Here is a 71,172-nt window from a genome sequence, read left to right as displayed (position 1 = left end):
CCTCTCCACAAACTATGATAACAAAAATAAATAATTGTATTGTTCTTCCCATCCATCCATCTTCTTCCGCTTATCCGAGGCTGGGTCGCGGGGGCAGCAGCCTAAGCAGGGAAGCCCAGACTTCCCTCTCCCCAGCCACTTCTTCCCGAATACACCTGTATTCTTTGAAATTTTTGGATACCCTGTCCACAAACTATAATAACAAAAATAAATACTTGTAATGTTCTTTCCATCCATCCATCCATCTTCTTCTGCTTAAACGAGGTTGGGTCGCGGGGGCACCAGCCTAAGCAGGGAAGCCCAGACTTCCCTCTCCACAGCCACTTCGCCCAGCTCTTCCCGAATACACCTGTATTCTTTGAAATTTTTATATACTCTACCCACAAACTATAATAACAAAAAAAAATAATTGTATTGTTCTTTCCATCCATCCATCCATCCATCTTCTTCCGCTTATCCGAGGTCGGGTCGCAGGGGCAGCAGCCTAAGCAGGGAAGCCCAGACATCCCTCTCCACAGCCACTTCGCCCAGCTCTTCCCGGGGGATCTTCCAATTTGTAAATTAGTCACTTGTAAACAAGTTAAACACAGGAAGAAAACAAAGGATCACTAATTGCTGCGACATTTTGAAAAAGTAGGCTAAAGTATGCTGAAACCTAGTTAAGTCAGAAAAAAAAAATGTATTTAACAAACATATCCACAACATACGTACAAATCAAGGCACTTTTCGACATATATCAACAATTCTACACTTTCGCCAGGTTGAGCAAATTATGTCTAACAAAACATGTCGAGAAAGAAACTAAAAGCAAATACAAATATCGCATTAAAAAAAATTAATAAAAAAAAAATAGGATAAGTCAACACTGATTATTGCATTGTTGTATTTTTTTCACAGTTTATATTTCATTCATATTTTGTTGAAGTATTATTCAATTAATATATTTATAAAGGAATTTTGAATGTTTTTTATTTTTTTGAATATTTTTTAAAAATCTCACGTACCCCTTGGCATACCTTCAAGTACCCCCATTTGAGAACCACTGCTTTAAAACATACTATGGGTGTAATGTCAGTGAAAATCTTAACCAGTGTAGTGTGTGCTACTGACCGCCAGGTGGCGGCAACATTAGCATGTGTTACTGTCCAAACAAAGAAACAGGAAGTTGCAGTAGAAGGGGGAAGGTAGAATTCCTAGTTGAGTGGTTCAGTTGATGAAACAACACAGGTTCGTTTTCAAAATAACAACTGTATTAATTCCCATAAACTTTTGTGTCATTTCAAGGATTGAAATAACTTTATTGTCACAGCAGCACACACGGACAAGTGTGTCTGTACTAGTAAACCGGAAGTGGTTGTGAAGGGGGGCAGGGACTCTTCCCGGTTGAGTTGAGGCGTGCAGAAAAAGCCCCATTGCATGATGGGAACTCATAGTTGTGTTCAAATGTGTAATATAAATAGTAATAATATAGTAATGATCAGACAGTGTTGTGTAGTAGACTCTTGTACATGTGCAGGCTTGTTGAGTGTGTGTGTTTACTAGTGTGCACGTGATGATGCCATCACTTAACATGGTGTGTGTGTGAATGACTTGTGTGTGTGAGACATGTACAACTCATACTTACCTGGCAGGGGAGATACCATGATCAAGAAGGTGGTTCACCTAGGGTGAGGCTCAGCCATTGCACTCCGGCTGTGCTGACCCTTACGAATTCCCCAAATGTGGAAATCTCGACTGCATAATTTGTGGTAGTGGGGGACTGCGTTCGCGCTCTCCCCTGATCTCCTGTTTAAAAAAGATGATTGCCTACCTCTGCTAAATCAGCGTAAGTCAATCGCACGATTATTCCAGTCTTCGCTTATTGTCATGGTGCTGACATGTTAATTATCAAATATGAAAGTTGCCTCACCTCATTCATCAGTATTAATTACGACTGTCTTTGTGGACTTTGTCACCATACTCAATTAGAAAGTAACGAAATCTTTACAACATTGAAATTCATTTTATTAAACCATTACTCTACAGCAATTCGAAATAGATAAATCCACCAGATAAATATGATCAGATTTTTTAACTGGTTTATCACAAATATTCCCCTTAATGTTTGACCTAGTTGTAAGATGTTTTTTTGTTTGTTTCTTTCAAAAAACAGTCAGCTTATGTTTCTCTTTCTGGATGTGCAAAGCTGGATTTTCACTTTGTTTTGTTGTCTGTATAATAATAATACTCTGACAACCATGGAAGATTTTAAAAAGTACATTGATACTGTTGTGAAATACATTATATTGATATATGTTTGTTATACATGTACTGTTTATTGAAATAAAGTTAAAGGTTAAAAATGTGCAAAGCTGCTAGAGACACAAACCAACATACTTGCAGATGTAACTTTCCTCACAAGGAAACAATCACTAGTATCAGTTATAAGATAGAATATGGATAAGAATAATTAAAATTTACACAAATATTATATTTGTGGGGAAAATTCTGAAATATTGCTTTAACTTTTTTGTTGTTGTTTTCACCATAAACATCCTTTAATGTAGTGTAATATTTCCATGCTTTGACAGTGACTAGTGCATTTTACCTCATGTAAAAAACTTAGTAACACAAGAGCATCTTAAAGGCCTACTGAAACCCACTACTACCCACCACGCAGTCTGATAGTTTATATATCAATGATGAAATATTAACATTGCAACACATGCCAATACCGCCTTTTTAGTTTACTAAATTGCTAATTTAAATTTCCCGGGAGTTTCGTCTTCGAAACGTCGTGTAATGATGACGTGTACGCAAGACGTCACAGGTTTTTAGGAAGTATGAGCGCTGCACACACACAGCTAAATGTCATCTGCTTTAACGGCATTATTACACAGTGTTTTGGACATCTGTGTTGCTGAATCTTTTCCAATTTGTTCAATTAATATTGGAGAAGTCACAGTAGAAAGATGGAATTGGGAAGCTTTAGCCTTTAGCCACATGGGGATTCCTTGTTTAAAATTCCTGGAGGTGAAACTTTCCTATGAATCAGAGCGCGGTCAAGCAAACATGGATCCTACCGAATGTCAACCAGCAGGTTTCGGTGAGAAAATTGTGTTTAAAAAGTCAGTTCTTACCGGAGAAAAGCTGAGCTTGTGCCGTCCATAGCTGCTGTCGACTCCCCTGAGACATTGTGCATCAAGACACCCGTGGAGACACCCTTCCGACTATCAGGTACTATTTAACTCACTAAAACACTAGCAACACAATAGAAAGATAAGGGATTTCCCAGATTTAACCTAGTAAATGTGTCTAAAAACATCGGAATCCGTCCCAATGCAATCGTGTTGTTTGTTTTTTTAAACTTTTTTTTCTAGTCCGTCGCTATCAATATCCTCAAACATGAATCTTTCATCCTCGCTCAAATTAATGGGGAAATTGTCACTTTCTCGGTCCGAATAGCACTTTTCTTTGGAGGCTCCCATTAAAAACAATGTGAATATGTGAGGAGCCCCCACACTTGCGACGTCATCGTCTGCGACTTCCGGTAGAGGCAGGGCATTTCTCTTAGCACCGAAAGTTGCAAGCTTTATCCTGGATGTTCTCTACTAAATACTTTCAGCAAAAATATGGCAATATCGCGAAATGATCAAGTATGACACATAGAATGGACCTGCTATCCTCGTTTAAATAAGAAAATATCATTTCAGTAGGCCTTTAAGGTTCAACTGAATTGTTCGGCCCCTGCGGTGAAATTTGTCTTGTGCACTGTGCATCATTGCTTCCTTGACATATACAGAATAACATGACTAAATCACAAGCACAGCCACAACCAGACAACTAATATTTAAACATAAGAACATGGAGCTTGACAAACATAGGTGGCACTTTGATGTAGGCATAAAATCTACAGTATGGAGTTAAAGATAAAGTACCAGTGTGCGGTGCACTAGAGCTCATGGATTTATCTCGTCCCTCAATATACCAGCATCAGGAGAGAAATTTAACCATTACAAGAAGTGTAGGAATCAACATGTCCTTAGATTGTACTGAATTATCAAAATCAGTTTGTAAATAGAGTCATTCATTAAATCCTTTCACCGACCCCCCCCCCAAAAAAATGGGGATTGGGGGGACGTGCGTAGGACAGTGCAGACATTCGTGGGAGAAACAGCAAATAGGGTGAACGCGAGTCCCTACACAGCTCTGTGCATGCAGTACACCAGGCAGTAAGTGACTGACACAGCACCACAGTCAGCACAGTTCAGTACGTGAACCTGAATCACTTCTGCAGCAGCAGTTCTGTGTGCAGGTCGGCGAATCATGAGTCAGTCAGTAACAGCTTCCCCAGCGGCAGATCTCGGTGTGTGTCAGTTCGCGAACGACACAAGCCTTCAGCACCCAATGAACGACGCGCACAGTGACTGAACGAGAGCCTCAATGTGACGTCCTCCTCCGCGACACAGTCAGTTCTCTGTGTCAGTAGGTTCGCGAGTCCTGATTCTGAATGAGTGAGTGAGTGCAGCGCGAACCTGAATCACGTCCTCAGCGAAAACCAGTCAGTTCTTATAGAATCACTCAGCTACAGTTCTGTGGGCTAGAGGGCGACAGACGTGAATCGCTCTCTGCCCTGACAGACTCCCTTTGACGTTCGCAAACAGACATTGCAGCTGTAGTAGAGATTCTGTTACTTTTAAAAATACTGTGTGCGCGTTTCCGGCCTGTCCAATAAACAAAATGTGACTAAATGTCTTGGTTGTTAAATATGTTTTATTGCACTGAAATGAAAATAAGAAATAAACAAAAGTGGGAAATAAAAAAAATAGTAATAGCCTACTAAAATGCTTGCAATCAACAGTTAAATAAATAGGCCTCGTTTGTTCAGTGCAAAAACAAATATTAAATTAAGAAACCCTCAACAAATGCCAACATAAAAACTAAATGTTCTGTTGCAAAGAAAATGTAAACTTAAATAAGCAAACAAAAAGAAAATAAATACCTTCAAAATAAAACAAATAAATTTAAGAGCCAGAAATTCCAAACATAAAAACTAAATGTTCTGTAGCCTACGTTTAAAAATATAACAAAGAAAATATCAACTTAAGTTAGCTTGGAGAATGAATGGAGAACGGATGCCAATGGCATGAAACATATCCCCGCGACGGGAGGAGAATCACTCGCGGCATTGAGGCAAGCAGAGCAGAGCGAGCGAGAGCGTTGTCGTTCACTGAGTGATTCATGTCGTTAATTTGGGGTGAACGAATCGTTCGCTCAGCCCCCCCCCCGCCACCATTATGAGTAGCTGGCTGTGTCGTTCTCCGATGTCGAGGGTTCAGTGAGTCAAAGAATGCGTCAGTTACACTCATACCGGCATGGTCGCGGCGGAGCTCAACTGAACTGAGAAAGGAACGAATCAGTTCATGAAGTGATTCGGTTCAGTACGTTCACTCAAGAGATTTGTTCGTTCAAATGAATCGTTCGCAAACGACACAACACTACTTTCGTTAAGAAAATAATTAGGGATGCACCGAATAATCGGTAACCGAATATATCCGGCCGAATATGGCAAAAAAACCACATTCGGCCTTTCGGTGGAATGAGTTAAAAGCAAGGCCGAATAGTGGCGTATGACGCAATTTTTTTACGCGATGACGCAATCAAGCAACGTGCAGTGACACGGTGACGTTGTAACCCGGCGCCTTCGGAAAAATGGCAGCAGTGTGGGGATATTTTAAAATGTTAGAAAGTGACAAACGTATTGCAGTTTGCAACGAATGTTCAGCCAAACTGTCTCGAGGAGGTGCCTCAGCAAAGACCTTCAGCACTACTGCAGCAGCTGAAAGGAGAGCTGGTCACAGCACGAGAATGCCCCCGTCCGTGGCCGACGTCTTTGAGAGGACGAAAAAGTTTGCGACTGACAGTGCCAAAGCAAACGGAATTACAAAGAAGGTAATGGAGTTTATGAATTAGACTTATTAAAGCCCCTTGGAGACAGTGAAGTGACGCACAGAGAGAAAAAGAATGCGCACCACAGAGGCAGCGCGTGCGCCCTAACTCTCTGACATGTTTGAAGAAATTTTCCTGGAAAACGACTCATATTGCAGGCAGACGAGTACGAGTGCAACTGCTCAACACCTGGACCTGTCAGAAGTCCTCATCCCCAGGAGTGACAATCCTCTTACATATTGGAGGACCAATCGAGACCGCTTTCCTGACTTAGCACAGATGGCACGCAGGTAGTTTTACAGCACTTTTCAAAACATAACTAGAAAGTGGTTTACAGTGTTTTTTAAATTTAGTTTGTCTTTTGAAGTGCTTTACACTTGTAAAAACTAAAGATATATTTAATTAATGAAATATAAAACAACATAGGAATACTACAATAAAGTGCATAAGAGAAATTGTGTTTATAACAATAAGCTGATGGGAAAGGTATTGGTTTATTTTCCGTATTATTTCTTTTTATTGCTTGATAATAATGAACTGAACTTAAAATGTTGTTTCCATTCCAAGGTACTTGTCTGCTCCATGCACCTGCACAGACAGTGAGAGGCTGTTTAGTGCTGCGTCCAATGTCCTTGATGAGAGGAGGAACAGACTGACATGTGACAAAGCAGAGAAGCTACTGTTCATAAAGAAGAACCTGCCACTGTTCCTGAAGGAATAGGCTAAGTAGACTTATGCCAAAATGACAATAGTTCATTTGTTATTTGCACTTAGGTTTTTTCAATGCACTTTAATGCATGTTTTTGTTGGAATGTCTCCAGCAGGGGTCAGCATAGGTTCAATCACGGGCCAGATTTCTTAACCTTTTTTGGGGGGCTTGACATACAGGCACAGTTGTTAAAATTGTTTTATACATAGTTAGATTCCTTCTTTTTATTCTGAAGCTGAAGTACTGTTATTGACAAATCTGTTCTGGCCTGGGATATGTTGTGTACCTGTATAAGTGTATGAGGTTACAAGCACACACTTATTAAGATTTACTTGAGCCTTCTGTTTAAATTATTAGCCTGTTGTGTAGACTACCTGTATAAGTGTATGACGTTATAAGCACACACTTATTGAGATTTAGTCAGGCCTCTGTTTACATTATTAGCCTGTTGTGTAGGCTACCTGTATACTTGTATGAGGTTACAAGCACACGCTTAATTGAGATTTACTTGAGCCTTTTGTTTACATTATTAGCCTGTTGTGTGGTGGGCTACCTGTATAAGTGTAAGAGGTTACAAGCACACACTTATGGAGATTTACTTGAGCCTTCTGTTTACATTATTAGCCTGTTGTGTAGGCTACCTGTATAAGTGTATGAAGTTACAAGCACACACTTAATTGAGATTTACTTGAGCCTTCTGTTTACATTATTAGCCTATCTACTGTGGCTAAGCAGACTTTTGCCAAAAGGACAATAATTCATTTGTTGTGGGTTTATCCACTTTAATGCACTTTATTTTTTTTGGAATGCATGTTTTGTTTGAAGGCCTACTATAAACGAAAAACGTTGTGCTTTTTTTGAAAAGCAAAGTCTACTGGAATATTAAAAAACTGTCAATATTCAATAAAAATTTAGTTTATTTGAAAAACATGTCTAAAAATGTGTTGTAGGCTATTTATGCAATATAACAATTTTTTGGAAAAACTGCATTCATTATTCGGTATTCGACCTTCGGCCAAGCATTTAAATTTTATTCGGCTTCGGCTTTGGCCACAAATTTTCATTTCGGTGCATCCCTAAAAATAATAAATGCTAAAGCTCCTGCTAGTGGTAAATAGTAAGCAGCACGCACAAATTGTAATCAAAGAAAACTATTCAAAAAATTCAATTTAACTTAATAAAACTTTACTCTACTGTAATTTGAAATAAATCACAGTCCAACAGAGAATATTTGATCAGATCTTTAAAATGATTTTCACAAACATTCTCCTTATTAGTTGACTTAGTTGTAAAAAAAATATTTTTTTTTTTCAAAAAATTATCAGCAAACATTTTTGTCTCTGGATGTGCAAAGCTGGTTTTCCAATTTGTTTTGTTGTCTGTATAATAATAATACTCTGACAACCATAGAAGATATATTTTAATAAGTACATTGCTATTGTTGTGAAATAAATTATTATTGATATATGTTTGTTATACATGTACTGTTTACTGAAATGAAGTTAAAGGTTAAAAATGTGCAAAGCCGCTATAGACACAAACCAAAAGACTTGCAGATGTAACTTTCCTCATAAGGAAACAATCACTGTTATCAGTTATAAGATGGAATATGGATAAGAATAATTAAAATTTACACAAATATTATTACATTTGTGGGAATAATTCTGAAATATTGCTTTTACTTTTTTTGTTGTTGTTTTCACCATGAACATCCTTTAATGTGGTGTCCTATTTCCATGCTTTGACATTGACATCACTAGTGCCTTTTACATCATGTAAAAACTTAGTAACACAAGAGCATCTTAACAATACAGAACAAATATACAAAATAATAAGCATAAAACAAATTTTTAGATACAAAAATAGGAAACAAAATTAGAATAAAAAAATTGACGTAATAAAGATGTGAATACAATAGGAAACAATAGAATGTCATAAACTTTGAAGCACAAGAGTATTTTGACAATATAGAGAAACAAAAAGTAAGAATAAATTGCAATAAATGGATGTAAAAATGATAAACACATCTACAATAAAAATTAGGAGGTAATAAAAATGTGAATATAAAACACTACCCTACTTGGTGTGTGTAAGATTGAACTTTTTCATGTCAGAAGAATTAACTAAAAAAAGGGATTCAGAGTGAGAACAATATTTAATAAAATAAATACAAATAAAACAATGTTTAAAAATCATATATATATATATAATATAAATATAATGTTTTTACTTCATTTATTTTTTTCTTTATTTATTATTGTTTTATGAAAAGAAGGGAATCCAAATGCTGCTAAATTTCTAACCAGACACATTTTCTAGTTTTCAGTTTTTATTGTTCACTTAAGAGCCATTCAAAATACTCCATTTGTTCGCAAACCTCACATCTCCAATAAATACCTTCTCACAGCAGCTAAAAAAGGTCACAACAATTGCAAACGCGACAACATATAAGAAACATCACAACAATATAAAGCCACAATACAAAAACCTAATGCCACAACACAACATACAAGACACAACACAACAATATAAAGACAGAACACAACAACTTTTAGATACAACGTAAGTGACAGCTGACCAAGGTTTGATGCCCGACCAAGTGGCTGAGGTGGAGAAAAATAATAATGTATAGGGTTGTACGATTAATCAAAATCCAATCGACATGAGGTTTTAATTAGTGTGATAAATAACTGCTAGAGGCTGAAGTTTTTTGTTTTCCTCTGCTGTCACAATCATTTGAGTGACAGTCATGTTCACCAATCAGAATTGTTTTGCCTCGCGTTTGTTCGTCTCTTGCTTCAAACAGGAAGTAAGACATGTTACTTGGTACATGGCTCTCAGCACTTGAGTGCCTTTATTTAACTGTAGGATGACCTGGACAGAGTGACCCCTCTTTTCACTCATTCACAATCTTTGTCCCACGGAGACGAGAGCGGGTCGCCGCCAACACACTCACAGTACAAATAGCCCCGCAAAGTAACAAACAATAATAAGAACTAATAAGATTATAAAACCAAATGTCCAGTTGTGGGAATATTTCATCTTCAAATCAATGGGCAATACGAGCCCATCAACACGGATGAACAAGTGATCATGCAACGATCACATGATAGTAATAAACAAAAATACAAGGTCCAACCTAATTTTTTCAACTGGGAAACAAGTGCACTTTAAAATGTTCAATATCTACTCAGGTTACATTTTTGCTTTCAGAAATGAGTCCTTTTGATTTTTCGTTTGTTTATTTATTTAGGATAACAAAGTTGTTTACCTTCCATTACAGTACAGAACAATTCTACAATAATGAGAAATAAAAGAGTAAATGTTTTCAGATTAATAGTTGCATTAATAATATTTATTCAGGGTTTCCCGCAGCACTTTGTTGTCCTGTCCAGCTTCTACGGCAAATTATATATTTGATGTAGATGCCCATATCGGCTGTTCAGATTTACTTTACAAAAGAGAAGTGTAGGATACTTCTCTTGATGCCTTATTTTTATTCGACTTAAAAATGTATTTATATTATCATTTGGTGCTAAACTAAAGTCTTAACAAGCTGTTACGCTTCATACTGCATCTGTCAGTACATCTCTGCAGCACCCAGCATTGTCCACCCACACAACCATCTGATTGGTTACACGCACAGCGGTAAGAGCCAATCAGCAGTGCATATTCAGAGCGGTAGCAGCCAATCAGGAGGGAGTATTCAGAGTGCATGGAGGGGAGGCAGAGAGTAGACATGGTTCGGGTTAGCAGAAAAGTGTTTAGCAGGTGAGCATAATGCAGAGGACTCTCCCCAATGTATAATAATAACCTCCCAGTCAACTACTAGTAACATCACTATGAGCCTTAAGCGGCAGCTAAATTCACTCGCAGTTCTTTAGGTGAAGGCTAATTAGCTTTTAGCGTAACGATAGCTCATTTTGATGTGTGTGTGTGTGTGCCAGTGTGTTACAGACAGCAACGCCCTGTCTGTCTGAGAAACAGACAAGCATTATTGACCTCCAGTTAACAACTAAGTTTTTTCACTTTACCTTTTTCTGTGTTGAAGCAGCAAAAAAAGGACATTATGTTAAATGAAAAGTTTCGTCTCTGATAGTTGATATAATAATGTAACTGCATCATAAAGCCTACATGAACTCCATAGTGTTCAGGGATGAATAGTCTCTCCTATTGCTATTCTACTATTTTTTCAGCTATAGTTAAAAGTTAAAGTACAAATGATTGACACACACAATTTTCCCTCAAATTTTTCATATGCGTGAGCAAACGCCAAAACTCCTTGAGCATTCAGTGGCGCACATGTGAGCGATAACAGACGTGCACACTGTTATGCGCTAATCTTTTTATTCGCTTTTGTGCGCGGCCTAGATTTGCCGTACGCAGAGGACGCCTGAGCAGTGTGCAATCGCACAGGCGCGTACCTTAGAGGGAACGTTGGTCACACACACACAAGGTGTGGCAAAATTATTTTCTGCATTTGACCCATCCCCCTTGACCACCCCCTGTGTTTTGTTTTTACTTTACAGAAAAAATATCCATATATGTATTGTTTATTGCCATTCAGCATACGGAGCGGAAAACACAACCAAATATTGTAGGCTTCTTCACGCGACAAAGCCGGCCTACTTCACCACAGTCGGCACGCCTCCTTCCCCCTGGTGAGACACCACCTTAACGAACACATTTTCTGGGGGAAACCCTGTATAGATATCATTTGTGTATGGAAAGAAATCTGTGTTTCACAAGACCGAGGATAGCTCAGTCTTTAAGACTGCTGACTTGGGTTGAGCAGTACTGGGTACAAACCCCACTCTCATTAATGGCATTTTTTCCACCTCATCATACTTTACTGAGTCATCGATTACATTCTTGTATGGACCAAAATCTAATCTACATAAGAGGGATACTGACGATAGCCCAGTGGTTAAAACTGTTGATTTAGAACGAAAGGTGCTGGGTTCGAACCTCACTCTGGTTGGCAGTCTTTTGGTCCACCTCATCATACTCTAGTGAGCCAGGGAACGTAGATAACATTTGTGTATGGAAAGAAATCACCCTGACACAAGACCAAGTATAGGTCAGTGGTTAAGACTACTGTCTTAGAATGATTACTACTGGGTTTGAATCCCACCCTGGCCGACAGCATTTTCTTCCAACTCATCATACTTTACTGATCCGGGAATTCTTGATTACATTTGTGTATGGAACACAAATCTCCTCTCTGCAAGACCCAGTATAGCCCAGTGGTTAAGACTGTTGTCTCAGTTCGAAGGGTGCTGGGTTCGAACCGTGGTTGGGCTGACATGTAATTTACAAAACCAATCTGGAGGCTTCAAGGTGACATATATTGTGACTGTGTCACTTCTCCTATGTAATATTACAACAATTATTAAATATACTTTTTTTTAAAATCCAATTATAATTAACCTATTTTATTTTAATTGTACCCAGGAGAGGTCATTAGTCAACACTCTTTATTATTAACTCTATACTCCTATTCCCACCCACCTCAGGAATTACACTCCCTCACACACACACACACACACTCACACTCACACTCACACTCACACATAACCCCTGAGGTGTCATCATTGACTATTTGACAATTTTTTTTCAATTATTAATATCTTTAGTGTTTACGTAATTTTTCAACTATATGTTACTCAAACAAGTAGCACATAACATTACTCTGTGTGGGGGGAGAAGAAAGACCCCTCGATGTATGTCGTTTTGACGCCATATAGCCAAATTACTGATTCTATGCATGGAGTTTGAACTCAGTACCCCTGTATTTGGAGCCCACAGTGTTAACCATTGAGCTATCCTGGGTCCCGACAAGTTTTGGTTTTCGCTCATATACAAATGTAATCAGTGAACTATGATCGCGGCGAAACATATAACAAGATCTTCCTGGTTATGGATTTGAACCCAGTCGCACTGCGTAGGAGGCAGCAGCCTTAACCATTGAGCTATCCTCAGCCTTTCTTTATGTGTTGTCTGGCTCAATCACTAATGGAATCGGGACATCTGTCGCAGTAAAAAACAATTGAGGTGGAGCTAAATTTTCAACCAAATTTACATATCAAACCAATTGGGTTTCAAACCCAGTACCCCTGTATTGGGAGCCCACAGTGTTGACCATTGAGCTATACTGGGTCCCATCAAGACATGATTTTCACTCATACACAAATGCAATCATTAAACTATGATAGTTGCAACAAAAAATTAGTTATACAAAGTTATGGATTTGAACCCACTTTCACTGTCGGAGAGGCAGCAGTCTTAACCATTAAGCTACTCTCAGTCCTTCTGTAAGTGTGTAGTCTGGCTCATTGACTAATGTAATCGTGACACCTGTCGCAGTAAACTACGCTTGAAGTGGAACAAGATTTTAAACCTAAGTTACATATTAAACCAATTGGGTTTCAAACACAGTACCCCTGTATTGGGAGCCCACAGTGTTTACCATTGAGCTATCCTGGGTCCCATCAGGTCATAATTTTCACTCATACACAAATGCAATCATTAATCTATGATAGGTGCAACAAAAATCTAGTTATACAAAGTTATGGATTTGAACCCACGTTTACTGACTGACAGGCAGCAGTCTAAACCATTATGGTATTCTCATTCTTGTTGTAAATGTAGTCTGGCTCATTCACTAATGTAATCAGATAAAAACAGATGCTACACAGGATCTCAACCAAAAGGCAGAGAAGCAATGCCACTAAATTGTCAGAAGGGAGGATGTCATTCCAGGCACGAGTGAAGGCAACACATTTATTAACCACCACATCACATATCAACACACCAAACAACAACAATGCACTTTTGAATGACTGCATTGCTCTGAAGGCTAAAATACTTTTAATGACTGGAAGTGTTTGATCACTCCCGCTCCTCATGGTTGATTTACTGCAACAAAAATTAATCAGAAGTGAAAATGACAAATATTATAAAAGCGAATATCATCGTTTACATCCAGAGCAGCTATCTTTGAAAGAAACTCAGGGGCGGTGAGAATATTCAGACTTTCAGAGTCGGAAATTCGACCTCGAGGGTCGTTCCAGTTGAAATTCTGACTAGAAACTCAGAAATTCCAACTTTCCAGTACAAATGGAACGCACCATGAGTCTCAGCATTTTAGCTTGAGCTGTTTTGTTAGCTTAGCAGGTTGGCAGCAGCAATTTGTTGGCTCTGACGGCAGCTCTTTTAAATCTTTCCCTGGTTTGTGTTACTGTACCTCTGCTTAATAAATAAATTGAATGTGCTTCGATAGCTGTTTTTGTCAACAAACAGGATATTGTTTGGATGGCAAGTTTATCACTTCATCATTCATTTGTTGTTCGAAATTCCTTCCGACACTTGGGTTTCCTCCATTTAAAATTTGCATGTAATTAAAACTACATATAAAGAAAGACACGTAAAACATGTTGCGCATGTTCAAGTTTACCTGCTCGTGCACACATCTTTGTGGGTGGTAGTTGTGTTATGTATAATGTACATGTGCACAATGATAACCATATTACTGGTCTATGACTTCCATGTTTATGCTTTGGAATTCAAAGAATTGAATTTGTATCAGTGTTGTCACTAGGAATTTTCAAGATGGGGCCCCACAGTATATTTTTGGAGGTCCTACTTTTTTAACAGTTTTGAAAAAAAATGATAAACGTATGCATTATCCTGTTATATCCCACATTTTATATTGTGTTTTGGAAAAAGGTTGTCATAAACGTTACTTCATTTATTTAAAAAAAATAACACAAAAGGAAACACAGTTTTATGCAAATGTAAATTTATTCAGTTATAAACATTCATACACTTTCTTCTTTCATGGATCTAAACTTTACCGCTGTTTATTTTTTTTTTCCATATTATTATTTAATAAGTTGTAAGTGTATTTATGTCAGTATAAAAGTGTAAAAAGTGTTTTGCTTCGGTCATAAAATTATGATAAAGGTGTGCCAGGGCATACATGCATATGACAAATTGAATTGAGTATTCTCACCTGTATGTAGATCATCAGTCATTTATAAACTGCCACATCTACACTTTCACTGCAAATAAGGCCAACAAACTTAGAATTTTGCAAATTAGTTTCAATGTCATTTGATAGAGCCGCACTCAATGCCGCTGGCATTTCATCTCTGGCTTTGTGATGGCCATAAGTTGTTTGTTCCCCTTTAAGAATGGCGGTATGTGGTTGGGGTGGAGGCGTTAAGAGGGGAGGAGTATATTTACAGCTAGAATTCACCAAGTCAAGTATTTCATGCATATATATATATATATATATATATATATGTGTATATATATATATACACACAAAATACTTGACTTTCAGTGAATTCTTGCTATATATATATCTATATATATATATATAGATATATATATAAATAAGAGAAATACTTGAATTTCCGTGCTCATTTATTTCCACATACACATAACACTCATCTACTCATTGTTGAGTTAAGGGTTGAATTGTCCATCCTTGTTCTATTCTCAGTCACAATTTTTCTAACCATGCTGAACACCCTCTCTGATGATGCATTGCTGTGTGGCACGCACAAAAGTGCTTTCATCAAATATACTAGAGTCTGGACTCTTCCATCTCTCCCTAGCATGGCCCAAAACCGGTCAATCTTTGCATCCTGAGGAAGATCTTCACTGCCAAGCACTTGGTAGTCCACTACTTCTTCCCGGAGGCTATCCAGGTCCAATCGCAGCTGCGGCTTGGAACTTACAAGCGTATTACTTCATATTACTCGTCGTCTGCGTAGCCATGGCTGTATCTTCCTCGTTCTTCTGCTTCGTCTCCTTGTTGTGTGCGCAGTTTTGCACTGCACTCTCTAAAAGCCGAAGATCAGGGGTGTCAAACTCACTTTAGCTCAGGGGCCACATGGAGAAAAATCTACTGCCTAGTGGGCCAGACTGGTAAAATCACGGCACGATAACTTAAAAATAAAAGAACAACTTCAGATTGTTTTCTTTGTTTAAAAATAGAACAGGCACATTCTGAAATTGTACAAATCGTAATGTTTTTTTCTAATTACCTGTTGCGGTAAATAGCATTATAGCTTTATCTGTTGTTATTTATCCTTATGTGATAATGTCATATTTTTTCTGTTTCTGTTATATTGCAATATTTTTTCTGAAAATGATTACTTTATGTAAAGTTATTACTTTTTAATGCAAAATGGCAGCATTTGTCATATAGAATTCTGACTTATCACAATATTGCCAATTTTTTATTTTATTTTTTTTTTTTTTTGAGTAAAATTGTGACTTTCGTCTTAGTTTTGCCCATCAAAATTCCAATGATTATTTTTATATTTTCCTATAAAATTGTGACTTTTGTCGGTTAAAATTACAACTCTTTTCATAAACTTGCCGAAATGTTAAACTTTTCTTGTTAAATTTAGACAGTTATTGAGTTAAATTCCAACTTTTATCATAATATTGCACAAATGTTCAGTTTTTGTTCTAAAATCTTGACTGGCGTTGAGTAAAATTACGACTTTTATTATAATACAGCCAAAATTCTAAGTCTGTGTGATAATGTTCATCAGTCAACTCATTGGTGTTCATTTTCAATCTATTGAGATAAAGACAACTCTATCAAAATTTAATTACAGGATGTTATTTATGTGGTTTGATCATTTTCCTCGACTGATGTAATAACATCATGTGATTTATTTTGTACATATGTAGCATCATCTACATACCGTATTTTCTTGAATTGTATGTAGTATGCGCCTGCCTAGAATTACTGCCGGATCAAACTCGTTTTGCAAAATAATTAGCGCATGCTTAGCATTACCGCCGGCTCAGGTTTAACCCCAGGTCGAACTCGTTTCGCAAAATATTATTTTTATTAGCACATGTCTAAAATTTCCGCCGGGTCAAACTTGTTTCGCTAAATAATTAGCATATGCCTAGAATTTCCGCCAGGGTAAACTCGTCACGTCACGAGTGACACTTCACCTGTCATCATTTTCAAAATGAAGGAGGCTGATTTCATTTGGAATCACAAAAAGGGAAGAAGATTAAGACCCATTCTGTAGGATTTAAGGTCCAAGCTATTAAATATGCTAAAAAGAACAGTAAGCAGCTATGTTTTATTAATATACCGTAGCTGCGTGTGTCAAATATGAGTCATTAAATGACTCCCGCCTCCTGGTGGTAGAGGGCGCTAGTGATCCTTCTTGCGACTACTCGGCTGCAGAAGAAGTGACAACAAGCAGCAAAAGTGAGCAGCGCTCGTTTATTTTTTCCTCTCGCTTGCACTTTTAACATGGAGTATTACTGTACATATTTTAAAAAAAACAGTTTTCTAAACTGGACTTTCAATCGAAGCAGGAGGTAATAAAGGAAGATCTCCATCGAGACAGAGAGACTTTTAAAACTGAAGAAAAGATAAGGAAGACTTCTTTAAACAAGTTATCAATGCTTTGGATCAGAAGGAGCCCAGCCCTACTTTGAATTTGACCAACAATTAATCATTTGATTATATACTAAACAAAACAAGCGGGAAGGGATAATCTCTTAAAAATAAATAAAAAATACACCCAGGACGGACGGATTTCTGTAATTCTGCATACTTTCTGATTTTAATGCGTACAAAGATAACAACAATGACTTCACACCAACACGGTGGATGATGAGCTGCTTCTCAGGATAACAGAAAGACCACTACTTTCCTTGACTTTGACAAAAGGGGGGATCATAATTCCTGTACGCCGTGCAATTTCAAGTTGATGAGTGGAGTGGACAGCACAAGGCTTTATTACGTCTCCCTATTCCATATATCAAGATCACATATTTTTTCCAAATAAAAAGTGTATCAGATAATTAACTGATTAGATTAGATTCTGCTCTTAACTTTGTCTAAAAGGCTGAGAAGCAATATCGCTATATCGTCAGAAGGGAGGATGTCATTCCAGACACAACAAGCTAAAGTGAAGGCAACAAATTTATTAGCCACCACGTCACATATCAACACACCATCAATCAATCATCAATCAATGTTTATTTATATAGCCCCAAATCACAAATGTCTCAAAGGACTGCACAAATCATTACGACTACAACATCCTCGGAAGAACCCACAAAAGGGCAAGGAAAACTCACACCCAGTGGGCAGAGAGAATTCACATCCAGTGGGACGCCAGTGACAATGCTGACTATGAGAAACCTTGGAGAGGACCTCAGACCCCCCCCCCTCTAGGGGACCGAAAGCAATGGATGTCGAGCGGGTCTAACATGATACTGTGAAAGTTCAATCCATAGTGGCTCCAACACAGCCGCGAGAGTTCAGTTCAAGCGGATCCAAGACAGCAGCGAGAGTCCCGTCCACAGGAGACCATCTCAAGCGGAGGCGGATCAGCAGCGTAGAGATGTCCCCAACCGATACAGGCGGGCGGTCCATCCTGGGTCCCGACGAGCGGTCCATCCTGGGTCTCGACTCTGGACAGCTAGTACTTCATCCATGGTCATCGGACCGGACTCCCTCCACAAGGGAGGGGGGGACATAGGAGAAAGAAAAGAAGCGGCAGATCAACTGGTCTAAAAAGGAGGTCTATTTAAAGGCTAGAGTATACAGATGAGTTTTAAGGTGAGACTTAAATGCTTCTACTGAGTTAGCATCTCGAACTGTTACCGGGAGGGCAATTCCAGAGTACTGGAGCCCGAACGGAAAACGCTCTATAGCCCGCAGACTTTTTTTGGGCTCTAGGAATCACTAATAAGCCGGAATCTTTTGAAAGCAGATTTCTTTTCAATACAATCGGCAAGATAGGCTGGAGCTAGACCGTGTAGTATTTTATACGTAAGTAGTAAAACCTTAAAGTCACATCTTAAGTGCACAGGGACCCAGTGCAGGTGAGCCAGTACAGGCGTAATATGATCAAACTTTCTTGTTCTTGTCAAAAGTCTAGCAACCGCATTTTGTACCAACTGTAATCTTTTAATGCTAGACATGGGGAGACCCGAAAATAATACGTTACAGTAATCGAGACGAGATGTAACAAACGCATGGATAATGATCTCGGCGTCTTTAGTGGACAAAATGGAGCGAATTTTTGCGATATTACGGAGATGAAAGAAGGCCGTTTTAGTAACGCTTTTAATGTGTGACTCAAAGGAGAGAGTTGGGTCGAAGATAATACCCAGATTTTTTTACAGAGTCACCTTGTTTTATTATTTGGTCGTCGAATGTTAAAGTTGTATTACTAAATAGAGGTCGGTGTCTAGCAGGACCGATAATCAGCATTTCCGTTTTTTTGGCATTAAGTTGCAAAAAGTTAGCGGACATCCATTGTTTAATTTCATTAAGACACGCTTCCAACTGACTACAGTCCGGCGTGTTGGTCAGCTTTATGGGCATGTAGAGTTGGGTGTCATCAGCATAACAGTAAAAGCTAATACCGTATTTGCGTATGACGTCACCCAGCGGCAGCATGTAGATGCTGAAGAGTACAGGGCCAAGGACCGAACCCTGGGGAACTCCACACGTTACCTTAACATAGTCCGAGGTCACACAAACAACAACCATGCACTTTTTGAACGACTGCATTGTTTTGAAGGCTATAAAATACTTTTAATGACTGGAAGTGTTTGATCACTCCTGCTCCTCATGGTTGATTTACTGTGACAAAAATTCATCAGAAGTGGTCTTAAGTTCACTTAATCATGTTTTCATAATGTGTGGTTGGAAATAATGGCGTAAATGGTAAATGTTTGTACTTGTATAGCACTTTTCCACCCCCTTTTTTAAGGAGCCCAAAGCGCTTTGACAGTATTTCCACATTCACCCATTCAGACACACTTTCAACCACTGATGGCGGGAGCTGCCAAGCAAGGCGTTCACCAGGACCCATCAGGAGCAAGGGTGAGGTGTCTTGCCCAAGGACACAGCGGACGTGACAAGGATGGTAGAAGGTGGGGATTGAACTAGTAACCCTCAGATTGCTGGCAAGGCCACTCTCTCAACTTTGCCACGCTGTCCCGGTTGTATTGTAAATTGCTGTTTTTGTGTACATTTGCATGTTATTTAGGAATGTTTACTCTAGTTAATGATTATTGTGACTTTCTGTTTAGTTGTATTTTTGGTGTGCAGAACAAGGAGGACTTGGATAAAATCAGAGGAACAAGACATTACTCATAAACATGTCAGATAATCATTAATAAATTATCTATTTTTATAACTCTGGTGGAATTTTAAATTCAATGATATCAGAATGAATTTTGCAGAGTGTTGCTGTTCTCTGCAAACAAGAGACATAAATCATATCTCATGATTCTCCATTCATCATGTTCTGTGACTCGACTGCTGGAGTAACAGGTAAGGATGTACCTTACTGAAGATATCTCCCAATTTACAGTGCAATGTTTTTTATATTCCAGGGCACATGTTACCATGGTAACATTCCTTTTTATACAAACTCACATATATCCATATATTAACCAAAAGGCAAACATGCTGGGATATTTTAGTTAAATGCTCACTTTTCGTATTTTGGATCAAAGCAATTTGTAAGTAATGACGCATGTTGTCATATAGTCAAGAAACTCACTATCGAACCCAAGGATGGAGCTTTTTTCACCAAACCCTTATAGATCATTAATTTATTACCTAACAAAATATCCTAAACATTAATTTTGTTAGATATTATTTTGATTGAAGAAAAAATTAAAACACACAACCGAGGCAGAAATATAGTACCACAGAAGAAAAAAAAGGGAGGATTTTACTTCCTGGTTTGAGCCGAATATATAAATCTTGCATTACTCACTGAGTGATCATACTTATCATATTTCTTTATTTTCTAATTATGTACCAAATAACGACTTAAATTACAGTTCCTTGGTTAGTTTAAAAATAGACATAACATCGGAAGCGGTCATGTCGGTGATTGGCAGGCAGATATCTCTGTTGAGTTCAATTCTTCCAAAATAAAAATGAATAATCAGATAACAATAATACGAGGTTCTAGCATCTAGTCAAAAATATCATCGTTATACTCATTAATTCAAGTGATAATATTCTTTTGGCTGCAATTATGTTGTTGTATCAATTTAACGCCGCTAAGCAGTGACTTTTGAATTATTTCACCAAATTTTGAGCTCTAATCCACTCCCAGATGTTGATGATACCCTTACTAGATATATTGAAGTTAAACATATTATCAGGGGAGAGCGCGAACGCAGTCCCCCACTACCACAAATTATGCAGTCGAGATTCCCACATTTGGGGAATTCGTAAGGGTCAGCACAGCCGGAGTGCAATGGCTGAGCCTCACCCTAGGTGAACCACCTTTTTGATCATGGTATCTCCCCTGCCAGGTAAGTATGAGTTGTACATGTCTCACACACACAAGTCATTCACACACACACCATGTTAAGTGATGGCATCATCACGTGCACACTAGCAAACACACACACTCAACAAGCCTGCACATATACAAGAGTCTACTACACAACACTGTCTGACCATTACTACATTATTACTATTTATATTACACATTTGAACACAACTATGAGTTCCCATCATGCAATGGGGCTTTTTCTGCACGCCTCAACTCAACCGGGAAGAGTCCCTGCCCCCCTTCACAACCACTTCCGGTTTACTAGTACAGACACACTTGTCCGTGTGTGCTGCTGTGACAATAAAGTTATTTCAATCCTTGAAATGACACAAAAGTTTATGTGAATTAATACAGTTGTTATTTTTGAAAACTAACCTGTGTTGTTTCATCAACTGAACGACTCAACTAAGAATTCTACCTTCCCCCTTCTACTGCAACTTCCTGGACAGTAACACATGCTAATGTTGCCGCCATCTGGTGGTCAGTAGCACATACTACACTGGTTAAGATTTTCACTGACATAATCGAATAGTGAACAACGATAACTTTATAATATACATTTTAATGATCACATTGCTACTGTTGTTGAAAATATTATTATGTTTATGTTTGTTATACATGTACTGTTTATTGAAATAAAGCTAAATGTTAAAAATGTACAAAGCTGCTAAAGGCACAAACCAAAAGACTTGCAGATGTAATTGCAAAGAAAGGCAGTCGTTCCGCAAAGTATTAACTCAAGGGAGATTATTCCTTTTGCACACCACATGTTGCTGGTTTTTTTTTATTTATATTGATTAGTCATATATTATTCACATTTTAATTCATAATTATGTGCCACTTTGTGTTATTCTTTCACATGAAATCCCTCCAAATATGTTATACGTTTGTGGTCGTGACGTGAAAAATTGTGCAAAAATATTTTAATAAATTCAACTTTATCCTTAACAAAACTTCACAGCTGATTTTTTTTTTTCAAAACACAATATAAATACAAAATACATTAACTTTTATACACAGCACAACTTAAAGACACAACACAAGGACTTTAAGACACAACACCACAACTTTAAGACACAACCCAATAACTTTAATACAAAACACAACAACTTAAAGACACAACACAAGGACTTTAAGACACAACCCAATAATTTTAATACAAAACACAACAACTTTATGACACAACACAACAACATTAAGGCATAACACAATGCCTTTAAGACACACAACAACTTTAATACACAACACAACAACATGAAGCCACAACACAACAACCTACAACCACAACACAACAATATAAAGACAAAACACAACAATGTAAAGCCACATCACAACAATACATAGACACAACACAACAGTTTTAAGTCACAACACAATAACATGAAGCATAACACAACAATATACACAAAACAACAACTTCAATACACAACACAAAAACTGTAAGACAAACACAACACCATTAAGACACAATACAACAACTTAAAGACACAACACAACGACGTAGATGCAATACAATGATACAACAAGACAACAATATGAAGCCACAAACAACAATAAAAAACTACAACAAAACAATATAAAGCCACAAGGCAACAATATAAAACCACATCACAACAGCATTAAGCCACAACACAACAATATAAAGACAACAAAACAATGTTAGGACGCACAACCACAATATAAAGCCACAATACAATAACTTTGAACATGATACAACAACTTTAATACACAACACAACAACTTTAAGACAAACACAATACCATTAAGACACAATACAACGACTTTGGAAAGAACGTGAAAGTAAGTTATTGTAATCCATGTCACTTTCTGACTGTCATGAATCATCAATAATGTACAAAGTATTTGTTTGTGTTGTTATTAGTGCTGCACGATTGTGAGAAAAAACCTAATTGAGATTTTTCTCTCCAAAATTGCTAATGCAATTTGATTTGCAATGTTTATCTTATATATGTTAAAATAGATATGACTGTTAAAATAAGGAATGAAGGAAGAAGACATGTGACTGTTAGACTGTCAATCAACATATTGTAATGTCAAGGTGCCACTCATGAAAACAATACTTGACTTACAGTAAAAACATATTTGTCTTCATGCACTCAGACTCAGAGATTTTGTCCACAGGGCGTCCTTTCACTGAAGGAATGATCAATAAAAACTATACACTCATGTAATGTGATCAATAAATATTATTAATGCAACTATTCATTTGAAAACATTTACTCTTTTATTTATTATTATTGTAGAATTGTTTTGTAATGTGTTTGGAAGGTAAACAACTTTGTTTTCCTAAATAAATAAACACAAAAAATCCAATGGACTCATTTCTGAAAGCAAGAATGTAACTGTGGAGGTCTTGCTCCCCAGGGTCCCTTGGACCACCAATGACAGATATTACAGCCTCGGTCATATTTGTGATGCCCCCTTTTATTTTTCAATAAATGTTCTTCATGTGCTTTTCAGCCACTGTCTCTCACTATCGCTGCCACCAACAACCTTCTGCTTCCCGACTGTTGCCTTTAACAGAGCGACAGGTGATTAGACAAACACTCTCAGCTGTGTCATCCACTCACCTGTCACTAATCTCAAAGCCGGTTCTGCCACACCCCGCTTTGCCGCAGGTCCGCAGGCCACGCCCACCACATACCTCCACCGCCAGACTCAGGCCTGGACGCTGGCCAGCCACGACAACCCCCCCCTGGGAGAGAGCGAGAAAGGAAGTCGGCCACTGCCATCTTTGCACCCGGTCTGTGAATCACTCTGATGTTGTAGGGTTACAAAGCTAGATACCAACGGGTGATCCGCGCGTTGGCATCTTAAATGCGGTGGAGCCACTGGAGGGGTTTGTGGTCCGAGCAGAGACTGAATGAGCGCCCCAGGAGGTAGTATCAGAGGGCCCCGACCGCCCACCAGATGGGAGGCAGTCCCCCTCCACTGTGCTGTACCTGGCCTTCCTTTCTGACAGTTTCCGGCTGATGTAGAAGATGGGTTAGTCGACGCCCTCCACCTGCTGGGACAAAACCGCCCCCAGTCGCGTCAGCCTGCAGACAACACGGGAGAGAAAAATCAGGTATGTGAAGGACCGTCTCCTCGCAGAGGGCCTTCTTAACCCATCTCAAACGCCTGCTGGCATTGTTACGTCCACTGGTCCAGATCTGGAACACCCTTTCGGGTGAGGTTAGTTATTGGGCTGGTCGGGTCCGCAAACCGAGGGATAAACCTCCAGTAGTAACCCGCCAGACTCAAAAACTGCCTCACCTCTTTTTTCGTCTTGGGTGTTGGGCAGGCCGCAATTGCCGCTGTTTTATCTACCTGCGGCCGCACCTGCCCTTCTCCCAAATGGTACCCCAGATACTGTACTTCCCTCCGGCCAACTGCACACTTCGCCGGATTGGCGGTGAGTCCTGCCTGCCTCAGGGACTCGAGTACTGCCCCCACCCGCCGCATGTGTTCTTCCCAGGCGCTACTCTGGGCGATGACATCATCTAGGTAGGCGGCTGCGTATGCAGCGTGGGGTCGCAATACTGGTCCATGAGGTGCTGGAACGTGGCGGGCGCACCCAACAAGCCAAACGGAAGTGTCACAAATTGGTACAAACCTGCCGGAGTGAAAAAGGCAGTTTTTTCCTTGGACTCTGGTGACAAGGAAATCTGCTAGTAGCCCTTGGTTAAATCCAGTGTCGTGAAAAAACGAGCCGTGCCCAGCCGATCCAGGAGCTCGTCGACCCGAGGCATGGCGTACGCGTCAAAACGTGATACTTCGTTCACCTTGCGGTAATCCACACAGAACCGCACAGACCCATCCTTCTTCCCTACAGGAACTATGGGACTGCACCACATTCTGTGGGATTCTTCCATTACCCCCAATTCCAGCATGGATTTTAATTTCTCCCGAACTATTTTGCGCTTGTGTTCGGGGAGCCTGTATGTGCCGAGATCGCACCGTAACCCTCAGGCTGGTCTCAATATGATGCTGGATGAGATTCGTGCGGCTGGGCCAAGACGAGAACACATCAGAGAAGCGCCGCTGCAGCTTGGCAACATCCGCTTTCTGTGCTAACATGAGCTGGTTGTCACAGGGGAGTAGAGGGGGAGGGACAGCGCGCGGGATCCCTGGTCCCAACTCCTCCTCCCTCACTACTGTTACCATGGAAACGCGCTCCGCCTCCCTCCATGCCTTCAGTAGGTTTAGATGGTAGATTTGCGTGTCTCCGCCCCGGTCCGAGCGTCAAACCTCGTGATCCACATCACCCACTTGCCGTGTGACCTCGAAGGGTCCTTGCCACCTCGCAAGTAATTTCGAGCTGGATGTTGGGAGTTATACAAGCACTTTTTCTCCCGTTGAAAATTTTCTTAGCTGGGTCCCCTTTTTATACGTGCGTTGCTGCCATTCCTGGACATGGAGCAAATTCTCGCGTGACAAGTGCCCCACCGTGTGGAGTTTTGCTCGCATGTCCATGACGTACTGAATTTCATTTTTGCTGGAGCTTGGACCCTCCTCCCAACTTTCTTTAATCACGTCCAACACTCCGCGTGGTTTCCTGCTGTATAATAGCTCAAAAGGTGTAAAGCCAATGGAGGCTTGGGGTACCTCCCGCATCGCAAACATTAAGGGATCCAGCCATTTATCCCAATTTGGTTTGTACTTGTGCGTAAACTTACGGATCATGGTTTTTAGCATCTTATTTAGCCGCTCCACCAGCCCATCCGTTTGTGGATGTTACACTCTGGTGAGGATCGCTTTAATTCCCAATAACCTGTACAGTTCCTTTGTTGTGAGTGACATAAAGAACGTGCCCTGGTCAGTCAGAATCTATTTCGGGATTCCAACTCAGGAGATAACCTGAAACAGCGCATGCGCCACACTCTTTGCAGAGATGGAGCGCAGGGGCACTGCTTCGGGATCGCGCGTTGCGTAATCCACCAGGACTAGAACAAAGCGATATCCCCGTGTGCTCGGGTGAAATGGTCCGATGAGGTCCATCCTAATTCTCTCGAATGGGACCTCCATGAGCGGCAATGGGCGCAAAGGTGCTTTCGAAGTGGCCGCCGGATTCACCAGCTGGCAGTCCGGGCAGGCAGCGCACCACTGGCGCACGTCTGCCCGGCCAATAGAACCGGACCATGACCCGATTTGAGTGTTTTATTATAGCCCATATGGCCAGACATCGGATTGTAATGTGTGGCCTTGAAAAACATTTCCCGGCGGCATTTCGGCACCAACAACTGGGTGATTTCCTCTCCTGTTTGAGTGTTATGGCTCACTCTGTATAACCTATCTCTAATAATGGGGAAGTGGGGGAATACCCGCGCTGCTCACGGGCACAGCAGCTGACCGTCGATGTAATCCACCTGGTCCCAGGCCGCACGCAAAGTTTCATCGCTAGACTGCTTGAGGGGAAAGTCCTCCGTAGGGCGCCAATAGGGGGCCGTGGGGGCTCCCCGCGAAGCCACCAGCGATTCCCGCTCGGCAGTATCGGATGGACCTGCGTCGCCACTGAGAACCCCGCGGATACTCCCCTTTCCTACGGTCCGTGAACACACGCCCACGCATTGTGTCAGTAAACGTCTAAAACCCGGCCAATTTGTGCCCAAAATTACGGGGTGCGAAAGGTGCATACTTACAGCTACATCGACCCTATGCTTTTGGCCATTCTACCAAATTTCTCCTGGCACCAGAGGGTACTCGTGCACATCCCCATGAACACACCTGATTTTTAGCCGTGTTGCCGTCCTCAAAGCCCCGGGTCGAACCAGGTTCTGGTGGATCATGTTTTGCCCGCAGCCCGAATCCTCCATCGCCTGGTATGTATTCCCTTGTATCGTTACCTGGATACCGTACGTCTCACCCGGGCCGGTGGAGGGCACTGAAAGGCCGGCCACCCGGGCCACAAGCCCCACCTCCACCTGCGGAGGTCCATGCGTCACCGGGCAACCCACGCCTCCAGCCCGCCTGCCCGGGCAACCCACGCCTCCAGCCCACCTGCCCAAGCGTTTGAGGTGCCGTCTGCGCGGGAGATGTTCTGGGGGCAGCAACCAGGACCTCCGGAGAAAGAGCAGCAGAGTCACGCAGGTCATGTTATGGGATGTGCTCTACTCCCTCCTCCCGTCACGCGCTCTGTCCGTGTGCTGTTGGTGCCTGTTGCGCCTAGCAGTGGACAGCCAGGTGGTCCTCTTCTTTGGGATCGCCTCCAGGAACTGCTACCAGATTGTCTCGTCCAGCAGTCTGCCATCTCCCTCTCCCAGTTGGAGCCAGCGCGTCACTGCGTCCTGCAGCCGCTGACCTAGGATGAATGGCCGGTCTTCCTCCCCCAGGCGTATGGACCGGAACCGGCGCCGTTAATCTTCGGCGGTGCCTCCCGTCCGGTCCAGCACCGCCTTCTTCAAGTCCGCGAAGCGCACCCTGGATGCCGCCAGCAAGCTGAGCGCCGCACGCTGCGCCTCCCCCGTCAGGAGCAGGAAGACTTGTCCCCCCAGATCTTCCTCCGGCCACGCACATGCTCTCGCCGTGGCCGCAAAAATGTCCAAAAAGGCATGGGGTTCTTCTTTCTCCCAAATGCGGTGAATGGTGACGGCTGTTGGCATTGGCCGTGCCCCGCCCATTTAGTCCCCCAACGCCCGCACGACCTGGCACTGTTGGCATGCCACCTCGAGCTGTTGGCGGCTGCTCGCTGCCACCTTAGCGAGCACACCCGTGAGAGCCGTCAGGGGGTCATCCTCCCTCGCCTCCGGTGGTCCAGCCAGGTTGGCCGCCAAATTGTGGAGGTCGGGATCCCCAGGGTCCCACGGACCACCAATGACGGACATTACAGCCTCGGTCATATTTGTGATGCCACTTTTTATTTTTCAATAAATGTTCTTTATGTGCTTTTCAGCCACTGTATCTCACTCTCGGTACCACCAACAACCTTCTCCTTCCCGACTGCGGCCTTTAACAGAGCAACAGGTGATTAGACAAATACTCTCAGCTGTGTGATTAGACAAATACTCTCAGCTGTGTCATCCACTCACCTGTCGCTAATCTCAAAGCCGGTTCTGCCACACCCAGCTTTGCTGCTGGTCCGCAGTCCACGCGCCTACCACAGTAACCTAAGTAGATATTTAACATTTTAAAGTGCATTTGTTTCCCAGTTGGAAAAATGAGGTTAGACATTGTATTTTTGTTTATTACTATCATGTGATTGTTGCATGATCGCTTGATCATCCGTGTTGATGGGCTCATATTGCCCATTGACTTGAAGATGAAATTTTCCCACAACAGGACATTTTGTTTTATAATCTTTTTAGTTCTTATTATTGTTTGTTACTTTCCAGGGCTCTCTGTACTGTGAGTGTGTTGGCGGCGCCCCGCTCTCGTCTCCGTGGGACAAAGATTGTGAATGAGTGAGAAGTGGGGTCACTCTGTCCAGGTCATCCTACAGTTAAATAAAGGCACTCAGGTGCTAAGAGCCATGCACAAAGTAACATGTCTTGCTTCCTGTTTGAAGCGAGAGACAAACAAACGCGAGGAGAAAGGAAAACCAAAAAACTCAGCCTCTTGGGGTTTTTTAATCACACTAATTAAAACCTCGATGTCGATTGGATTTTGATTAATCGTGCAATCCTAGACATTATTATGTGGGTTCTTCCGAGGAAGTCGTAGTCGTAGTGGTTTGTACAGTCCTTTGAGACATTTGTGATTTAGGGCTATATAAATAAACATTGATTGATGATTGATTGATTAATTTGGTCCACCTCAACCACTTGGTTGGGCATCAAACCTTGGTCAGCTGTCACTGACATTGTATCTAAAAGTTGTTGTGTTCTGTCTTTTATTGTTGTGTTGTGGCATTAGGTTTTTGTATTGTAGCTTCATAGTGTTGTGTTGTGTCCTTATGTTGTTGTGTTTGCAATTGTTGTGACCTTTCTCGGCCGCCGTGAGAATGTCTTTAATAGAGATGTGACGTTCGCAAACAAATGGAGTCTTTTCAATGGCTCTTAAGTGAACAATAATAACCGAAAACCAGAACATTAGTCTAGTTACAAATTTAGCAGCATTTGGCTTCCCTTATTTTCATTAAAAATAATAAATAAAGGAAAAGAGAAAAGAATAAATGAAGTAAAAACTTTTGTACATATGATTTTTAAACATTAATGTTTTAATTGGATTAATTTTATTAAAACATTTTTTCACTGGGATTCACTATTTTAGTTCATTCTTCTGACATGAAAAAGTTAAATCTTACACACACCAAGTAGGGTAGTGTTTTGTATTCAAATTTTTATCACCTCGTAATTTTTATTCTAGATTTGTTCATCATTTGTACATCCATCCATCTATTTTCTACCGCTTGTCCCTTTTGGGGTTGCGGGGGTTGTTTTCAATCAATCAATCAATGTTTATTCATATAGCCCTAAATCACGAGTGTTTCAAGAGGCTGCACAAACCACAACGAAATCCTCGGTAGAGCCCACATAAGGGTAAGGAAAAACTCACCCCAGTGGGACGTCGACAATGATGACTATGAGAAACCATGGAGAGGACCGCATATGTGGTCAACCCCACCCCCCCATCCCCCAGGGGACCGAATGTAATGGATGTGGAGCGGATCTAACATCATGATATTGTGAAAGTCCAATCCATAGTGGATCTAACATAGCTGTGAGAATCAAGACCAAAGTGGATCCAATATAGTAGCGAGAGTCCCGTCCAAAGTGGAGCCAGCAGGAAACCATCCCAAAAAGAGGCGGATCAGCAGCACAGAGATGTCCTAAACACAGGCAAGTGGTCCATCCTGGGTCCCGACTCTAGACAGCCAGTACTTCATCCATGGCCACCGGACCGGACCCCCTCCACAAGGGAGGGGGGGACATAGGAGAAAAAGAAAAGAAACGGCAGATCAACTGGTCTAAAAAGGGGGTCTATTTAAAGGCTAGAGTATACAAATGAGTTTTAAGATGAGAAGTAAATGCTTCTACTGAGGTAGCATCTCAAACTGTTACCGGGAGGGCATTCCAGAGTACCGGAGCCCGAACGGAAAACGCTCTGGGAATCACTAATAAGCCGGAGTCCTTTGAACGCAGATTTCTTGACGGGACATATGGTACAATACAATCGGCGAGATAGGCTAGAGCTAGACCGTGTAGTACTTTATACATAAGTAGTAAAACATTAAAGTCACTTCTTAAGTGCACAGGAAGCCAGTGCAGGTGAGCCAGTATAGGCGTAATATGATCAAACTTTCCTGTTCTTGTCAAAAGTCCAGCAGCCGCATTTTGTACCAACTGTAATCGTTTAACGCTGGACATGGGTAGACCCGAAAATAATACGTTACAGTAATCGAGACGAGGCGTAACAAACGCATGGATAATGATCTCAGCGTCGTTAGTGGACAAAGTGGAGAACATTTTAGCGATATTACCGAGATGAAAGAAGGCCGTTTTAGTAACGCTTTTAATGTGTGACTCAAAGGAGAGAGTTGGGTTGAAGATAATACCCAGATTCTTTATCGAGTCGCCTTGTTTAATTGTTTGGTTGTCAAATGTTAAAGTTGTATTATTAAATAGAGGTCGGTGTCTAGTAGGACCGATAATCAGCATTTCTGTTTTTTGGGCGTTGAGTTGCGTTGATTGGCAACACTAAATTGGCCCTAGTGTGTGAATGTGAGTGTGAATGTTGTCTGTCTATCTGTGTTGGCCCTGCGATGAGGTAGCGACTTGTCCAGGGTGTACCCCGCCTTCCGCCCGATTGTAGCTGAGATAGGCGCCAGCGCCCCCCGCGACCCCAAAAGGGAATAAGCGGTAGCAAATGGATGGATGGAGTTGCAAAAAGTTGGCGGACATCCATTGTTTAATTTCATTAAGCCACGCCTCCAGCTGACTACAATCCGGTGTGTTGGTCAGCTTTATGGGCATGTAGAGTTGGGTGTCATCAGCATAACAGTGAAAGCTAACACCGTCTTTGCGTATGATGTCGCCTAGTGGCAGCATGTAGATGCTGAAGAGTGCAGGGCACGCATCATAATTTTCCGCCGCAGTAGAACGCATGTCCAACTCACAGAAAATACATTATGTGAGTTGTGTATTATCCTAAGGAAATTGCTATGTGTGCAGGGATTATCCAGCCTGGCGCTTGTTAGTTCTAATTTAACTGACTCCTCAGCCAGACTACCAGGCTCTGTAATTGCCTGTGACTGGGCTTGCTCTAGTGCAGTTGGTCAAATGTGACTTATAGAGAAATCTATGTTCCTAGACAAGATGATAGGGCCTTCCCGGTTAGGGTGAAGGCCGTCCCTCATCAGCAAGCCAGGTTTTCCCCAGAAGGAGTGCCAATTATCAATATATGTTAGTCCCTGTTTTCTACAGAAGCTAGCCAGCCACTTGTTAAGCGAGACTAATCTGCTATATCTCTCATCAGTGCCTCTCGCAGGCCGGGGGCCAGAGACAATTACTCGATGCCTGGACATCTTTCTATCGAGATCACAAGTCCTGGCTATGTTTCTCTTTGTAATCTCTGACTGTCTCATGCTAGTGTCATTGGAGCCAACGTGTATAACCATGTTCGCATAACTACTGGTGCGATTAGCCTGTCGTACGTGTTTACTAGGCCTGTTGCGAGTTAGCTCCCTAAGATTAGCTTCGATCTCAGGTGCTCTGGCCCCGGGAATACACTTTATCGTGGATGGTTTGCTAAGCTTTATGTTTCGGGTGATGAAGTCCCCTATGACTAAAGTGTGGTGCTCGGTGGACTAGGGTGTAGGAATAGCTAAAGGGGTAAATCTGTTTTCTAGTATATTCACATCTTTATTACGTCAAAGAATGTTTAAGAAACAGTAGTTTGAGGATCTGATCATATATTTTGTGGTAGATTTATTTATTTCAAATTATAGTAGAGTGATGGTTTAATAGACTGCACTTCAGGGTTGGAGAGTTTTCTTAGATTACAATTGGCATCATCACGTGCACACTAGTAAACACACACACTCAACAAGCCTGCACATGTACAAGAGTCTACTACACAACACTGTCTGATCATTACTATATTATTACTATTTATATTACACATTTGAACAAAACTATGTGTTCCCATCATGCAATGGGGCTTTTTCTGCACGCCCAAGCTCAACCGGGAAGAGTCCCTGCCCCCCTTCACAACCACTTCCAGTTTACTAGTACAGACACACTTGTCCGTGTGTGCTGGTGTGACAGTACAGTTATTAGAATCCTTAAAATGACACAAAAGTTTATGGGAATTAATATGGTTCTTATTTTTGAAAACTAACCTGTGTTGTTTCATCAACTGAACGACTCAACTAGGAATTCTACCTTCCCCCTTCTACTGGAACTTCCTGTTTCTTTGTTTGGACAGGATCACATGCTGACACTACTGCCATCCTGTGGTGAGTACTGCACACTGCACGGTTTATGGACAAACTATGTTAGTCAAGGAGGTTTGATTGATTGATTGAAACTTTTATTAGTAGATTGCACAGTTCAGTACATATTCCGTACAATTGACCACTAAATGGTAACACCCGAATACGTTTTTCAACTTTTATAAATTAATCAGTTCATGGTAAAGGTCAGTGAACTTGTTGTGGCATTGTCATTTTGACAGAGGAAAACTTTGCTGACGTTCATGGCCTGGTGACGTTATTGTTAAGCACATTGAAAAATTTAAATAGCAAAGCCATGTTGAATATCTTACGCAGTGACGTCATGTGCCTGCGTGCACTGAAATGGTTTTTGTGAGCATGCGCAAAATAAACGGTGCAGTAAGTTCCTGGACCAAAGAAATAATCGCAGTTTGTTTGTTTCCTCATGTGACTATAAAGTGCTAGCTAACCACATTGGTGACTGTTATAACGATTGGTCTGCTGCAGAAAAGAGTAATGCTACAAGTTATGGGCCCAATCATTCAGGCCAAAGGTGGTTTAGACTTTTATTCGACGGCGACGACAACAGTTCCGAACTCTGGGAAACGAGGTTCCTCGCACTCATGGAGTTACGTGGTCTCAGAGAAGTTATCCTGGGTTACCCGCACATAGATGAGGAAGACGAAAAAGCTCTTGCGGAGGATGAGGCAAAGAACGGGTAGGCATTTGCGGAGCTGGTGCAGTGTCTAGACAATAAGAGTTTGTTGTTGAAAATGAGGGACGCGAAACGTGATGGAAGAGCAGCACTAGAGATTCTTTGCGAGCATTACGCGGGAAAGGACAAACCCCACGTTGTAAGTTTGTATTGTGAACTTTCCTCGCTCCACAAGACTAGCAATGAAACAGTTATTGACTATATTATTAGAGCAGAGACTATTTTCACGTCATTAAGAAGAGCAGACGAACAGATAAGTGATGGGCTTCAGATAGCCATGGTAGTAAATGGGCTGCCTGACTCATATAAGCCATTCGCCGTGCACATTACCCAGACAAATGACACTGTAACGTTTGGCGAGTTTAAAACGAAACTGCAAAGTTATGAGAGTACAGAAAAATATGGGAAGAACGACATTAATGCAGAAGAAGATAATGTGATGAAGGAGAGTGGGGCAACAAGATCACATGGAAGAGGAAAGAAAATGGATCTACAAACGTACCTGCAAGTACCCACATCTTTGTAGTGGTAGTCGTGTCATGCATAATGTACATGCACACAATGATGACCATTTTACCTCAGTCCAAGCCTTCCATGATTATGCTGTGGAATTCAAAGTACTGAGTCTGATTATCTGCATTTCAGTAGTAAAGAACAACAATTTAAAGAATTTTGACTAGAGAGGAGGTGCACTGTTCCTGGGGGTACTGCAATATCAGGTCAATGCATGGAGTAGATGAAGCATACCCTTAAGTAATTTCCCTGTTCCAATAATCAATTTATTATTTAGACCCCACATAGAGGATGCATCAGATACTACACTGATGAGAACAGACACTAACGTTGATCTTGGCCAAGAGACTGAGAAGCAGTGCCACTAAATTGTCAGAAAGGAGGATGTCATTCCAGACACAACAAGCTAAAGTGAAGGCAACACATTTATTAGCCACCACGTCACATATCAACACACCAAACAACAACCATGCACTTTTTGAATGACTGCATTGTTTTGAAGGCTATAAAATACTTTTAATGACTGGAAGTGTTTGATCACTCCTGCTCCTCAGGATTGATTTACTGTGACAAAAGTTAATCAGAAGTGGTCTTAAGTTGACATAATGATGTTTTAATAACATGTGGATAATGAAGTATTGTAAATTGTTTGTTTTTGTTTACATTTGCATGTTATTTGAAAATGTTTACTTCAGTTAATGATCATTGCGATCTTGTCTTTAACTTTTCTGTTTAGTTGTTTGTTTGTTGTGCAGAATAAGGAGGACTTGAATAACATCTAGAGCAAAATGAAATGACACACAACCACTTCAGACAATCATTTATAAAACAAAATATTTTTTTAACCCGTGTATATTAATAAACTCTGTAAACCTGATAAGGTCAGAATGAGTTTTGCAAAGTGTTGCTGTTGTCTGCAAACAAGAGACATTAATCATATCTCATGATTCTCCATTCATCATGTTCTGTGACTCCATTGCTGGAGTAACAGGTAAGGATGTACCTCACTGAAATTATTTCCCAACTGACAGAGCAATGTTTTTTATATTCCAGGGCAAAGATAACAAAGTCGTGGTTTCATGTTACCATGGTAACATTCCTTTTTACACAAACTCACATACATTCATATATTTACCAAAAGGTAAACATGCTAGTTTTTAGTTAAATGCTCACATTTCGTGTTTTGGATCAAAGCAATTTGTAAGTAATGACGCATGTTGTCATATAGTCAAGAAACTCACTATCGAACCCAAGGATGCAACTTTTTTCACCAAACCCTTATAAATCATTAATTTATTACCTAACAAAATATCCAAAACATGCATTTTTTGGGGTATTATTTTGATTCAAAAAATAATTAAAACACACAACCGAGGCAGAAATATAGTACCACGGAAGAAGAAAATGGAGGATTTTACTTCCTGGTTTGATCCGAACATTTAAGTCTTGGATTACTCACTGAGTGATCATACTTTTTATATTTCTTTATTTTGTAGTAATGTACCAAAAAACGACTTAAATTGCAGTTCCTTACTGCATTGGTTAGTTTAATAATAGACAATAGGTGACATAACATCAGAAGCGGCCATGTCGGTGTTCGGCAAGCAGGCAGATGTCTCTGCTGAGTTCAATCCTTCCAGAATGAAACTAACCATCAGATAATGACATCACAGGTTTCCAACATTTATGCGAGTCATATATTTTTATGTTTACTAAAATATGTGATAAGTCATCTTGCTGTTGCCTCATTAGCTTGGCATTTGTCAAAACACCATAATACCTAAGTATCTGTGATTAAGACACATTGCTTTAAATGAACTACATGTGTCAAGTTTTAAACTTGACACAATAATGTTGCCTAAGAAATTGATATTGAACAGAATATCAGGGGAAAGCGCGAACGCAGTCCCCCACTACCACAAATTATGCAGTCGAGATTCCCACATTTGGGGAATTCGTAAGGGTCAGCACAGCCGGAGTGCAATGGCTGAGCCTCACCCTAGGTGAACCACCTTCTTGATCATGGTATCTCCCCTGCCAGGTAAGTATGAGTTGTACATGTCTCACACACACAAGTCATTCACACACACACCATGTTAAGTGATGGCATCATCACGTGCACACTAGCAAACACACATTCAACAAGCTCATTTTCCCTCACGTAAAAAACTTTTTAGCACAAAAGCATTTTAACCATATAGAACAATTATACAAAAATATTAAGTAAGAATTTGTCAAGTGTGGTGCTAAAGCGTTGCTACCAAAAGTAGCATTATCAATCAATGTTTATTTATATAGCCCTGAATCACAAATATCTCAAAGGACTGTACAAACCACTACGACTACGACATCCTCGGAAGATTTACTGCGAATATGTGCGTCTGCCTCACAATACCAAGGTCCTGCAGTCCTGGGTTCAAATCCAGGCTCGGGATCTTTCTGTGTGGAGTTTGCATGTTCTCCCCGTGAATGCGTGGGTTCCCTCCGGGTACTCCGGCTTCCTCCCACTTCCAAAGACATGCACCTGGGGATAGGTTGATTGGCAACATACACAAAAATGGCCCTAGTGTGTGAATGTGAGTGTGAATGTTGTCTGTCTATCTGTGTTGGCCCTGCGATGAGGTGGCGGCTTGTCCAGGGTGTACCCCGCCTTCCGCCCGATTGTAGCTGAGATAGGCGCCAGCGACTCCCACGACCCCAAAAGGGAATAAGCGGTAGAAAATGGATGGATGGATGTAGCATCATTTAAATGGTCACCTGCTAGAGAATGAAGAGTGCGTACTCCGCATGTCAACATCTCCATTTGGTGCCATATGCCCACAAAATCATGCACAAAAGTGCACTTTATTCATCTTAAACTATTGTAGTGGCGTTCTGTACAAATAGTGCACCTTAATTTAGTGTTGTTTTGATATGTCATCTTAGTGACATCTTGCACAAAGTGCACTCATAGCTTGTTTTAAAATGTCTCTGACAATCTTGCACTTTCTGTTTTGGAAATGACATGAATGTTTGTGCCACTGCTTAACAACTGTTTGATAAATACAGTTTTGGTCAATTGACTTAGTTGTGATTTCCCTCTCTGCATGAAAGTTTAAAACGAGCATATACTAATGCGGTATGAAGAACAATGTTTTAATGTAGACACATAGAATCATCATACTGCTGTGATTATATGTATCAAGTGTTCATTCAAGGCTAAGGCAAAATATCGAGATATACTAGGGGTGTAACGGTACACTAAAATTTCGGTTCGGTAAGTACCTCGGTTCAGAGGTCACGGTTCGGTTCATTTTCGGTACAGTAAGAAAACAACAAAATATACATTTTTTGGTATTTATTTACCATATTTGTAAACAATGGCTTGATCCTTTTAACATTGGGAACCCTCTAATATTTCTGCCCACGTTAATCCGCATTAAACCGCTTCAAGTTGTTGCTTTGATTAAATAAAATGACACAACTTTTCTTCTACATATATAAAGTGCAACATTAAACAGTTTCAAGTCAACTCGTCTTGCTTAATTTATTACAGCATTGGGGAAGCCTGTAGTTGATTTTTATTATGTAAATGTTATATTTATATCAACATGTGATAGCATGGACCCTGCCATTCAAAACTATGCTGTTACAGTGCTACATTACTAATGATTCATGTAACTATAGCTAAAAATTCATCCATGACAACCATGGAGTTCATGTAGGCTTTATGATGCACTTGAATTATTTCATACACTATCAGAGACAGAAACTCTTCATTTAATGTCCTTTTTTGCTGCTTAAACACCTCAAACAACACTGTCCGTAACACACACACACACACGCACACACGCAAACACAGCAAAATGAGCTAACGTTAGGCTAAAAGCTAACTAGCCTTCACCTAAAGCCAACTGCGAGTGAGCTGAGCTGAAGTTTGTTTCTAGAAGGTCAACGGGTTCATAGTGATGTTTAGAAAGTAGTTGACTTGGAATACATTTTGGGGAGAGTGCGTTGCTCCCCTGCTAAACACCTATCTGCTCGACATCGACACTAAAGCGCTGACGACATGCGCTCTGAATACGCATTGCTGATTGGCTTTGTATGTAACCAATCACATGGTTGGTTGTGTGGAGGGACAATGCAGGGTGCTGTGTACAGACAGAGGCAGAACGGAGCGGAGCAGCTTATTAAGACTTTAGCATAGGCGGCTACTTCATATGTTCGTGTGTAACTCGTTTGGTACTGCTACGCACCGAACCGGAACCCCTGTACCGAAACGGTTCAATACAAATACACGTACCGTTACACCCCTAAGATAAACGTATATCATGTATTGAAATATATGGGCTAAAAAAGGCCATATTGCCCAGCCCTACCACCACGTCACATATCAACACACCAAACAACAACCATGCACTTTTTGAATGACTGCACTGTTTTGAAGGCTATAAAATACTTTTAATGACTGGAAGTGTTTGATCACTCCTGCTCCTCATGGTCGATTTACTGCGACAAAAAATAATCAGAAGTTCTAATGACAAATATTATAGAAGCGTATAACATTGTTTACATCCAGAGCTGCCAGCTTTGAAACAAACTCGAGGGCGGTGAGAATATTCAGACTTTCCGAGTCGGAAATTAGACCTCCAGGATTGTTCCAGGGACGGCGTGGCGCAGTGGTAGAGTGGCCGTGCGCAACCCGAGGGTCCCTGGTTCAATCCCCACCTAGTACCAACCTCGTCACGTCCGTTGTGTCCTGAGCAAGACACTTCACCCTTTCTCCTGATGGGTGCTGGTTAGCGCCTTGCATGGCAGCTCCCTCCATCAGTGTGTGAATGTGTGTGTGAATGGGTAAATGTGGAAGTAGTGTCAAAGTGCTTTGAGTACCTTGAAGGTAGAAAAGAGCTATACAAGTACAACCCATTTATCATTTATTTATTTATCCAGTTGAAATTATGACTAGGAACTCAGAAATTTCGACTTCCCGGTACAAATGGAACGCACCATGAGTCCCAGCATTTTAGCTCGAGCTGTTTTGTTAGCTTAGCAGGTTGGCAGCAGCAATTTGTTGGCTCCGACGGCAGGTCTTTTAAAGGCCTACTGAAACCCACTACTACCGACCACGCAGTCTGATAGTTTATATATCAATGATTATTAACATTGCAACACATGCCAATACGGCCAGTTTAGTTTACTAAATTGCAATTTTAAATTTTGCGCGGAATTATCAAGCTAAAACGTCTCGGTATGATGACGCGTGCGCGTGACGTCACGCATTGTAGAGGACATTTTGTTCCAGCATCGTTTCTTTTCATCGCATAATTCCACAGTATTATGGACATCTGTGTTGCTGAATCTTTTGCAATTTGTTCAATGAATAATGGAGACCTCAAAGAAGAAAGCTGTAGGTGGGAAGCGGTGTATTGCGACAAAGCTCTCGCTCTCTGCTCTGCTTGCCCCAATGCCGCGAGTGATTTTAGTAGGCTATTACTATTTTTTTTTATTTCCCACTTTTATTTATTTATCATTTTCATTTCAGTGCAGTAAAACATATTTAACAACCAAGACATCTAGTCACACATTGTTTATTGGACAGGCCGGAAACGCACACACAGTCTTTTTAAAAGTAACAGAATCTCTACTACAGCTGCAGTGTCTGTTTGCGAACGTCAAGAGGAGTCTGTCAGGGTAGAGAGATTCAAGAAAGAAGGCCGTTTTAGTAACGCTTTTAATGTGTGACTCAAAGGAAAGAGTTGGGTTGAAGATAACACCCAGATTCTTTATCGAGTCGCCTTGTTTAATTGTTTGGTTGTCAAATGTTAAAGTTGTATTATTAAATAGAGGTCGGTGTCTAGCAGGACCGATAATCAGCATTTCCGTTTTTTGGGTGTTGAGTTGCAAAAAGTTGGCGGACATCCATTGTTTAATTTCATTAAGACACGCCTCCATCTGACTACAATCCGGTGTGTTGGTCAGCTTTAGGGGCATGTAGAGTTGGGTGCCATCAGCATAACAGTGAAAGCTAACACCGTATTTGCGTATGATGTCGCCTAGTGGCAGCATGTAGATGCTGAAGAGTGCAGGGCACGCATCATAATTTTGCGCCGCAGTAGAACGCATGTCCAACTCACAGAAAATACATTATGTGAGTTGTGTATTATCCTAAGGAAATTGCTATGTGTGCAGGGATTATCCAGCCTGGCGCTTGTTAGTTCTAACTTAACTGACTACTCAGCCAGACTAGCAGGCTCTGTAATTGCCTGTGACTGGGCTTGCTCTAGTGCAGTTGGTCAAATGTGACTTATAGAGAAATCTATGTTCCTAGTAAAGATGATAGAGCCTTCCCGGTTAGGGTGAAGGCCGTCTCTCATCAGCAAGCCAGGTTTTCCCCAGAAGGAGTGCCAATTATCAATATATGTTAGTCCCTGTTGTCTACAGGAGCTAGCCAGCCACTTGTTAAGCGAGACTAATCTGCTATATCTCTCATCAGTGTCGGGGGCCAGAGACAATTACTCGATGCCTGGACATCTTCCTAGCGAGATCACAAATCATGGCTATGTTTCTCTTTGTAATCTCTGACTGTCTCATGCTAGTGTCATTGGAGCCAACGTGTATAACCATGTTCGCATAACTACTGGTGCGATTAGCCTGTCGTACGTGTTTACTAGGCCTGTTGCGAGTCAGCTCCCTAAGATTAGCTTCGATCTCAGGTGCTCTGGCCCCGGGAATACACTTTATTGTGGCTGGTTTGCTAAGCTTTATGTTTCGGGTGATGAAGTCCCCTATGACTAAAGTGTGGTTCTCGGTGGACTAGGGTGTAGGAATAGCTAAAGGGCTAAATCTGTTTTCTAGTATATTCACATCTTTATTACGTCAAAGAATGTTTAAGAAACAGTAGTTTAAGGATCTGATCATATATTTTCTGGTAGATTTATTTATTTCAAATTATAGTAGAGTGATGGTTTAATAAACTGAACTTCAAGGTTGGAGAGTTTTCTTAGATTACAATTTGAGGATATTAGCTGAAACCATTACAGACTACTCAGTTGTTACCATTGGATAGCAGCAGCTTTCACATATAAGTACTGTTTTTGTGAGAAGTAACTATTCAAATAAAATGAAAAGCACATAGTGTAATGATTAAGAACTATTAACTAACTTTCTCACTTTGAGATATTGAAAGTAGACATTTTTCATTACACAGAAGATCAGGGGAGAGCGCGAACGCAGTCCCCCACTACCACAAATTATGCAGTCGAGATTCCCACATTTGGGGAATTCGTAAGGGTCAGCACAGCCGGAGTGCAATGGCTGAGCCTCACCCTAGGTGAACCACCTTCTTGATCATGGTATCTCCCCTGCCAGGTAAGTATGAGTTGTACATGTCTCACACACACAAGTCATTCACACACACACCATGTTAAGTGATGGCATCATCACGTCCACACTAGTAAACACACACACTCAACAAGCCTGCACATATACAAGAGTCTACTACACAACACTGTCTGACCATTACTATATTATTACTATTTATATTACACATTTGAACACAACTATGTGTTCCCATCATGCACGCCTCAGCTCAACCGGGAAGAGTCCCTGCCCCCCTTCACAACCACTTCCGGTTTACTAGTACAGACACACTTGTCCGTGTGTGCTGGTGTGACAGTACAGTTATTAGAATCTTTAAAATGACACAAAAGTTTATGGGAATTAATACGGTTGTTATTTTTGAAAACTAACCTGTGTTGTTTCATCAACTGAACGACTCAACTAGGAATTCTACCTTCCCCCTTCTACTGCAACTTCCTGTTTCTTTGTTTGGACAGGATCACATGCTAACACTACTGCCATCCTGTGGTGAGTACTGCACACTGCACTGTTTATGGACAGACTATGTTAGTCAAGGAGGTTTGATTGATTGATTGAAACTTTTATTAGTAGATTGCACAGTTCAGTACATATTCCGTACAATTGACCACTAAATGGTAACACCCGAATACGTTTTTCAACTTTTATAAATTAATCAGTTCATGGTAAAGGTCAGTGAACTTGTTGTGGCATTGTCATTTTGACAGAGGAAAACTTTGCTGACGTTCATGGCCTAGTGACGTTATTGTTAAGCACATTGAAAAATTTAAATAGCAAAGCCATGTTGAATATCTTACGCAGTGACGTCATGTGCCTGCGTGCACTGAAATGGTTTTTGTGAGCATGCGCAAAATAAACGGTGCAGTAAGTTCCTGGACCAAAGAAATAATCGCAGTTTGTTTGTTTCCTCATGTGACTATAAAGTGCTAGCTAACCACATTGGTGACTGTTATAACGATTGGTCTGCTGCAGAAAAGAGTAATGCTACAAGTTATGGGCCCAATCATTCAGGCCAAAGGTGGTTTGGACTTTTATTCGACGGCGACGACAACAGTTCCGAACTCTGGGAAACGAGGTTCCTCGCACACATGGAGTTACGTGGTCTCAGAGAAGTTATCCTGGGTTACCCGCACATAGATGAGGAAGACGAAAAAGCTCTCGCGGAAGATGAGGCAAAGAACGGGTAGGCATTTGCGGAGCTGCTGCAGTGTCTAGACAATAAGAGTTTGTTGTTGAAAATGAGGGACGCGAAACGTGATGGAAGAGCAGCACTAGAGATTCTTTGCGAGCATCACGCGGGAAAGGACAAACCCCACGTTGTAAGTTTGTATTGTGAACTTTCCTCGCTCCACAAGACTGGCAATGAAACAGTTATTGACTATATTATTAGAGCAGAGACTATTTTCACGTCATTAAGAAGAGCAGACGAACAGATAAGTGATGGGCTTCAGATAGCCATGGTAGTAAAGGGGCTGCCTGACTCATATAAGCCATTCGCCGTGCACATTACCCAGACAAATGACACTGTAACGTTTGGCGAGTTTAAAACGAAACTGCAAAGTTATGAGAGTACAGAAAAATATGGGAAGAACGACATTAATGCAGAAGAAGATAATGTGATGAAGGAGAGTGGGGCAACAAGATCACATGGAAGAGGAAAGAAAATGGATCTACAAACGTACCTGTAAGTACCCACATCATTGTAGTGGTAGTTGTGTCATGCATAATGTACATGCGCACAATGATGACCATTTTACCTCAGTCTAAGCCTTCCATGATTATGCTGTGGAATTCAAAGTACAGAGTCTGATTATCTGCATTTCAGTAGTAAAGAACAACAATTTAAAGAATTTTGACTAGAGAGGAGGTGCACTGTTCCTGGGGGTACTGCAATATCAGGTCAATGCATGGAGTAGATGAAGCATACCCTTAAGTAATTTCCCTGTTCCAATAATCAATTTATTATTTAGACCCCACATAGAGGATGCATCAGATACTACACTGATGAGAACAGACACTAACGTTGATCTTGGCCAAGAGACTGAGAAGCAGTGCCACTAAATTGTCAGAAGGGAGGATGTCATTCCAGACACAACAAGCTAAAGTAAAGGCAACACATTTATTAGCCACCACGTCACATATCAACACACCAAACAACAACCATGCACTTTTTGAATGACTGCATTGTTTTGAAGGCTATAAAATACTTTTAATGACTGGAAGTGTTTGATCACTCCTGCTCCTCATGGTTGATTTACTGTGACAAAAGTTAATCAGAAGTGGTCTTAAGTTGACATAATGATGTTTTAATAACATGTGGATAATGAAGTATTGTAAATTGTTTGTTTTTGTTTACATTTGCATGTTATTTGAAAATGTTTACTTCAGTTAATGATCATTGCGATCTTGTCTTTAACTTTTCTGTTTAGTTGTTTGTTTGTTGTGCAGAATAAGGAGGACTTGAATAACATCTAGAGCGAAATGAAATGACACACAACCACTTCAGACAATCATTTATAAAACAATATAATTTTTTAACCCGTGTATATTAATAAACTCTGTAAACTTGATAAGGTCAGAATGAGTTTTGCAAAGTGTTGCTGTTCTCTGCAAACAAGAGACATTAATCATATCTCATGATTCTCCATTCATCATGTTCTGTGACTCCATTGCTGGAGTAACAGGTAAGGATGTACCTCACTGAAATTATTTCCCAACTGACAGAGCAATGTTTTTTATATTCCAGGGCAAAGATAACAAAGTCGTGGTTTCATGTTACCATGGTAACATTCCTTTTTACACCAACTCACATACATTCATATATTTACCAAAAGGCAAACATGCTAGTTTTTAGTTAAATGCTCACATTTCGTGTTTTGGATCAAACCAATTTGTAAGTAATGACGCATGTTGTCATATAGTCAAGAAACTCACTATCGAACCCAAGGATGGAGCTTTTTTCACCAAACCCTTATAGATCATTAATTTATTACCTAACAAAATATCCAAAACATACATTTTTGGGGGTATTATTTTGATTCAAAAAATAATTAAAACACACAACCGAGGCAGAAATATAGTACCACGGAAGAAGAAAATGGAGGATTTTACTTCCTGGTTTGATCCGAACATTTAAGTCTTGGATTACTCACTGAGTGATCATACTTTTTATATTTCTTTATTTTGTAGTTATGTACCAAAAAACGACTTAAATTGCAGTTCCTTACTGCATTGGTTAGTTTAATAATAGACAATAGGTGACATAACATCAGAAGCGGCCATGTCGGTGTTCGGCAAGCAGGCAGATGTCTCTGCTGAGTTCAACCCTTCCAGAATGAAACTAACCATCAGATAATGACATCACAGGTTTCCAACATTTATGCGAGTCATATATTTTTATGTTTACTAAAATATGTGATAAGTCATCTTGCTGTTGCCTCATTAGCTTGGCATTTGTCAAAACACCATAATACCTAAGTATCTGTGATTAAGACACATTGCTTTAGATGAACTACATGTGTCAAGTTTCAAACTTGACAAAATAATGTTGCCTAAGAAATTGATATTGAACAGAATATCAGGGGAGAGCGCGAACGCAGTCCCCCACTACCACAAATTATGCAGTCGAGATTCCCACATTTGGGGAATTCGTAAGGGTCAGCACAGCCGGAGTGCAATGGCTGAGCCTCACCCTAGGTGAACCACCTTCTTGATCATGGTATCTCCCCTGCCAGGTAAGTATGAGTTGTACATGTCTCACACACACAAGTCATTCACACACACACCATGTTAAGTGATGGCATCATCACGTACACACTAGCAAACACACATTCAACAAGCTCATTTTCCCTCACGTAAAAAACTTTTTAGCACAAAAGCATTTTAACCATATAGACCAATTGTACAAAAATATTAAGTAAGAATTTGTCAAGTGTGGTGCTAAAGCGTTGCTACCAAAAGTAGCATTATCAATCAATGTTTATTTATATAGCCCTAAATCACAAATATCTCAAAGGACTGTACAAACCACTACGACTACGACATCCTCGGAAGATTTACTGTGAATATGTGCGTCTGCCTCACAATACGAAGGTCCTGCAGTCCTGGGTTCAAATCCAGGCTCGGGATCTTTCTGTGTGGAGTTTGCATGTTCTCCCCGTGAATGCGTGGGTTCCCTCCGGGTACTCCGGCTTCCTCCCACTTCCAAAGACATGCACCTGGGGATAGGTTGATTGGCAACACACAAAAAAATGGCCCTAGTGTGTGAATGTGAGTGTGAATGTTGTCTGTCTATCTGTGTTGGCCCTGCGATGAGGTGGCGACTTGTCCAGGGTGTACCCCGCCTTCCGCCCGATTGTAGCTGAGATAGGCGCCAGCGCCTCCCACGACCCCAAAAGGGAATAAGCGGTAGAAAATGGATGGATGGATGTAGCATCATTTAAATGGTCACCTGCTAGAGAATGAAGAGTGCGTACTCCGCATGTCAACATCTCCATTTGGTGCCATATGCCCACAAAATCATGCACAAAAGTGCACTTTATTCATCTTAAACTATTGTAGTGGCGTTCTGTACAAATAGTGCACCTTAATTTAGTGTTGTTTTGATATGTCATCTTAGTGACATCTTGCACAAAAGTGCACTCATAGCTTGTTTTAAAATGTCTCTGACAATCTTGCACTTTCTGTTTTGGAAATGACATGAATGTTTGTGCCACTGCTTAACAACTGTTTGATAAATACAGTTTTGGTCAATTGACTTAGTTGTGATTTCCCTCTCTGCATGAAAGTTTAAAACGAGCATATACTAATGCGGTATGAAGAACAATGTTTTAATGTAGACACATAGAATCATCATACTGCTGTGATTATATGTATCAAGTGTTCATTCAAGGCTAAGGCAAAATATCGAGATATACTAGGGGTGTAACGGTACACTAAAATTTCGGTTCGGTAAGTACCTCGGTTCAGAGGTCATGGTTCGGTTCATTTTCGGTACAGTAAGAAAACAACAAAATATACATTTTTTGGTATTTATTTACCATATTTGTAAATAATGGCTTGATCCTTTTAACATTGGGAACCCTCTAATAATTCTGCCCACGTTAATCCGCATTAAACCGCTTCAAGTTGTTGCTTTGATTAAATAAAATGACACAACTTTTCTTCTACATATATAAAGTGCAACATTAAACAGTTTCAAGTCAACTCATCATGCTTAATTTATTACAGCATTGGGGAAGCCTGTAGTTGATTTTTATTATGTAAATGTTATATTTGTATCAACATGTGATAGCATGGACCCTGCCATTCAAAACTATGCTGTTACAGTGCTACATTACTAATGATTCATGTAACTATAGCTAAAAATTCATCCCTGACAACCATGGAGTTCATGTAGGCTTTATGATGCACTTGAATTATTTTTATACACTATCAGAGACAGAAACTCTTCATTTAATGTCCTTTTTTGCTGCTTAAACACCTCAAACAACACTGTCCGTAACACACACACACACACGCACACACGCAAACACAGCAAAATGAGCTAACGTTAGGCTAAAAGCTAACTAGCTTTCACCTAAAGCCAACTGCGAGTGAGCTGAGCTGAAGTTTGTTTCTAGAAGGTCAACGGGTTCATAGTGATGTTTAGAAAGTAGTTGACTTGGAATACATTTTGGGGAGAGTGCGTTGCTCCCCTGCTAAACACCTATCTGCTCGACATCGACACTAAAGCGCTGACGACATGCGCTCTGAATACGCATTGCTGATTGGCTTTGTATGTAACCAATCACATGGTTGGTTGTGTGGAGGGACAATGCAGGGTGCTGTGTACAGACAGAGGCAGAACGGAGCGGAGCAGCTTATTAAGACTTTAGCATAGGCGGCTACTTCATATGTTCGTGTGTAACTCGTTTGGTACTGCTACGCACCGAACCGGAACCCCTGTACCGAAACGGTTCAATACAAATACACGTACCGTTACACCCCTAAGATATACGTATATCATGTATTGAAATATATGGCCTAAAAAAGGCCATATTGCCCAGCCCTACCACCACGTCACATATCAACACACCAAACAACAACCATGCACTTTTTGAATGACTGCACTGTTTTGAAGGCTATAAAATACTTTTAATGACTGGAAGTGTTTGATCACTCCTGCTCCTCATGGTCGATTTACTGCGACAAAAAATAATCAGAAGTTCTAATGACAAATATTATAGAAGCGTATAACATTGTTTACATCCAGAGCTGCCAGCTTTGAAACAAACTCGAGGGCGGTGAGAATATTCAGACTTTCCGAGTCGGAAATTAGACCTCCAGGATTGTTCCAGGGACGGCGTGGCGCAGTGGTAGAGTGGCCGTGCGCAACCCGAGGGTCCCTGGTTCAATCCCCACCTAGTACCAACCTCGTCACATCCGTTGTGTCCTGAGCAAGACACTTCACCCTTGCTCCTGATGGGTGCTGGTTAGCGCCTTGCATGGCAGCTCCCTCCATCAGTGTGTGAATGTGTGTGTGAATGGGTAAATGTGGAAGTAGTGTCAAAGTGCTTTGAGTACCTTGAAGGTAGAAAAGCGCTATACAAGTACAACCCATTTATCATTTATTTATTTATCCAGTTGAAATTATGACTAGGAACTCAGAAATTTCGACTTCCCGGTACAAATGGAACGCACCATGAGTCCCAGCATTTTAGCTCGAGCTGTCTTGTTAGCTTAGCAGGTTGGCAGCAGCAATTTGTTGGCTCTGACGGCAGGTCTTTTAAAGGCCTACTGAAACCCACTACTACCGACCACGCAGTCTGATAGTTTATATATCAATGATTATTAACATTGCAACACATGCCAATACGGCCAGTTTAGTTTACTAAATTGCAATTTTAAATTTTGCGCGGAATTATCAAGCTAAAACGTCTCGGTATGATGACGCGTGCGCGTGACGTCACGCATTGTAGAGGACATTTTGTTCCAGCATCGTTTCTTTTCATCGCATAATTCTACAGTATTATGGACGTCTGTGTTGCTGAATCTTTTGCAATTTGTTCAATGAATAATGGAGACCTCAAAGAAGAAAGCTGTAGGTGGGAAGCGGTGTATTGCGACAACGCTCTCGCTCTCTGCTCTGCTTGCCCCAATGCCGCGAGTGATTTTAGTAGGCTATTACTATTTTTTTTATTTCCCACTTTTATTTATTTATTATTTTCATTTCAGTGCAGTAAAACATATTTAACAACCAAGACATCTAGTCACACATTGTTTATTGGACAGGCCGGAAACGCACACACAGTCTTTTTAAAAGTAACAGAATCTCTACTACAGCTGCAGTGTCTGTTTGCGAACGTCAAGAGGAGTCTGTCAGGGTAGAGAGATTCAAGAAAGAAGGCCGTTTTAGTAACGCTTTTAATGTGTGACTCAAAGGAAAGAGTTGGGTTGAAGATAACACCCAGATTCTTTATCGAGTCGCCTTGTTTAATTGTTTGGTTGTCAAATGTTAAAGTTGTATTATTAAATAGAGGTCGGTGTCTAGCAGGACCGATAATCAGCATTTCCGTTTTTTGGGTGTTGAGTTGCAAAAAGTTGGCGGACATCCATTGTTTAATTTCATTAAGACACGCCTCCATCTGACTACAATCCGGTGTGTTGGTCAGCTTTAGGGGCATGTAGAGTTGGGTGCCATCAGCATAACAGTGAAAGCTAACACCGTATTTGCGTATGATGTCGCCTAGTGGCAGCATGTAGATGCTGAAGAGTGCAGGGCACGCATCATAATTTGCCGCCGCAGTAGAACGCATGTCCAACTCACAGAAAATACATTATGTGAGTTGTGTATTATCCTAAGGAAATTGCTATGTGTGCAGGGATTATCCAGCCTGGCGCTTGTTAGTTCTAACTTAACTGACTCCTCAGCCAGACTAGCAGGCTCTGTAATTGCCTGTGACTGGGCTTGCTCTAGTGCAGTTGGTCAAATGTGACTTATAGAGAAATCTATGTTCCTAGTAAAGATGATAGAGCCTTCCCGGTTAGGGTGAAGGCCGTCTCTCATCAGCAAGCCAGGTTTTCCCCAGAAGGAGTGCCAATTATCAATATATGTTAGTCCCTGTTGTCTACAGGAGCTAGCCAGCCACTTGTTAAGCGAGACTAATCTGCTATATCTCTCATCAGTGTCGGGGGCCAGAGACAATTACTCGATGCCTGGACATCTTCCTAGTGAGATCACAAATCATGGCTACGTTTCTCTTTGTAATCTCTGACTGTCTCATGCTAGTGTCATTGGAGCCAACGTGTATAACCATGTTCGCATAACTACTGGTGCGATTAGCCTGTCGTACGTGTTTACTAGGCCTGTTGCGAGTCAGCTCCCTAAGATTAGCTTCGATCTCAGGTGCTCTGGCCCTGGGAATACACTTTATTGTGGCTGGTTTGCTAAGCTTTATGTTTCGGGTGATGAAGTCCCCTATGACTAAAGTGTGGTGCTCGGTGGACTAGGGTGTGGGAATAGCTAAAGGGCTAAATCTGTTTTCTAGTATATTCACATCTTTATTACGTCAAAGAATGTTTAAGAAACAGTAGTTTAAGGATCTGATCATATATTTTCTGGTAGATTTATTTATTTCAAATTATAGTAGAGTGATGGTTTAATAAACTGAACTTCAGGGTTGGAGAGTTTTCTTAGATTACAATTTGAGGATATTAGCTGAAACTATTACAGACTACTCAGTTGTTACCATTGGATAGCAGCAGCTTTAACATAAGTACTGTCTTTGTGAGAAGTAACTATTCAAATAAAATGAAAAGCACATAGTGTAATTAATTAAGAACTATTTACTAACTTTCTCACTTTGAGATATTGTAAGTAGACATTTTTCATTACACAGAAGATCAGGGGAGAGCGCGAACGCAGTCCCCCACTACCACAAATTATGCAGTCGAGATTCCCACATTTGGGGAATTCGTAAGGGTCAGCACAGCCGGAGTGCAATGGCTGAGCCTCACCCTAGGTGAACCACCTTCTTGATCATGGTATCTCCCCTGCCAGGTAAGTATGAGTTGTACATGTCTCACACACACAAGTCATTCACACACACACCATGTTAAGTGATGGCATCATCACGTCCACACTAGTAAACACACACACTCAACAAGCCTGCACATATACAAGAGTCTACTACACAACACTGTCTGACCATTACTATATTATTACTATTTATATTACACATTTGAACACAACTATGTGTTCCCATCATGCACGCCTCAGCTCAACCGGGAAGAGTCCCTGCCCCCCTTCACAACCACTTCCGGTTTACTAATACAGACACACTTATCCGTGTGTGCTGGTGTGACAGTACAGTTATTAGAATCTTTAAAATGACACAAAAGTTTATGGGAATTAATACGGTTGTTATTTTTGAAAACTAACCTGTGTTGTTTCATCAACTGAACGACTCAACTAGGAATTCTACCTTCCCCCTTCTACTGCAACTTCCTGTTTCTTTGTTTGGACAGGATCACATGCTAACACTACTGCCATCCTGTGGTGAGTACTGCACACTGCACTGTTTATGGACAGACTATGTTAGTCAAGGAGGTTTGATTGATTGATTGAAACTTTTATTAGTAGATTGCACAGTTCAGTACATATTCCGTACAATTGACCACTAAATGGTAACACCCACTAAATGGTAACACCCGAATACGTTTTTCAACTTTTATAAATTAATCAGTTCATGGTAAAGGTCAGTGAACTTGTTGTGGCATTGTCATTTTGACAGAGGAAAACTTTGCTGACGTTCATGGCCTATTGACGTTATTGTTAAGCACATTGAAAAATTTAAATAGCAAAGCCATGTTGAATATCTTACGCAGTGACGTCATGTGCCTGCGTGCACTGAAATGGTTTTTGTGACCATGCGCAAAATAAACGGTGCAGTAAGTTCCTGGACCAAAGAAATAATCGCAGTTTGTTTGTTTCCTCATGTGACTATAAAGTGCTAGCTAACCACATTGGTGACTGTTATAACGATTGGTCTGCTGCAGAAAAGAGTAATGCTACAAGTTATGGGCCCAATCATTCAGGCCAAAGGTGGTTTAGACTTTTATTCGACGGCGACGACAACAGTTCCGAACTCTGGGAAACGAGGTTCCTCGCACACATGGAGTTACGTGGTCTCAGAGAAGTTATCCTGGGTTACCCGCACATAGATGAGGAAGACGAAAAAGCTCTCGCGGAAGATGAGGCAAAGAACGGGTAGGCATTTGCGGAGCTGCTGCAGTGTCTAGACAATAAGAGTTTGTTGTTGAAAATGAGGGACGCGAAACGTGATGGAAGAGCAGCACTAGAGATTCTTTGCGAGCATCACGCGGGAAAGGACAAACCCCACGTTGTAAGTTTGTATTGTGAACTTTCCTCGCTCCACAAGACTGGCAATGAAACAGTTATTGACTATATTATTAGAGCAGGGACTATTTTCACGTCATTAAGAAGAGCAGACGAACAGATAAGTGATGGGCTTCAGATAGCCATGGTAGTAAAGGGGCTGCCTGACTCATATAAGCCATTCGCCGTGCACATTACCCAGACAAATGACACTGTAACGTTTGGCGAGTTTAAAACGAAACTGCAAAGTTATGAGAGTACAGAAAAATATGGGAAGAACGACATTAATGCAGAAGAAGATAATGTGATGAAGGAGAGTGGGGCAACAAGATCACATGGAAGAGGAAAGAAAATGGATCTACAAACGTACCTGTAAGTACCCACATCATTGTAGTGGTAGTTGTGTCATGCATAATGTACATGCGCACAATGATGACCATTTTACCTCAGTCTAAGCCTTCCATGATTATGCTGTGGAATTCAAAGTACAGAGTCTGATTATCTGCATTTCAGTAGTAAAGAACAACAATTTAAAGAATTTTGACTAGAGAGGAGGTGCACTGTTCCTGGGGGTACTGCAATATCAGGTCAATGCATGGAGTAGATGAAGCATACCCTTAAGTAATTTCCCTGTTCCAATAATCAATTTATTATTTAGACCCCACATAGAGGATGCATCAGATACTACACTGATGAGAACAGACACTAACGTTGATCTTGGCCAAGAGACTGAGAAGCAGTGCCACTAAATTGTCAGAAGGGAGGATGTCATTCCAGACACAACAAGCTAAAGTAAAGGCAACACATTTATTAGCCACCACGTCACATATCAACACACCAAACAACAACCATGCACTTTTTGAATGACTGCATTGTTTTGAAGGCTATAAAATACTTTTAATGACTGGAAGTGTTTGATCACTCCTGCTCCTCATGGTTGATTTACTGTGACAAAAGTTAATCAGAAGTGGTCTTAAGTTGACATAATGATGTTTTAATAACATGTGGATAATGAAGTATTGTAAATTGTTTGTTTTTGTTTACATTTGCATGTTATTTGAAAATGTTTACTTCAGTTAATGATCATTGCGATCTTGTCTTTAACTTTTCTGTTTAGTTGTTTGTTTGTTGTGCAGAATAAGGAGGACTTGAATAACATCTAGAGCGAAATGAAATGACACACAACCACTTCAGACAATCATTTATAAAACAATATAATTTTTTAACCCGTGTATATTAATAAACTCTGTAAACTTGATAAGGTCAGAATGAGTTTTGCAAAGTGTTGCTGTTCTCTGCAAACAAGAGACATTAATCATATCTCATGATTCTCCATTCATCATGTTCTGTGACTCCATTGCTGGAGTAACAGGTAAGGATGTACCTCACTGAAATTATTTCCCAACTGACAGAGCAATGTTTTTTATATTCCAGGGCAAAGATAACAAAGTCGTGGTTTCATGTTACCATGGTAACATTCCTTTTTACACAAACTCACATACATTCATATATTTACCAAAAGGCAAACATGCTAGTTTTTAGTTAAATGCTCACATTTCGTGTTTTGGATCAAACCAATTTGTAAGTAATGACGCATGTTGTCATATAGTCAAGAAACTCACTATCGAACCCAAGGATGGAGCTTTTTTCACCAAACCCTTATAGATCATTAATTTATTACCTAACAAAATATCCAAAACATACATTTTTGGGGGTATTATTTTGATTCAAAAAATAATTAAAACACACAACCGAGGCAGAAATATAGTACCACGGAAGAAGAAAATGGAGGATTTTACTTCCTGGTTTGATCGGAACATTTAAGTCTTGGATTACTCACTGAGTGATCATACTTTTTATATTTCTTTATTTTGTAGTTATGTACCAAAAAACGACTTAAATTGCAGTTCCTTACTGCATTGGTTAGTTTAATAATAGACAATAGGTGACATAACATCAGAAGCGGCCATGTCGGTGTTCGGCAAGCAGGCAGATGTCTCTGCTGAGTTCAACCCTTCCAGAATGAAACTAACCATCAGATAATGACATCACAGGTTTCCAACATTTATGCGAGTCATATATTTTTATGTTTACTAAAATATGTGATAAGTCATCTTGCTGTTGCCTCATTAGCTTGACATTTGTCAAAACACCATAATACCTAAGTATCTGTGATTAAGACACATTGCTTTAGATGAACTACATGTGTCAAGTTTTAAACTTGACAAAATAATGTTGCCTAAGAAATTGATATTGAACAGAATATCAGGGGAGAGCGCGAACGCAGTCCCCCACTATCACAAATTATGCAGTCGAGATTCCCACATTTGGGGAATTCGTAAGGGTCAGCACAGCCGGAGTGCAATGGCTGAGCCTCACCCTAGGTGAACCACCTTCTTGATCATGGTATCTCCCCTGCCAGGTAAGTATGAGTTGTACATGTCTCACACACACAAGTCATTCACACACACACCATGTTAAGTGATGGCATCATCACGTACACACTAGCAAACACACATTCAACAAGCTCATTTTCCCTCACGTAAAAAACTTTTTAGCACAAAAGCATTTTAACCATATAGACCAATTGTACAAAAATATTAAGTAAGAATTTGTCAAGTGTGGTGCTAAAGCGTTGCTACCAAAAGTAGCATTATCAATCAATGTTTATTTATATAGCCCTAAATCACAAATATCTCAAAGGACTGTACAAACCACTACGACTACGAAATCCTCGGAAGATTTACTGTGAATATGTGCGTCTGCCTCACAATACGAAGGTCCTGCAGTCCTGGGTTCAAATCCAGGCTCGGGATCTTTCTGTGTGGAGTTTGCATGTTCTCCCCGTGAATGCGTGGGTTCCCTCCGGGTACTCCGGCTTCCTCCCACTTCCAAAGACATGCACCTGGGGATAGGTTGATTGGCAACACACAAAAAAATGGCCCTAGTGTGTGAATGTGAGTGTGAATGTTGTCTGTCTATCTGTGTTGGCCCTGCGATGAGGTGGCGACTTGTCCAGGGTGTACCCCGCCTTTTGCCCGATTGTAGCTGAGATAGGCGCCAGCGCCTCCCACGACCCCAAAAGGGAATAAGCGGTAGAAAATGGATGGATGGATGTAGCATCATTTAAATGGTCACCTGCTAGAGAATGAAGAGTGCGTACTCCGCATGTCAACATCTCCATTTGGTGCCATATGCCCACAAAATCATGCACAAAAGTGCACTTTATTCATCTTAAACTATTGTAGTGGCGTTCTGTACAAATAGTGCACCTTAATTTAGTGTTGTTTTGATATGTCATCTTAGTGACATCTTGCACAAAAGTGCACTCATAGCTTGTTTTAAAATGTCTCTGACAATCTTGCACTTTCTGTTTTGGAAATGACATGAATGTTTGTGCCACTGCTTAACAACTGTTTGATAAATACAGTTTTGGTCAATTGACTTAGTTGTGATTTCCCTCTCTGCATGAAAGTTTAAAACGAGCATATACTAATGCGGTATGAAGAACAATGTTTTAATGTAGACACATAGAATCATCATACTGCTGTGATTATATGTATCAAGTGTTCATTCAAGGCTAAGGCAAAATATCGAGATATACTAGGGGTGTAACGGTACACTAAAATTTCGGTTCGGTAAGTACCTCGGTTCAGAGGTCATGGTTCGGTTCATTTTCGGTACAGTAAGAAAACAACAAAATATACATTTTTTGGTATTTATTTACCATATTTGTAAACAATGGCTTGATCCTTTTAACATTGGGAACCCTCTAATAATTCTGCCCACGTTAATCCGCATTAAACCGCTTCAAGTTGTTGCTTTGATTAAATAAAATGACACAACTTTTCTTCTACATATATAAAGTGCAACATTAAACAGTTTCAAGTCAACTCATCATGCTTAATTTATTACAGCATTGGGGAAGCCTGTAGTTGATTTTTATTATGTAAATGTTATATTTGTATCAACATGTGATAGCATGGACCCTGCCATTCAAAACTATGCTGTTACAGTGCTACATTACTAATGATTCATGTAACTATAGCTAAAAATTCATCCCTGACAACCATGGAGTTCATGTAGGCTTTATGATGCACTTGAATTATTTCATACACTATCAGAGACAGAAACTCTTCATTTAATGTCCTTTTTTGCTGCTTAAACACCTCAAACAACACTGTCCGTAACACACACACACACACGCACACACGCAAACACAGCAAAATGAGCTAACGTTAGGCTAAAAGCTAACTAGCTTTCACCTAAAGCCAACTGCGAGTGAGCTGAGCTGAAGTTTGTTTCTAGAAGGTCAACGGGTTCATAGTGATGTTTAGAAAGTAGTTGACTTGGAATACATTTTGGGGAGAGTGCGTTGCTCCCCTGCTAAACACCTATCTGCTCGACATCGACACTAAAGCGCTGACGACATGCGCTCTGAATACGCATTGCTGATTGGCTTTGTATGTAACCAATCACATGGTTGGTTGTGTGGAGGGACAATGCAGGGTGCTGTGTACAGACAGAGGCAGAACGGAGCGGAGCAGCTTATTAAGACTTTAGCATAGGCGGCTACTTCATATGTTCGTGTGTAACTCGTTTGGTACTGCTACGCACCGAACCGGAACCCCTGTACCGAAACGGTTCAATACAAATACACGTACCGTTACACCCCTAAGATATACGTATATCATGTATTGAAATATATGGCCTAAAAAAGGCCATATTGCCCAGCCCTACCACCACGTCACATATCAACACACCAAACAACAACCATGCACTTTTTGAATGACTGCACTGTTTTGAAGGCTATAAAATACTTTTAATGACTGGAAGTGTTTGATCACTCCTGCTCCTCATGGTCGATTTACTGCGACAAAAAATAATCAGAAGTTCTAATGACAAATATTATAGAAGCGTATAACATTGTTTACATCCAGAGCTGCCAGCTTTGAAACAAACTCGAGGGCGGTGAGAATATTCAGACTTTCCGAGTCGGAAATTAGACCTCCAGGATTGTTCCAGGGACGGCGTGGCGCAGTGGTAGAGTGGCCGTGCGCAACCCGAGGGTCCCTGGTTCAATCCCCACCTAGTACCAACCTCGTCACATCCGTTGTGTCCTGAGCAAGACACTTCACCCTTGCTCCTGATGGGTGCTGGTTAGCGCCTTGCATGGCAGCTCCCTCCATCAGTGTGTGAATGTGTGTGTGAATGGGTAAATGTGGAAGTAGTGTCAAAGTGCTTTGAGTACCTTGAAGGTAGAAAAGCGCTATACAAGTACAACCCATTTATCATTTATTTATTTATCCAGTTGAAATTATGACTAGGAACTCAGAAATTTCGACTTCCCGGTACAAATGGAACGCACCATGAGTCCCAGCATTTTAGCTCGAGCTGTTTTGTTAGCTTAGCAGGTTGGCAGCAGCAATTTGTTGGCTCTGACGGCAGGTCTTTTAAAGGCCTACTGAAACCCACTACTACCGACCACGCAGTCTGATAGTTTATATATCAATGATTATTAACATTGCAACACATGCCAATACGGCCAGTTTAGTTTACTAAATTGCAATTTTAAATTTTGCGCGGAATTATCAAGCTAAAACGTCTCGGTATGATGACGCGTGCGCGTGACGTCACGCATTGTAGAGGACATTTTGTTCCAGCATCGTTTCTTTTCATCGCATAATTCTACAGTATTATGGACGTCTGTGTTGCTGAATCTTTTGCAATTTGTTCAATGAATAATGGAGACCTCAAAGAAGAAAGCTGTAGGTGGGAAGCGGTGTATTGCGACAACGCTCTCGCTCTCTGCTCTGCTTGCCCCAATGCCGCGAGTGATTTTAGTAGGCTATTACTATTTTTTTTATTTCCCACTTTTATTTATTTATTATTTTCATTTCAGTGCAGTAAAACATATTTAACAACCAAGACATCTAGTCACACATTGTTTATTGGACAGGCCGGAAACGCACACACAGTCTTTTTAAAAGTAACAGAATCTCTACTACAGCTGCAGTGTCTGTTTGCGAACGTCAAGAGGAGTCTGTCAGGGTAGAGAGATTCAAGAAAGAAGGCCGTTTTAGTAACGCTTTTAATGTGTGACTCAAAGGAAAGAGTTGGGTTGAAGATAACACCCAGATTCTTTATCGAGTCGCCTTGTTTAATTGTTTGGTTGTCAAATGTTAAAGTTGTATTATTAAATAGAGGTCGGTGTCTAGCAGGACCGATAATCAGCATTTCCGTTTTTTGGGTGTTGAGTTGCAAAAAGTTGGCGGACATCCATTGTTTAATTTCATTAAGACACGCCTCCATCTGACTACAATCCGGTGTGTTGGTCAGCTTTAGGGGCATGTAGAGTTGGGTGCCATCAGCATAACAGTGAAAGCTAACACCGTATTTGCGTATGATGTCGCCTAGTGGCAGCATGTAGATGCTGAAGAGTGCAGGGCACGCATCATAATTTGCCGCCGCAGTAGAACGCATGTCCAACTCACAGAAAATACATTATGTGAGTTGTGTATTATCCTAAGGAAATTGCTATGTGTGCAGGGATTATCCAGCCTGGCGCTTGTTAGTTCTAACTTAACTGACTCCTCAGCCAGACTAGCAGGCTCTGTAATTGCTTGTGACTGGGCTTGCTCTAGTGCAGTTGGTCAAATGTGACTTATAGAGAAATCTATGTTCCTAGTAAAGATGATAGAGCCTTCCCGGTTAGGGTGAAGGCCGTCTCTCATCAGCAAGCCAGGTTTTCCCCAGAAGGAGTGCCAATTATCAATATATGTTAGTCCCTGTTGTCTACAGGAGCTAGCCAGCCACTTGTTAAGCGAGACTAATCTGCTATATCTCTCATCAGTGTCGGGGGCCAGAGACAATTACTCGATGCCTGGACATCTTCCTAGTGAGATCACAAATCATGGCTACGTTTCTCTTTGTAATCTCTGACTGTCTCATGCTAGTGTCATTGGAGCCAACGTGTATAACCATGTTCGCATAACTACTGGTGCGATTAGCCTGTCGTACGTGTTTACTAGGCCTGTTGCGAGTCAGCTCCCTAAGATTAGCTTCGATCTCAGGTGCTCTGGCCCTGGGAATACACTTTATTGTGGCTGGTTTGCTAAGCTTTATGTTTCGGGTGATGAAGTCCCCTATGACTAAAGTGTGGTGCTCGGTGGACTAGGGTGTGGGAATAGCTAAAGGGCTAAATCTGTTTTCTAGTATATTCACATCTTTATTACGTCAAAGAATGTTTAAGAAACAGTAGTTTAAGGATCTGATCATATATTTTCTGGTAGATTTATTTATTTCAAATTATAGTAGAGTGATGGTTTAATAAACTGAACTTCAGGGTTGGAGAGTTTTCTTAGATTACAATTTGAGGATATTAGCTGAAACTATTACAGACTACTCAGTTGTTACCATTGGATAGCAGCAGCTTTAACATATAAGTACTGTTTTTGTGAGAAGTAACTATTCAAATAAAATGAAAAGCACATAGTGTAATGATTAAGAACTATTTACTAACTTTCTCACTTTGAGATATTGTAAGTAGACATTTTTCATTACACAGAAGATCAGGGGAGAGCGCGAACGCAGTCCCCCACTACCACAAATTATGCAGTCGAGATTCCCACATTTGGGGAATTCGTAAGGGTCAGCACAGCCGGAGTGCAATGGCTGAGCCTCACCCTAGGTGAACCACCTTCTTGATCATGGTATCTCCCCTGCCAGGTAAGTATGAGTTGTACATGTCTCACACACACAAGTCATTCACACACACACCATGTTAAGTGATGGCATCATCACGTCCACACTAGTAAACACACACACTCAACAAGCCTGCACATATACAAGTGTCTACTACACAACACTGTCTGACCATTACTATATTATTACTATTTATATTACACATTTGAACACAACTATGTGTTCCCATCATGCACGCCTCAGCTCAACCGGGAAGAGTCCCTGCCCCCCTTCACAACCACTTCCGGTTTACTAGTACAGACACACTTGTCCGTGTGTGCTGGTGTGACAGTACAGTTATTAGAATCTTTAAAATGACACAAAAGTTTATGGGAATTAATACGGTTGTTATTTTTGAAAACTAACCTGTGTTGTTTCATCAACTGAACGACTCAACTAGGAATTCTACCTTCCCCCTTCTACTGCAACTTCCTGTTTCTTTGTTTGGACAGGATCACATGCTAACACTACTGCCATCCTGTGGTGAGTACTGCACACTGCACTGTTTATGGACAGACTATGTTAGTCAAGGAGGTTTGATTGATTGATTGAAACTTTTATTAGTAGATTGCACAGTTCAGTACATATTCCGTACAATTGACCACTAAATGGTAACACCCGAATACGTTTTTCAACTTTTATAAATTAATCAGTTCATGGTAAAGGTCAGTGAACTTGTTGTGGCATTGTCATTTTGACAGAGGAAAACTTTGCTGACGTTCATGGCCTAGTGACGTTATTGTTAAGCACATTGAAAAATTTAAATAGCAAAGCCATGTTGAATATCTTACGCAGTGACGTCATGTGCCTGCGTGCACTGAAATGGTTTTTGTGAGCATGCGCAAAATAAACGGTGCAGTAAGTTCCTGGACCAAAGAAATAATCGCAGTTTGTTTGTTTCCTCATGTGACTATAAAGTGCTAGCTAACCACATTGGTGACTGTTATAACGATTGGTCTGCTGCAGAAAAGAGTAATGCTACAAGTTATGGGCCCAATCATTCAGGCCAAAGGTGGTTTGGACTTTTATTCGACGGCGACGACAACAGTTCCGAACTCTGGGAAACGAGGTTCCTCGCACACATGGAGTTACGTGGTCTCAGAGAAGTTATCCTGGGTTACCCGCACATAGATGAGGAAGACGAAAAAGCTCTCGCGGAAGATGAGGCAAAGAACGGGTAGGCATTTGCGGAGCTGCTGCAGTGTCTAGACAATAAGAGTTTGTTGTTGAAAATGAGGGACGCGAAACGTGATGGAAGAGCAGCACTAGAGATTCTTTGCGAGCATCACGCGGGAAAGGACAAACCCCACGTTGTAAGTTTGTATTGTGAACTTTCCTCGCTCCACAAGACTGGCAATGAAACAGTTATTGACTATATTATTAGAGCAGAGACTATTTTCACGTCATTAAGAAGAGCAGACGAACAGATAAGTGATGGGCTTCAGATAGCCATGGTAGTAAAGGGGCTGCCTGACTCATATAAGCCATTCGCCGTGCACATTACCCAGACAAATGACACTGTAACGTTTGGCGAGTTTAAAACGAAACTGCAAAGTTATGAGAGTACAGAAAAATATGGGAAGAACGACATTAATGCAGAAGAAGATAATGTGATGAAGGAGAGTGGGGCAACAAGATCACATGGAAGAGGAAAGAAAATGGATCTACAAACGTACCTGTAAGTACCCACATCATTGTAGTGGTAGTTGTGTCATGCATAATGTACATGCGCACAATGATGACCATTTTACCTCAGTCTAAGCCTTCCATGATTATGCTGTGGAATTCAAAGTACAGAGTCTGATTATCTGCATTTCAGTAGTAAAGAACAACAATTTAAAGAATTTTGACTAGAGAGGAGGTGCACTGTTCCTGGGGGTACTGCAATATCAGGTCAATGCATGGAGTAGATGAAGCATACCCTTAAGTAATTTCCCTGTTCCAATAATCAATTTATTATTTAGACCCCACATAGAGGATGCATCAGATACTACACTGATGAGAACAGACACTAACGTTGATCTTGGCCAAGAGACTGAGAAGCAGTGCCACTAAATTGTCAGAAGGGAGGATGTCATTCCAGACACAACAAGCTAAAGTAAAGGCAACACATTTATTAGCCACCACGTCACATATCAACACACCAAACAACAACCATGCACTTTTTGAATGACTGCATTGTTTTGAAGGCTATAAAATACTTTTAATGACTGGAAGTGTTTGATCACTCCTGCTCCTCATGGTTGATTTACTGTGACAAAAGTTAATCAGAAGTGGTCTTAAGTTGACATAATGATGTTTTAATAACATGTGGATAATGAAGTATTGTAAATTGTTTGTTTTTGTTTACATTTGCATGTTATTTGAAAATGTTTACTTCAGTTAATGATCATTGCGATCTTGTCTTTAACTTTTCTGTTTAGTTGTTTGTTTGTTGTGCAGAATAAGGAGGACTTGAATAACATCTAGAGCGAAATGAAATGACACACAACCACTTCAGACAATCATTTATAAAACAATATAATTTTTTAACCCGTGTATATTAATAAACTCTGTAAACTTGATAAGGTCAGAATGAGTTTTGCAAAGTGTTGCTGTTCTCTGCAAACAAGAGACATTAATCATATCTCATGATTCTCCATTCATCATGTTCTGTGACTCCATTGCTGGAGTAACAGGTAAGGATGTACCTCACTGAAATTATTTCCCAACTGACAGAGCAATGTTTTTTATATTCCAGGGCAAAGATAACAAAGTCGTGGTTTCATGTTACCATGGTAACATTCCTTTTTACACCAACTCACATACATTCATATATTTACCAAAAGGCAAACATGCTAGTTTTTAGTTAAATGCTCACATTTCGTGTTTTGGATCAAACCAATTTGTAAGTAATGACGCATGTTGTCATATAGTCAAGAAACTCACTATCGAACCCAAGGATGGAGCTTTTTTCACCAAACCCTTATAGATCATTAATTTATTACCTAACAAAATATCCAAAACATACATTTTTGGGGGTATTATTTTGATTCAAAAAATAATTAAAACACACAACCGAGGCAGAAATATAGTACCACGGAAGAAGAAAATGGAGGATTTTACTTCCTGGTTTGATCGGAACATTTAAGTCTTGGATTACTCACTGAGTGATCATACTTTTTATATTTCTTTATTTTGTAGTTATGTACCAAAAAACGACTTAAATTGCAGTTCCTTACTGCATTGGTTAGTTTAATAATAGACAATAGGTGACATAACATCAGAAGCGGCCATGTCGGTGTTCGGCAAGCAGGCAGATGTCTCTGCTGAGTTCAACCCTTCCAGAATGAAACTAACCATCAGATAATGACATCACAGGTTTCCAACATTTATGCGAGTCATATATTTTTATGTTTACTAAAATATGTGATAAGTCATCTTGCTGTTGCCTCATTAGCTTGGCATTTGTCAAAACACCATAATACCTAAGTATCTGTGATTAAGACACATTGCTTTAGATGAACTACATGTGTCAAGTTTCAAACTTGACAAAATAATGTTGCCTAAGAAATTGATATTGAACAGAATATCAGGGGAGAGCGCGAACGCAGTCCCCCACTACCACAAATTATGCAGTCGAGATTCCCACATTTGGGGAATTCGTAAGGGTCAGCACAGCCGGAGTGCAATGGCTGAGCCTCACCCTAGGTGAACCACCTTCTTGATCATGGTATCTCCCCTGCCAGGTAAGTATGAGTTGTACATGTCTCACACACACAAGTCATTCACACACACACCATGTTAAGTGATGGCATCATCACGTACACACTAGCAAACACACATTCAACAAGCTCATTTTCCCTCACGTAAAAAACTTTTTAGCACAAAAGCATTTTAACCATATAGACCAATTGTACAAAAATATTAAGTAAGAATTTGTCAAGTGTGGTGCTAAAGCGTTGCTACCAAAAGTAGCATTATCAATCAATGTTTATTTATATAGCCCTAAATCACAAATATCTCAAAGGACTGTACAAACCACTACGACTACGACATCCTCGGAAGATTTACTGTGAATATGTGCGTCTGCCTCACAATACGAAGGTCCTGCAGTCCTGGGTTCAAATCCAGGCTCGGGATCTTTCTGTGTGGAGTTTGCATGTTCTCCCCGTGAATGCGTGGGTTCCCTCCGGGTACTCCGGCTTCCTCCCACTTCCAAAGACATGCACCTGGGGATAGGTTGATTGGCAACACACAAAAAAATGGCCCTAGTGTGTGAATGTGAGTGTGAATGTTGTCTGTCTATCTGTGTTGGCCCTGCGATGAGGTGGCGACTTGTCCAGGGTGTACCCCGCCTTCCGCCCGATTGTAGCTGAGATAGGCGCCAGCGCCTCCCACGACCCCAAAAGGGAATAAGCGGTAGAAAATGGATGGATGGATGTAGCATCATTTAAATGGTCACCTGCTAGAGAATGAAGAGTGCGTACTCCGCATGTCAACATCTCCATTTGGTGCCATATGCCCACAAAATCATGCACAAAAGTGCACTTTATTCATCTTAAACTATTGTAGTGGCGTTCTGTACAAATAGTGCACCTTAATTTAGTGTTGTTTTGATATGTCATCTTAGTGACATCTTGCACAAAAGTGCACTCATAGCTTGTTTTAAAATGTCTCTGACAATCTTGCACTTTCTGTTTTGGAAATGACATGAATGTTTGTGCCACTGCTTAACAACTGTTTGATAAATACAGTTTTGGTCAATTGACTTAGTTGTGATTTCCCTCTCTGCATGAAAGTTTAAAACGAGCATATACTAATGCGGTATGAAGAACAATGTTTTAATGTAGACACATAGAATCATCATACTGCTGTGATTATATGTATCAAGTGTTCATTCAAGGCTAAGGCAAAATATCGAGATATACTAGGGGTGTAACGGTACACTAAAATTTCGGTTCGGTAAGTACCTCGGTTCAGAGGTCATGGTTCGGTTCATTTTCGGTACAGTAAGAAAACAACAAAATATACATTTTTTGGTATTTATTTACCATATTTGTAAATAATGGCTTGATCCTTTTAACATTGGGAACCCTCTAATAATTCTGCCCACGTTAATCCGCATTAAACCGCTTCAAGTTGTTGCTTTGATTAAATAAAATGACACAACTTTTCTTCTACATATATAAAGTGCAACATTAAACAGTTTCAAGTCAACTCATCATGCTTAATTTATTACAGCATTGGGGAAGCCTGTAGTTGATTTTTATTATGTAAATGTTATATTTGTATCAACATGTGATAGCATGGACCCTGCCATTCAAAACTATGCTGTTACAGTGCTACATTACTAATGATTCATGTAACTATAGCTAAAAATTCATCCCTGACAACCATGGAGTTCATGTAGGCTTTATGATGCACTTGAATTATTTTTATACACTATCAGAGACAGAAACTCTTCATTTAATGTCCTTTTTTGCTGCTTAAACACCTCAAACAACACTGTCCGTAACACACACACACACACGCACACACGCAAACACAGCAAAATGAGCTAACGTTAGGCTAAAAGCTAACTAGCTTTCACCTAAAGCCAACTGCGAGTGAGCTGAGCTGAAGTTTGTTTCTAGAAGGTCAACGGGTTCATAGTGATGTTTAGAAAGTAGTTGACTTGGAATACATTTTGGGGAGAGTGCGTTGCTCCCCTGCTAAACACCTATCTGCTCGACATCGACACTAAAGCGCTGACGACATGCGCTCTGAATACGCATTGCTGATTGGCTTTGTATGTAACCAATCACATGGTTGGTTGTGTGGAGGGACAATGCAGGGTGCTGTGTACAGACAGAGGCAGAACGGAGCGGAGCAGCTTATTAAGACTTTAGCATAGGCGGCTACTTCATATGTTCGTGTGTAACTCGTTTGGTACTGCTACGCACCGAACCGGAACCCCTGTACCGAAACGGTTCAATACAAATACACGTACCGTTACACCCCTAAGATATACGTATATCATGTATTGAAATATATGGCCTAAAAAAGGCCATATTGCCCAGCCCTACCACCACGTCACATATCAACACACCAAACAACAACCATGCACTTTTTGAATGACTGCACTGTTTTGAAGGCTATAAAATACTTTTAATGACTGGAAGTGTTTGATCACTCCTGCTCCTCATGGTCGATTTACTGCGACAAAAAATAATCAGAAGTTCTAATGACAAATATTATAGAAGCGTATAACATTGTTTACATCCAGAGCTGCCAGCTTTGAAACAAACTCGAGGGCGGTGAGAATATTCAGACTTTCCGAGTCGGAAATTAGACCTCCAGGATTGTTCCAGGGACGGCGTGGCGCAGTGGTAGAGTGGCCGTGCGCAACCCGAGGGTCCCTGGTTCAATCCCCACCTAGTACCAACCTCGTCACATCCGTTGTGTCCTGAGCAAGACACTTCACCCTTGCTCCTGATGGGTGCTGGTTAGCGCCTTGCATGGCAGCTCCCTCCATCAGTGTGTGAATGTGTGTGTGAATGGGTAAATGTGGAAGTAGTGTCAAAGTGCTTTGAGTACCTTGAAGGTAGAAAAGCGCTATACAAGTACAACCCATTTATCATTTATTTATTTATCCAGTTGAAATTATGACTAGGAACTCAGAAATTTCGACTTCCCGGTACAAATGGAACGCACCATGAGTCCCAGCATTTTAGCTCGAGCTGTCTTGTTAGCTTAGCAGGTTGGCAGCAGCAATTTGTTGGCTCTGACGGCAGGTCTTTTAAAGGCCTACTGAAACCCACTACTACCGACCACGCAGTCTGATAGTTTATATATCAATGATTATTAACATTGCAACACATGCCAATACGGCCAGTTTAGTTTACTAAATTGCAATTTTAAATTTTGCGCGGAATTATCAAGCTAAAACGTCTCGGTATGATGACGCGTGCGCGTGACGTCACGCATTGTAGAGGACATTTTGTTCCAGCATCGTTTCTTTTCATCGCATAATTCTACAGTATTATGGACGTCTGTGTTGCTGAATCTTTTGCAATTTGTTCAATGAATAATGGAGACCTCAAAGAAGAAAGCTGTAGGTGGGAAGCGGTGTATTGCGACAACGCTCTCGCTCTCTGCTCTGCTTGCCCCAATGCCGCGAGTGATTTTAGTAGGCTATTACTATTTTTTTTATTTCCCACTTTTATTTATTTATTATTTTCATTTCAGTGCAGTAAAACATATTTAACAACCAAGACATCTAGTCACACATTGTTTATTGGACAGGCCGGAAACGCACACACAGTCTTTTTAAAAGTAACAGAATCTCTACTACAGCTGCAGTGTCTGTTTGCGAACGTCAAGAGGAGTCTGTCAGGGTAGAGAGATTCAAGAAAGAAGGCCGTTTTAGTAACGCTTTTAATGTGTGACTCAAAGGAAAGAGTTGGGTTGAAGATAACACCCAGATTCTTTATCGAGTCGCCTTGTTTAATTGTTTGGTTGTCAAATGTTAAAGTTGTATTATTAAATAGAGGTCGGTGTCTAGCAGGACCGATAATCAGCATTTCCGTTTTTTGGGTGTTGAGTTGCAAAAAGTTGGCGGACATCCATTGTTTAATTTCATTAAGACACGCCTCCATCTGACTACAATCCGGTGTGTTGGTCAGCTTTAGGGGCATGTAGAGTTGGGTGCCATCAGCATAACAGTGAAAGCTAACACCGTATTTGCGTATGATGTCGCCTAGTGGCAGCATGTAGATGCTGAAGAGTGCAGGGCACGCATCATAATTTGCCGCCGCAGTAGAACGCATGTCCAACTCACAGAAAATACATTATGTGAGTTGTGTATTATCCTAAGGAAATTGCTATGTGTGCAGGGATTATCCAGCCTGGCGCTTGTTAGTTCTAACTTAACTGACTCCTCAGCCAGACTAGCAGGCTCTGTAATTGCCTGTGACTGGGCTTGCTCTAGTGCAGTTGGTCAAATGTGACTTATAGAGAAATCTATGTTCCTAGTAAAGATGATAGAGCCTTCCCGGTTAGGGTGAAGGCCGTCTCTCATCAGCAAGCCAGGTTTTCCCCAGAAGGAGTGCCAATTATCAATATATGTTAGTCCCTGTTGTCTACAGGAGCTAGCCAGCCACTTGTTAAGCGAGACTAATCTGCTATATCTCTCATCAGTGTCGGGGGCCAGAGACAATTACTCGATGCCTGGACATCTTCCTAGTGAGATCACAAATCATGGCTACGTTTCTCTTTGTAATCTCTGACTGTCTCATGCTAGTGTCATTGGAGCCAACGTGTATAACCATGTTCGCATAACTACTGGTGCGATTAGCCTGTCGTACGTGTTTACTAGGCCTGTTGCGAGTCAGCTCCCTAAGATTAGCTTCGATCTCAGGTGCTCTGGCCCTGGGAATACACTTTATTGTGGCTGGTTTGCTAAGCTTTATGTTTCGGGTGATGAAGTCCCCTATGACTAAAGTGTGGTGCTCGGTGGACTAGGGTGTGGGAATAGCTAAAGGGCTAAATCTGTTTTCTAGTATATTCACATCTTTATTACGTCAAAGAATGTTTAAGAAACAGTAGTTTAAGGATCTGATCATATATTTTCTGGTAGATTTATTTATTTCAAATTATAGTAGAGTGATGGTTTAATAAACTGAACTTCAGGGTTGGAGAGTTTTCTTAGATTACAATTTGAGGATATTAGCTGAAACTATTACAGACTACTCAGTTGTTACCATTGGATAGCAGCAGCTTTAACATAAGTACTGTCTTTGTGAGAAGTAACTATTCAAATAAAATGAAAAGCACATAGTGTAATTAATTAAGAACTATTTACTAACTTTCTCACTTTGAGATATTGTAAGTAGACATTTTTCATTACACAGAAGATCAGGGGAGAGCGCGAACGCAGTCCCCCACTACCACAAATTATGCAGTCGAGATTCCCACATTTGGGGAATTCGTAAGGGTCAGCACAGCCGGAGTGCAATGGCTGAGCCTCACCCTAGGTGAACCACCTTCTTGATCATGGTATCTCCCCTGCCAGGTAAGTATGAGTTGTACATGTCTCACACACACAAGTCATTCACACACACACCATGTTAAGTGATGGCATCATCACGTCCACACTAGTAAACACACACACTCAACAAGCCTGCACATATACAAGAGTCTACTACACAACACTGTCTGACCATTACTATATTATTACTATTTATATTACACATTTGAACACAACTATGTGTTCCCATCATGCACGCCTCAGCTCAACCGGGAAGAGTCCCTGCCCCCCTTCACAACCACTTCCGGTTTACTAATACAGACACACTTATCCGTGTGTGCTGGTGTGACAGTACAGTTATTAGAATCTTTAAAATGACACAAAAGTTTATGGGAATTAATACGGTTGTTATTTTTGAAAACTAACCTGTGTTGTTTCATCAACTGAACGACTCAACTAGGAATTCTACCTTCCCCCTTCTACTGCAACTTCCTGTTTCTTTGTTTGGACAGGATCACATGCTAACACTACTGCCATCCTGTGGTGAGTACTGCACACTGCACTGTTTATGGACAGACTATGTTAGTCAAGGAGGTTTGATTGATTGATTGAAACTTTTATTAGTAGATTGCACAGTTCAGTACATATTCCGTACAATTGACCACTAAATGGTAACACCCACTAAATGGTAACACCCGAATACGTTTTTCAACTTTTATAAATTAATCAGTTCATGGTAAAGGTCAGTGAACTTGTTGTGGCATTGTCATTTTGACAGAGGAAAACTTTGCTGACGTTCATGGCCTATTGACGTTATTGTTAAGCACATTGAAAAATTTAAATAGCAAAGCCATGTTGAATATCTTACGCAGTGACGTCATGTGCCTGCGTGCACTGAAATGGTTTTTGTGACCATGCGCAAAATAAACGGTGCAGTAAGTTCCTGGACCAAAGAAATAATCGCAGTTTGTTTGTTTCCTCATGTGACTATAAAGTGCTAGCTAACCACATTGGTGACTGTTATAACGATTGGTCTGCTGCAGAAAAGAGTAATGCTACAAGTTATGGGCCCAATCATTCAGGCCAAAGGTGGTTTAGACTTTTATTCGACGGCGACGACAACAGTTCCGAACTCTGGGAAACGAGGTTCCTCGCACACATGGAGTTACGTGGTCTCAGAGAAGTTATCCTGGGTTACCCGCACATAGATGAGGAAGACGAAAAAGCTCTCGCGGAAGATGAGGCAAAGAACGGGTAGGCATTTGCGGAGCTGCTGCAGTGTCTAGACAATAAGAGTTTGTTGTTGAAAATGAGGGACGCGAAACGTGATGGAAGAGCAGCACTAGAGATTCTTTGCGAGCATCACGCGGGAAAGGACAAACCCCACGTTGTAAGTTTGTATTGTGAACTTTCCTCGCTCCACAAGACTGGCAATGAAACAGTTATTGACTATATTATTAGAGCAGGGACTATTTTCACGTCATTAAGAAGAGCAGACGAACAGATAAGTGATGGGCTTCAGATAGCCATGGTAGTAAAGGGGCTGCCTGACTCATATAAGCCATTCGCCGTGCACATTACCCAGACAAATGACACTGTAACGTTTGGCGAGTTTAAAACGAAACTGCAAAGTTATGAGAGTACAGAAAAATATGGGAAGAACGACATTAATGCAGAAGAAGATAATGTGATGAAGGAGAGTGGGGCAACAAGATCACATGGAAGAGGAAAGAAAATGGATCTACAAACGTACCTGTAAGTACCCACATCATTGTAGTGGTAGTTGTGTCATGCATAATGTACATGCGCACAATGATGACCATTTTACCTCAGTCTAAGCCTTCCATGATTATGCTGTGGAATTCAAAGTACAGAGTCTGATTATCTGCATTTCAGTAGTAAAGAACAACAATTTAAAGAATTTTGACTAGAGAGGAGGTGCACTGTTCCTGGGGGTACTGCAATATCAGGTCAATGCATGGAGTAGATGAAGCATACCCTTAAGTAATTTCCCTGTTCCAATAATCAATTTATTATTTAGACCCCACATAGAGGATGCATCAGATACTACACTGATGAGAACAGACACTAACGTTGATCTTGGCCAAGAGACTGAGAAGCAGTGCCACTAAATTGTCAGAAGGGAGGATGTCATTCCAGACACAACAAGCTAAAGTAAAGGCAACACATTTATTAGCCACCACGTCACATATCAACACACCAAACAACAACCATGCACTTTTTGAATGACTGCATTGTTTTGAAGGCTATAAAATACTTTTAATGACTGGAAGTGTTTGATCACTCCTGCTCCTCATGGTTGATTTACTGTGACAAAAGTTAATCAGAAGTGGTCTTAAGTTGACATAATGATGTTTTAATAACATGTGGATAATGAAGTATTGTAAATTGTTTGTTTTTGTTTACATTTGCATGTTATTTGAAAATGTTTACTTCAGTTAATGATCATTGCGATCTTGTCTTTAACTTTTCTGTTTAGTTGTTTGTTTGTTGTGCAGAATAAGGAGGACTTGAATAACATCTAGAGCGAAATGAAATGACACACAACCACTTCAGACAATCATTTATAAAACAATATAATTTTTTAACCCGTGTATATTAATAAACTCTGTAAACTTGATAAGGTCAGAATGAGTTTTGCAAAGTGTTGCTGTTCTCTGCAAACAAGAGACATTAATCATATCTCATGATTCTCCATTCATCATGTTCTGTGACTCCATTGCTGGAGTAACAGGTAAGGATGTACCTCACTGAAATTATTTCCCAACTGACAGAGCAATGTTTTTTATATTCCAGGGCAAAGATAACAAAGTCGTGGTTTCATGTTACCATGGTAACATTCCTTTTTACACAAACTCACATACATTCATATATTTACCAAAAGGCAAACATGCTAGTTTTTAGTTAAATGCTCACATTTCGTGTTTTGGATCAAACCAATTTGTAAGTAATGACGCATGTTGTCATATAGTCAAGAAACTCACTATCGAACCCAAGGATGGAGCTTTTTTCACCAAACCCTTATAGATCATTAATTTATTACCTAACAAAATATCCAAAACATACATTTTTGGGGGTAT

At 40.6% G+C, this 71,172-nt stretch overlaps 2 long non-coding RNA genes and 22 other non-coding genes across 25 annotated transcripts; 2 read left to right on the top strand and 22 right to left on the bottom strand.

The window, feature by feature from the left end:
* Positions 1–1,616: 1,616 nt before the first annotated feature.
* Positions 1,617–1,780, top strand: LOC133537660 (U1 spliceosomal RNA). Its single transcript, XR_009802780.1, has one exon. It is a non-coding gene; the product is annotated as a U1 spliceosomal RNA (small nuclear RNA).
* Positions 1,781–5,534: 3,754 nt separating this feature from the next.
* Positions 5,535–7,526, top strand: LOC133536983 (uncharacterized). The gene is made up of 3 exons (XR_009802589.1): positions 5,535–5,931; positions 6,087–6,218; positions 6,496–7,526. It is a non-coding gene; the product is annotated as an uncharacterized LOC133536983 (long non-coding RNA).
* A 9,830-nt stretch (positions 7,527–17,356) lies between these two features.
* Positions 17,357–17,547, bottom strand: LOC133537639 (U2 spliceosomal RNA). The gene has a single exon (XR_009802760.1). It is a non-coding gene; the product is annotated as a U2 spliceosomal RNA (small nuclear RNA).
* Positions 17,548–19,872: 2,325 nt separating this feature from the next.
* On the bottom strand, positions 19,873–20,005 carry LOC133537650 (U8 small nucleolar RNA). The gene has a single exon (XR_009802771.1). It is a non-coding gene; the product is annotated as a U8 small nucleolar RNA (small nucleolar RNA).
* An 822-nt stretch (positions 20,006–20,827) lies between these two features.
* LOC133537686 (U1 spliceosomal RNA) lies at positions 20,828–20,991 on the bottom strand. The gene has a single exon (XR_009802804.1). It is a non-coding gene; the product is annotated as a U1 spliceosomal RNA (small nuclear RNA).
* Positions 20,992–27,841: 6,850 nt separating this feature from the next.
* Positions 27,842–41,651, bottom strand: LOC133536982 (uncharacterized). 2 transcript variants are annotated; one of them, XR_009802587.1, is made up of 4 exons: positions 41,334–41,651; positions 33,595–33,695; positions 28,035–28,112; positions 27,842–27,952 (listed from the first exon to the last, which is right to left on the bottom strand). It is a non-coding gene; the product is annotated as an uncharacterized LOC133536982 (long non-coding RNA). The 2 variants fall into 2 exon arrangements; XR_009802588.1 differs by lacking the exons at positions 33,595–33,695; positions 41,334–41,651 and adding an exon at positions 32,285–32,354.
* LOC133537638 (U2 spliceosomal RNA) lies at positions 33,775–33,965 on the bottom strand. The gene has a single exon (XR_009802759.1). It is a non-coding gene; the product is annotated as a U2 spliceosomal RNA (small nuclear RNA).
* LOC133537653 (U8 small nucleolar RNA) lies at positions 34,487–34,619 on the bottom strand. Its single transcript, XR_009802774.1, has one exon. It is a non-coding gene; the product is annotated as a U8 small nucleolar RNA (small nucleolar RNA).
* LOC133537659 (U1 spliceosomal RNA) lies at positions 35,491–35,654 on the bottom strand. Its single transcript, XR_009802779.1, has one exon. It is a non-coding gene; the product is annotated as a U1 spliceosomal RNA (small nuclear RNA).
* LOC133537679 (U1 spliceosomal RNA) lies at positions 40,797–40,960 on the bottom strand. Its single transcript, XR_009802797.1, has one exon. It is a non-coding gene; the product is annotated as a U1 spliceosomal RNA (small nuclear RNA).
* Positions 41,652–42,823: 1,172 nt separating the features above from the next.
* On the bottom strand, positions 42,824–43,014 carry LOC133537637 (U2 spliceosomal RNA). Its single transcript, XR_009802758.1, has one exon. It is a non-coding gene; the product is annotated as a U2 spliceosomal RNA (small nuclear RNA).
* A 521-nt stretch (positions 43,015–43,535) lies between these two features.
* On the bottom strand, positions 43,536–43,668 carry LOC133537649 (U8 small nucleolar RNA). The gene has a single exon (XR_009802770.1). It is a non-coding gene; the product is annotated as a U8 small nucleolar RNA (small nucleolar RNA).
* An 871-nt stretch (positions 43,669–44,539) lies between these two features.
* On the bottom strand, positions 44,540–44,703 carry LOC133537678 (U1 spliceosomal RNA). Its single transcript, XR_009802796.1, has one exon. It is a non-coding gene; the product is annotated as a U1 spliceosomal RNA (small nuclear RNA).
* Positions 44,704–49,845: 5,142 nt separating this feature from the next.
* Positions 49,846–50,009, bottom strand: LOC133537677 (U1 spliceosomal RNA). Its single transcript, XR_009802795.1, has one exon. It is a non-coding gene; the product is annotated as a U1 spliceosomal RNA (small nuclear RNA).
* Positions 50,010–51,889: 1,880 nt separating this feature from the next.
* Positions 51,890–52,080, bottom strand: LOC133537636 (U2 spliceosomal RNA). The gene has a single exon (XR_009802757.1). It is a non-coding gene; the product is annotated as a U2 spliceosomal RNA (small nuclear RNA).
* Positions 52,081–52,601: 521 nt separating this feature from the next.
* On the bottom strand, positions 52,602–52,734 carry LOC133537648 (U8 small nucleolar RNA). The gene has a single exon (XR_009802769.1). It is a non-coding gene; the product is annotated as a U8 small nucleolar RNA (small nucleolar RNA).
* An 871-nt stretch (positions 52,735–53,605) lies between these two features.
* On the bottom strand, positions 53,606–53,769 carry LOC133537684 (U1 spliceosomal RNA). Its single transcript, XR_009802802.1, has one exon. It is a non-coding gene; the product is annotated as a U1 spliceosomal RNA (small nuclear RNA).
* Positions 53,770–58,911: 5,142 nt separating this feature from the next.
* Positions 58,912–59,075, bottom strand: LOC133537676 (U1 spliceosomal RNA). The gene has a single exon (XR_009802794.1). It is a non-coding gene; the product is annotated as a U1 spliceosomal RNA (small nuclear RNA).
* Positions 59,076–60,938: 1,863 nt separating this feature from the next.
* LOC133537635 (U2 spliceosomal RNA) lies at positions 60,939–61,129 on the bottom strand. The gene has a single exon (XR_009802756.1). It is a non-coding gene; the product is annotated as a U2 spliceosomal RNA (small nuclear RNA).
* Positions 61,130–61,650: 521 nt separating this feature from the next.
* LOC133537647 (U8 small nucleolar RNA) lies at positions 61,651–61,783 on the bottom strand. Its single transcript, XR_009802768.1, has one exon. It is a non-coding gene; the product is annotated as a U8 small nucleolar RNA (small nucleolar RNA).
* An 871-nt stretch (positions 61,784–62,654) lies between these two features.
* LOC133537675 (U1 spliceosomal RNA) lies at positions 62,655–62,818 on the bottom strand. The gene has a single exon (XR_009802793.1). It is a non-coding gene; the product is annotated as a U1 spliceosomal RNA (small nuclear RNA).
* A 5,142-nt stretch (positions 62,819–67,960) lies between these two features.
* Positions 67,961–68,124, bottom strand: LOC133537674 (U1 spliceosomal RNA). Its single transcript, XR_009802792.1, has one exon. It is a non-coding gene; the product is annotated as a U1 spliceosomal RNA (small nuclear RNA).
* A 1,880-nt stretch (positions 68,125–70,004) lies between these two features.
* LOC133537634 (U2 spliceosomal RNA) lies at positions 70,005–70,195 on the bottom strand. The gene has a single exon (XR_009802755.1). It is a non-coding gene; the product is annotated as a U2 spliceosomal RNA (small nuclear RNA).
* A 521-nt stretch (positions 70,196–70,716) lies between these two features.
* Positions 70,717–70,849, bottom strand: LOC133537646 (U8 small nucleolar RNA). Its single transcript, XR_009802767.1, has one exon. It is a non-coding gene; the product is annotated as a U8 small nucleolar RNA (small nucleolar RNA).
* Positions 70,850–71,172: the final 323 nt, after the last annotated feature.

Source organism: Nerophis ophidion, linkage group LG18 (assembly GCF_033978795.1).
Source record: "Nerophis ophidion isolate RoL-2023_Sa linkage group LG18, RoL_Noph_v1.0, whole genome shotgun sequence".
In the NCBI taxonomy this organism is placed as follows: domain Eukaryota; kingdom Metazoa; phylum Chordata; class Actinopteri; order Syngnathiformes; family Syngnathidae; genus Nerophis; species Nerophis ophidion.
The sequence above is the reverse complement of the archived record's forward strand: the minus strand, read 5'-3'. Positions and strand labels throughout refer to the sequence as shown.